Genomic DNA, 72,089 nt, shown 5'->3' with positions numbered 1-72,089 from the left:
AGAAATGGCGCGGGAGGGACGTCGCCGTCCCCGGAACGTGCAGACCCGAACCCAGCTCCCAAGTGCAAACGAGCGATACTCCCTAGTGCAGTTTGGGGAAGCTCAGTCTGATCAGATGGCACATGGGTTCAGATGATGACAGGAAGGCCACAGCGGCGAATGGGGACCAGCAGGAGGCCCGCAGGAGCAAGCGTGTCCTCTCTTGCACCCCCACCTGAGGCTGGTGACGGGGGACCCCACCAGCTGCCCGGGCTGACCTCAGGACCCCCCTAAGCAGAGGGCGGCTCCTTCGCTGAGTGTGGAGGGTCGGCTCCGAGGATGAGCGGGCATCGCTCCGTGGCTCACGGCACAGCTGCAGTGCCTGGAGTTCTGGGGTTCCCTTCTCCCCATCTTCTTGTCCATCCTGAGGGACCCATACCCAGCTTCAGTCAGAGCAGCCAAGGAAGTCAGGAGTCCAGTTCTGCTTCTCCCGGTCTCCGCACCCGTGGGGAGCCTCATTTCTGCCTGCGTGGGACGTGAAACGATAGCCGCTCTTCTGAATGCATCCGCCTGCAAGTGATCAGACCGGAGTGCTAACTTGGCTCTCCTTTGCCAAGATGCTTTAAAGACAGACTCGAAAATATGAAATCATTTGTGGCCTTTGAGTGAGGAATACCCAAAACAGGCCTTTCAAAACCTACCACTCGCTGGGAGAATGTGGAAAAATCCATGAGTGTCTTCTATCCTAACAAGAGGGTTAGCCGAACCTCAAAGGGTGGGGAGAGGAAGCTATGGGTGGCAGGTGAGCCTGCGACTGATGGTCACTCTAATACGCCTTCACCGAGAATGGTTAACAGGAAGAAGCAATAAATCAGGCCTAAGGAGAACGGGTCACTTCATATAGGACATTGCTACAGAAACTCACTAGTACATTGATTTTTTTGTTTTATTTCATTTGTGCATCAAGCACCAAAGTGGAAGCAAATCAAACTGATCAAGTTCTGGCCCCTCATTCCCACCCCGAGTCCCCTCATTTGGAGCTGCCCCCCACCCACATACAGTTTGGTTCTCGGCCGAGTAAGGAGTGGGGGGGCCTCCAGGGTATCCTGGGTACGCCTGTTTCCACCTCCCCTCCTCCCTCGCCTCGCCTGCTTTGTGGACTGCCCTTTCGTGCCCCGAAAACTGCATGTGGTCTGGGCTTTTGAGAAATGGCACAGCTTTGACCTTCCACTGCTTTTGACCTCTGACATCTTGCTCCACCCTCCTTTCAACTCGGCCCCCAAGTTTAACTCTGAACTTGGAGCTCGCTCTCTGAGTCCAGGGGGGCTGTGCCCACGGATCAGCGTGACAGCTCAGCAGATGCTCAGGGTTCGTTGAGGATTTCACACTCAGGAAGGGCGTATCTGTGTCATGATTCCTAAAAGACTTAAATATACGTTTCACAGGGTACACGACCAGGTTTTACAATGATGGGGGTTTGTTCAATCAGGACCACATCACGCGGTACACGCCTCCTACTTGACAAGTCGCAATCAGTCCTGTTCCCTTTTGGCTAGTTGTTACATCCACCTCTTCTTAGGAGTTTCTAAAAAACAAAATGTATTCACTACTTACTTTTCCTCGACTGCAACAAATGTGGCAAATCATCCCTCTTATTCTTGCTATTCTTCTGTAAATAAAAAACGCAGTATTACTTGTTACCGTTTGTCTAATCTTCCTATTAGGTCATCTAGTTTGTGATAAAAATCAAGGGTGTTTCCGTGTTTCTAATCCCTGCACTCTTCTGAAATTGCATTGCTCATGTTCACCAATGACATTTTATTTGTCCTTTTTATTCCCCTCTCTGGAGCCCATGCCAGCCCATAACTGTTGAACATATTTAAGGGAGGAAACAAGTAATCAGGACAAGAGCAAACAGCACACTTGTAAGGAGCACCAGGTGTTCTAGCGATCCATCCGCGGACTGACAAACCTGTCCATCAGAAATTTAGCTGAGTAGCATATTCAATCTCAGAGGGGCAACGAAGCCAAAAAACACATCAGGTTCAGAAAGCCAAGAAGACTGAGTCCAACAAACACTAGATTATAGAGTTAAATGAGATGTTCCACAGCGGGCTAAAAGCCGCACCTGAGTATCAGCAACTACCAGCACAGGCAGAGGGTGCTGTCCAATGTCTTTGGCCAAGAGCAGAAGACAGCTGGGAGCCTGTCGGTGTGGCAGGGGTGGAGAGCTGTCTGGAGCAGGGGGTAAGGGGGTGACCCATCCTGACACCCCCTCGGAAGATGCTAAAGAATTCTGACCACAAATTCTATCTTCAGATGTTTCTTTCATTTTTTCCTATGACATGGTAATTTTCTTCCAACCTCTTTTATTCTTTGATCTCTATATTCTTTGAAAAAATTCTTCCTCTTCTGAATACTTAATTTATATCAGAGCTTGGTTCAATTGATAGATAGATAGATGATAGATAGATAGATAGATAGATGATAATGATACAGATACATATAAATAGATATAGATGACAAGTATATAGAGAGATATACATGTTGTTCCACAGGGGTTAATAGTTTACATATATACAAATATATGTGTGTGTGTATATGAATGGAAATATGAATGTGTCTATACACATTTTATATATGCATACACTATAATATATGTACAGGGTCTCGGTGTGTAAGGGTGTGTTCTTGCCCTGGAATATATTCTCTACTCATTATAAAACTATGACACAGTCAGCAGATAAACTGATAGGCAGGATAACTCCATCCCAGTCTTACCGTCAACACACAGTCCTACATCGTAGCAACTGAATGGCTAGACCCAACATCGATCACCTGCATTACTGCAAATGTAACACATCTGATACTAAACTCACCATCTCCAAGATCAACTTAATTAACTTTGGAAAGAAGGCGGGAGGGGCCCTTATGAAGCCCCTGGTGGAATCCCACCAGGCACACTGAAGACGGGGCACAAAGGTTGGCGCCGAGCAGTGCTTCACCCCTTCACCCGCTCCTTCCTCTCTGGTGACCCCTTCTCCCTCAGGCTCTCCCTCAGGGTGGTCCTGGGGTGCACCAGTGATGTTCTTCCTGGTTACCCCAGCAGGAAGACACATTTCTTGCCCAACTGATGCATTTAAAGGCCAGGAATTCAATCCCATTTTCCTACTTGGGGTTGAAGGCCCGTCCGCAAAGTAATTACAGTAGCCAGAGGTCTGGAATCGTGACTGCCAGACCTGAGCCCCAGGAGCCCGAAAAATGAACACAGACTATGCATGGGAGGGGTTGTTTCCCCAAAGAGCGAAATGCCATTCCTAGAAGTGGGCAATGAATGCTGGGCAAAGAAAAGAGATTTACTGCTAAAGTTGTTTATTTTTTTTATTGTCTATGAAACCATATAGCCATTTTTATTGACTACATTTTCTAAAATAGGCACCCTTTCAATTGCTTCTCTTAACACATGTCCTTGATACAGCATAACATTTTTAATTTTCAAAGTTAATTTTCATTTGTTTATTATCTGCTAAACGCAACTCCAAGAGGGCAGGAATCTTGCTTTATTTTTTATAGTCTCAAGTGGCTAGCACAATCCTTGGTCCATTTTGTAAGTTCAATAAATATATTTTTTAAATAAAAGAATAAATATAAATAAAAATGAAAAAAAAATCAGAAATATTTAGAAATACTTTTCTAGCTTATTTACGCAATATCAGGGTGGTACAATTCTGGGTAATGCTTTTTATTTCTTTTTTCTTTGTTTCAAAAATGTCAAGGCAAACGGGAATATCTACAGTTTTCTTCTTTTATTTGTTTCCATAAACAACACCCACTCAAAGTGCGCGTTAAGAAGGTGAAAGCAGGGAACCGAGAAATGGCGGCGGAGTGAACGGAGCTGCACAGACCGTCTCCCAGAACCAAACTGGAATTACAACTATAACACAGACAAATCGACGGGAAAAACCAACAGAAAAGCAGCTTGGAGGACCATACAACGCGGGACACTGACTCCATCCCGGTAGGCTTGCGAAGGCGCGAGACAGGGCTGGGAGCCCACGGTGGGCAGCTCGGCAGCGGCCTCAGCTGGGAGCAGTGCCCTCGGGTCACACTCCCAGGTGGCTCCACAGCGCAGCCGGGACAGAGGCTGAAACAGCCACAGCCACTCACCTTGGGCTCCGGCGGAGGGAGGGCGGACTGGACTGGAACTGTGTCGGGACACTTGGGGTTTGGAGGGCGCTCAGAGCTGTGGCTGAGTGCAGCCACTCAGGACAGTGGCCACATTGCTCCTTCCCAGGGCTCTGAGGAGAGGCAGCAGCCCCTCCCTTGGAGATCCAACCCCACCCTGTGGGCCATTGAAGTGCTAATTGAGGCTCACTAACAACCAGCATCTGCCCCACCCTCCTGAAAGCCCCTTGGCTGAGCACCAGAGGGAGGTTTTCAATCAACTGACAACCCAAAACTCATCAATTAACCTACACTGCTAGCCTCCAGGCAAAAAGCTAGAGGATAACAGTGCCTTTCCTGGGCTGGCAACTTTAACCACGAAAGTAAGACTTGACAGTGGTGTTCAACGTGGGTCCTCCCTCGCTCATTTAAACACAGGAGAGGGAGCCACAAACAGCAGAACACCAACACCCACAGGGAGAACTTGACAGACTCCAAAGTCCACAGTGATAGCCAAAATAGTGAAACACAGAAACAGAAGCCAAATGAAAGAGCAAGACACCTCCACCGAAGATGAGATCAATGTGGAGCAATTAGGCATGTTAACAGAGCTAGAATTCAGAGCCATGATCTTGAGGAAGCTGAACAGCATGAGTCAGGACATAGAGACACTGAAAATAAGCCAATTGGAAATTAAAAACCAACAAGAAGAGATAAAAAAATGACATATCCGAAATGAAAAACACATTGGAAGGTTTAAAAAGCAGAGTAGGGGAAGCTGAGGACCGGATCAGTGAATTAGAAGACAGGGTGGAAAAAATCAACCAATCAGAAAAACAAAAGGAAAAAACTACTAAAAAACAGGAAGACAGCTTAAGAGAACTATGGGACAACTGGAAACGTAATAATATTCACATCATAGGAGTCCCCGAAGAAGAAGAAAATGAGCAAGGGCTAGAGAATATATTCAAAAAAATAGTGAGAGAAAACTTCCCTAATTTGGTGAAGGAAGAAGGCATTCAAGTTCAAGAAGCACAGAGAGTCCCAAGTAAGAAGAACCCAAACAGGCCCACACCAAGACACATAGTAATTAAAATGCCACAAATTAAAGACAAAGAGAGAATCCTAAAAGCAGCAAGAGATAAGCAACAGGTTACCTACAAGGGAACCCATAAGGCTCTCAGCTGACTTCTCACAAGAAACACTACAGGCCAGAAGAGAATGGCATGAAGTAATCAAAGTCATGAAAAACAAGAATCTGAATCCAAGACTACTCTACCCAGCAAGGCTATCATTCAAAATAGAAGATCAAATAAAGAGCTTCCCAAACGAAAAAAAAAGGCTAAGGGAATACATTAGCACCAAACCAGCACTGCAAGAAATGTTAAAAGGACTGCTGTAATTAGCAGTAGAAATGGGAAGAAAAATAGAACCACACTAAACAAAAATGGCAATAAATAAGTACATATCAATAATCATCTTAAACGTAAATGGATTGAATGCTCCCATAAAGAGACACAGAGTAGCTGATTGGATAAGAAAGCATGACTCATCTATATGTTGTTTACAAGAGACCCACCTCTCAACAAAAGACTCACATAGGTTGAAAGTGAAGGGATGGAAAAAAATTTTCCAAGCGAAGGGATGGAAAAAAATTTTCCAAGCAAATGGAAAGCAAAAAAAAGCTGGGGTAGCAATTCTCATATCTGATAAAATAGATTTCAAAATGAAGACCATAACTAGAGACAAAGACGGCCACTGCATAATATTGAAAGGATCTATCCAACAGGAAGATATAACTTTGATAAACATATATGCACCCAACATAGGAGCACCAAAATATATTAAAAATCTTCTGGAGGACTTCCAAGGAGAAATCGACAACAATACAATCATAGCAGGGGACTTCAACACCCCGTTGACAGCACCGGATAGATCCTCTAGGCAAAAAATTAGCAAGGAAACAGAGACTCTAAATGAAGCACTAGACCAAATGGATTTAATAGATATCTACAATTACACCCCAAAACTACAGAATACACATTCTTCTCAAGTGCACATGGGACATTCTCAAAGATAGACCACATGATAGGACACAAACAATCTCTACAAGTTCAAGAAGATTGAAATCATATCAAGCATCTTCTCAGATCACAATGGCATGAAACTAGAAATTAATTGCAACAAGAACATGCAAAGACATTTCAACACATGGAGGCTAAATAGCATGTTATTAAACAATGAATGGATCACCGAGGAGATCAAGGAAGAAATTAAAAACTTCCTGGAAACCAATGAAAATGAACACACAACAACACAAAATCTATGGGATGCAGCGAAAGCAGTTCTGAGAGGGAAGTTCATAGCACTACAGGCCTACCTCAAAAAACAAGAAAAATCTAATTGACTGCCTAACCTCACAACTTAAAGAATTAGAAAGCAAACGAAAAGAAAACCCCAGAGCAAGTAGAAGGAAGGAAATAGTAAAGATCAGAGCAGAAATAAATGACATAGAGACCAAAAAAACAATTCAAAGGATCAATGAAACAAAGAGCTGGTTTTTCGAAAAGATAAACAAGATTGATGGACCCTTAGCTAGACTCACCAAGAAACAAAGAGAGAGAACCCAAATACACAAAATCAGAAATGAAAGAGGAGAAGTAACAACCAACACCACGGAAATAAAAAAGATCGCTAACAACTACTATGAACAACTATATGGCAACAAATTCGACAATCTAAGCGAAATGGACAAATTTCTAGAAACACACAGTCTCCCAAAACTATTCCCGGAAGAGATAGAAAACTTGAACAGACCAATAACAACTAAGGAAATTGAAGAGGTAATCAAGACTCTCCCAGCAAACAAAAGCCCAGGCCCAGATGGTTTCACGGGGGAGTTTTACCGAACATTCAAAAAAGAACTAACACCCATTCTCCTCAAACTATTTCAAAAAATTCAAGAAGAAGGAAGACTTCCAAACATGTTCTATGAGGCCAGCATAATTCTAATTCCAAAACCAGAAAAAGACACTACGAAGAAAGAAAACTACAGGCCAATATCCCTGATGAACATAGACGCCAAAATACTGAACAAAATATTAGCAAATTGGATCCAGAAATACATCAAAAAAATTATTCACCATGACCAAGTGGGATTCATTCCAGGGATGCAAGGCTGGTACAATATTCGCAAATCAATAAACGTGATACACCACATAAACAAAATGAAGAATAAAAACCACATGATCATATCAATAGATGCTGAAAAAGCATTCGACAAAATCCAGCATCCATTTCTGATAAAAACGCTCAGCAATGTAGGAATAGAGGGATCATATCTCGACATAATAAAGGCCATATATAAGAGACTTACAGCCAACATCATACTCAATGGACAGAAACTAAAAACATTTCCATTAAGAACAGGAACAAGACAGGGATGTCCACTTTCGCCACTCTTATTTAACATTGTAGTGGAAGTCTTAGCCACAGCAATCAGACATGAAGAAAAAATAAAAGGGATCCAAATTGGAAAGGAGGAAGTGAAACTGTCATTATTTGCAGATGACATGATATTGTACATAGAAAACCCTAAAGACTCCATCAAAAATCTATTAGACTTAATAAATGAATTTGGCAAAGTAGCAGGATACAAAATTAACATCAAGAAATCGATGGCATTCTTGTACATCAATGATGAACTCACAGAGAGAAACTGAAAAAACAATCCCATTTACCATCGCTCCAAAAAAATTACGATACATAGGAATAAACAACCAAAGAAGTAAAGGACCTATTTGCAGAAAACTACAGGTCATTGAAAAAAGAAATATAGGAAGATATAAAAAAGTGGAAGCACATACCCTGTTCATGGATTGGAAGAATTAACATCATTAAAATGTCCATACTACCCAAAGCAATCTATACATTCAATGCAATCCCCATCAAAATACCAACGACATATTTCACAGAACTAGAACAAATACTTCAAAAGTTCATATGGAACCAAAAAAGACCCCGAATAGCCACAGCAATCTTGAAAAAAAGAACAAAGTAGGTGGGATCACAATACCAGATATCAGGTTATACTACAAAGCGACTGTAACCAAAACAGCCTGGTACTGGCACAAGAACAGGCATATAGACCAGTGGAATAGAGCAGAGAACCGAGAAATAGACCCAAGGCAATATGCTCAATTAATATTTGACAAAGGTGGCAAGAGCATACAGTGGAGTAAGGAAAGCCTCTTTAATAAATGGTGTTGGGAACATTGGACAGCTACATGCAAAAAAATGAAACTAGACCATCAACTTACACCATACACAAAAATAAACTCAAAATGGATAAAAGACTTAAATGTGACCCGTGAATCCATAAAAATTCTAGAAGAAAATGTAGGCAACAAAATTTCGGACATCATGTGGAGCAGAATTTTCACTGATACATCACCTAAGGCAACAGAAATAAAGGAGAAAATGAACACATGGGACTACATCAAACTAAAAAGCTTCTGCACAGCAAAAGAAACAATCATCAAAATGGAAAGGCAACCCACTGTATGGGAGAACATCATTGCCAATGATGTATCAGATAAGGGGTTAATTTCCAATATATATAGAGTGCTCATACAACTCCACAAAAGGAAGACAAAGAACCCAATTAAAAAATGGGCAGAGGAGCTGAATAGACACCTCTCCAAACAGGACATACAAATGGCCAAAAGACATATGAAGAAATGCTCAACATCACTAATCATCAGAGAGATGCAAATTAAAACAACAATGAAGTATCACCTCACACCTGTCAGAATGGCCGCCATCAACAAATCATCAAACAACAAGTGTTGGCGAGGGTGTGGAGAAAAGGGGACTCTAATACACCGCTGGTGGGAATGCAGGTTGGTGCAGCCGCTATGGAAAACAGTATGGTGCTACCTCAAAAAATTAAAAATTGAACTTCCATTTGACCCAGTGATCCCACTGCTGGGAATATACCCTAAGAAGCCTGAAACACCAATCAGGAAGAATATATGTACCCCCATGTTCATAGCAGCACTATTTACAATAGCTAAGATCTGGAAACAGCCCAAGTGTCCACCAGTAGACGAATGGATAAAAAAGCTGTGGTACATATACACAATGGAGTACTATGCAGCGGTAAGGAAGAAAGATCTCTTATCCTTTGAGACAACATGGAGGGACCTGGAAAGTATTATCCTAAGTGAAAGAAGCCAAGCAGAAAAAGACAAATACCACATGATCTCACTTATATACGGAATATAATGAACATAACAGTCTGAGGAATACAGTAGACCCAGACACATGGAAGTAGGGCACAGACTGACATCCCTCAGAAGAGGGGATGGGGGGTGGGGGGTGGGAAGAGATAAACCACAGAACTTATATGCATGTATGCATGACCAATGGACATGGACAACTAAGCCAGGGACAGGGTGGAGGTGGGGTGGGGTGGGGGGTGCCAATGGGGTAAAAAGGTAAAATATCTGTAACAAAAAAATAAATAAAAATTCATTAAAAAAAAAAAAAAAAAAAGGGTGAGAGCAGGCCTCGGCTGGAATCCCAGGCTGTGGTTTTGGGGCCGAGGAAGTAGGGCTCAGGTGGGCAGACAGGATCCCATTGCCGTCCCATCCGTGCCAGCAAGTGCCTTTGCTGTTCCACCTAAATCCAAAGTATCTATCAAAAACCACAGCTGACTCATACAATGTAGTTCATTCTTTTTTTTTTTTTTTTTTCAACATTTTTCTTTTTCTAAAATTTTATTTTTCTTTATTGATTTTAGAGAGAAAGGAACGGGGGGAGAGAGAGATGGAAACAGCGATGAGAGAGAACATCGATCGGCTGCCTCCTGCACGCCCCCCCCCCCCCCCCGGGATCGGGCCCACAACCTGGGCATGTGCCCTGACCGGGAATCGAACCGGTGACCTCATCGTACATGGGTCGACGCTCAACCACTGAGCCACAGTGGCCAGGCCAATCTGGTTCATTGTTTATGCACATCCTGCCTTGAAGTTCCAGTCCACGCTCATTTTTATCAACCTGATGCAGGAGCCTGCAGAGCCTTCGGGGGACGTGGCCAAGGAGGAACAGCGCACCTGCACGAGGGAAGTCTGAAAGGGCACAGGCTTCGGCGTCAGGGGAAGGTGGTGTGCCCCCCGTGTCCCTGTGCCAGCCACTGCTGCCGCACTTGTAAGCAGGGAGCACTGAGCGCCCACTGCGTGTGGAGAGTCGTACGATGGCTGTGACCGTCACCGTCTTCTTCGAACCTCCCCTTCCCCTTTCCCGCATGTGCACAGGCACACCTGTCCGAGAACATGTCGTCTTCAGTCACTCTTCCCTGTGACACATATAATCTTGGCATCGTCCTGTCTGTCTTCATTGCCGCAGTAAGTCCGTCCATTAGGCTGCCAGGCGTGCCCACACAGGACAGGGGCTGTCTTGCCTTTAAGTTCTTACCAAGACTTTCATACTGTAAAACCCTCTAGTACTTCACATGGAATGTTCCAGAAACACAACCACCTGACATGACCCCTGTGAACACTGATGTCAGGTGCTTACAGAGTGAACACTGATGTCAGGTGCTTACAGACACCACCAAATGGAGTTGATTTTTTTTTTAAAGACAAATAAATTTAACACAAATTTCATCATTGTTTCTGGAAGTTGGATCTCACAATGACAAGTGGTTGCATTGTAGAGATAACAAAAATACAACCACAGAACAAATTTAAAAAATGGAAAGTAAATGAGCTCTTTTGTACAGGGATATATTTTCCAGTGACAACATCATGCACAATTGTAAAATGCACTTGGTCTCAGATAAATTAGATGGAATTAAAGACAATCTGCTCTAAAAATTGTGTTTTAATGGTAAAGATGTGGTTAATAAAAAAAATGAAAAGAGTTTAAATAAATTGTTAATTGTTCTATGGAAATTGGGGGGGGTCATGTTTCTAAATTAAATTAACATTTTATGTGTGTTTATAAAAACTTATGTTATAACAAACTTCAACAAATTAAACAATTTAAGTAGACTTTGAGCCCTGACCAGTTCGGGGTTGGCGGGTTAAGGGTTCGATTCCCAGTCAAGGGCATGAGCCTGGGTTGCAAGAGTTTGACCCCCGACCCTGTTGGGTGGTGCAGGAGGTGGCCAGTTGATGTGTCTCCCTCACACTGTCGTCTCTCTCTCTGTCTCCCTCCCTCCCTTCCACTCTGTCTAAAGGATCAGTGGAAAGATGTCCTCGGGTGAGGACTAACAACAACAACAATAGACTTAGAGCACTTCTGCTACATCTCATAGGCGGCAGAGAAGAGGAGCAAAGCGCATGGACTCCTAAGCCAGCCCCTGCCTGAGCATCCACATGCCCTCACCGGTCACCTCTGTGACCCTGGGCACATTTCTACCTTTTCTATACCTTGAATCCCTCCTTGGTAATTAAGGATGTTGGACTTACCTCGTAGGCTTACTCTGAGAATGAAATGAACCAAGCCCCCCATGTGCAGCTATTATCACTCTGGACCAGCGGTTCTCAACCTGCCTGATGCCGTGGCCCTTTAATACAGTTCATGTTGTGGTGACCCCCAGCCATAAACCTATTTTTGTTGCTAGCTCATAACTGTAACTTTGCTACTGCTATGAATCGCCATCGGAAATATGTGTTTTCCAATGGTCTTAGGTGACCCCTGTGAAAGGGTCGTTGGACCCCCAAAGGGGTCGCGACCCACATGTTGAGAACCGCTGGTCTAGACGGACTTCGCAGAGCATTTCCTGTCTACCTTACTCTTTTGGCTCTTACATGACAACTTGGCATTTAGTTGCCTGTTCACGTATTTGTCACTGTTCAAGTGAACGAGAAACAGGAGAGAGAACAGAGGCCTGGCGTACATGTCAGCTCACATTTCAGCGGCCGCCACACCGCAAAGGCCCCACGCACAAGGAAGGCACTCACCAGCACGGACTAATGACGGCGGATTCCTCACCGAGCACCTCGGCTTTTAGGAGCTGTGCATCCCTCCGACTTTGTGAACCATCAATTGCTACAGAGTTGCACATCACTCAGTGAGAATCTCAGCTATGATTTTTCCTGCAGCTACCTTTATCGGACTTAAGTCAAATCTCTCTTTCTGGTTGAATCAAAGTGTTGATACATTTTAAGTATGGACATCCCTAGTCTAACTCTTTGGACACTATTTTCTGGGACACGTTTCTTCCCAGAAACGCCAGGTGAGGTTGACGGAGGGGCTGCGCTTGGGTCCTCTGTGCACACTATCGTTAATCAGAAACTGTCTCCTCTGACGTCCAGCCAGTGAGCAGGCCAAGGAGCAGAAGAAGTCATGGGAACTCGAAGAATCAGTGACACATGAGCTGCCTGATCCCCAGGCACCGCCCCCAGTCTCGCTGACAATCTGCCATTGGCGCCATTCCATTGCCGGAAATCCAGCTAATAGAACTTGATCCGGGTTAACCGTCACACGGAAGTACAAATAGCCGGTTATACTCAAATACACCAGCAAGATCCGCTGATAGGAGAAGAGAGGGAAGAGAGCAATAAATTACTCACAAACAAGTAATTCTAACCAAAAACTCTGCCCTGCAGAGAATAAGCGAAGGGGGCTGCCCGGCATCGCCTGGGAGGAGGTGACCCGGTCAGGAGGCCTCAGGAACATCCATGAGGCCTGAGCAAGGCACAGCCGTAGACTTCACCGGTCACTAGCAAGAGAGATTGTATCGTAAAAAAGACATTGATAATTGCATTAGAGAGCGGACTTGATCTTAATAGATTTTAGTTTCACTAGTTACTAGATACTCATCTGATAGTAAACTCCTCTGAGTTTTCTCTACACATGGCAATCCTAATGACAGTGTAATGAGGTTATGAATATAAAATGAGATTACCTAGCCTAAGAGGTACTGGGCCCAGGAGAAGCTCAATAGAAGTTAACTCATTTTCCTTTCTGTTTAATGGACTCATTGAGCTCTTTGCCAGGGTGTTATTGGGAGGACCGAATGAGCTCATACATACTACAAGAGCTTTGGAAAGTGTAAACCACTGTGCTGATACTCATTATTAGTACCACTAGCAAGAAGTGTCGGGTCAGTGGCCAAGGACCCGTGTCCCCACACTGAGCACTGGCGGCTACATCCGGCGTCAGCATCGTAGGAATCAAGAGCCCCGAGTTTGACCTCAGCTGTGACCCTCACTACGTCTGAGAGGGAGTCACACCACACCCAGCCTCGGTTTAACCTTTTACAAGGTGGAAATGGTTATGCCGCCTACTCAGCGGTGGTTATGGTATTTAAGCAAAGCGACAGAGGTGTCCGTCCTTTGAAGCTGTAGGGCAAGTGGCAGGTCAGAGGAGCCTGGGCCGGGCCGGATTCTCAGCTCTGAAGCCCGAACATGGTTTAACTTCTGAGTCTGTTTTCAAGTCTGCACGAGCAGCACCTCAGGGCCCCTGTGACGATGACGTGAGGCGGTCCATCCACGCTTCTGGAACATTCCAGCCACTCCCTCCAAGCCCAGAGGAGGCTGAGCTACACACCACAGGGATCGGGGACCGTGTGGGAAGGGCCACTGCAAGCCCTTTGAAGTTTTTAAATTACATGTTCTATTTTATGCAAACAGTACATTCTCCTGCAGAGTAGGAGGGTTTACTTTTATTTTAAAAACCTTTGCCCCACAAACCTTGCAATAATACAAGTTTTCCAGGAAGAAACCAATTTCCAGTGAATCACGACCTAGTGTATGTTGGAGAAACAGAAGAGTGTGCAGAGGTTTAACAGGGCTTGGACCTTAGTAATGCTGTCATTGTCTTCCCTCCAAGTGGCCGCTGCATGGTCCCCATCTGAGTATTCCCGTATCGCTTGTCACTTTAGCATCTCCCCTCCGCACCCCCGGGGAGCACGCGCCCCTCAAGAGCCCTCTGCAAACCTCGGTTCATCCCGCTATGAGCTGACAGCAGAGTCTCGGGTAACCTCACCTCTTTCCAGGAAAGTGTGTTCATGTTTCAACCTAACATTTTGACGTAATTTAGAAGACATCAAAATTGATTGAAACTCGAAGTGTGTGGCGGTCACCTCACAGACGATGTCCAAGATGGGGCGTTTGGATGGCTACATCCCAGACTACGTATTCCAAGAATGTAGAAACGGATCTGTTGTCTCCAGACAGTGCCTGAACGATTGTCATCTTGTGTGTTTATGGATGTTTTTGTCCGGATCTAGGCTCCAGATGTGGTGCATATGTTTAGGCGATTTTCAACTTGCAAATTAAATCTGTGAGAATACTTGGTTAATGCTGTCATGCTGCGTTTTAGAGATCCCATTTTTTATGTCTTAGCCGTAGCGTTAAAACTGTATATTTCTTGAAGGCAGCCTCCACGTCTAATTCAACTCTGCCCCCTGCGCATCACTTGGCAAGCAGCCTTGCCCAGAACGGGAGCTTGAAGGTTTGTTTAGTACGTGAGTTACGGATCTCTCCACAAACGTCCTTCCAGAATCAATGACTACTTTTCTCTCACAAAACATTCGATGGACCCTGCCATTTTGCCTGTGATCGTAACCATCCTCACAAAAATGCTGAAATCAAATCAAATTCGTGTTTCTGAAGTTTTATAACTTATTGCAATTCTTTATGTTTGGGTCATTTGAGTTTAAAAGGCTATATATTCTAATTAGCAGAATCCTGTCTGATGAAAAGAAATTCTCACAAGCACTGTAAGAATTTTCTGATTTGGTATTTAAAAAAGTCAGCAAACGGTTTCAACTAAACACATTTTAAAAAACCAGTTATCTTATGTCACTAAATCGGGCATGTTCCCACAGAGTCGAAGTTGATTCATGTTCTGCGGCCTGGCTGTTCCCGCCCTTGTTGTGTGACAGGCTGACACTGTGACCCCTCGGCAGTAAGCTACAGAAACTTCTGGATCTTGTTTCTTACTGGCCTTGACTGATGAAATGTGGGTTTGTCATTTAAACATCAGGTATCTATGTTGTGATGTATTCGTGACACAATTTTTTCTTTCCGTATTATTCTTTAAAACTCAAATATCTTCCACTTTGTTCCCTTCTTTGCTGACTGAATCTAATTTTCCAGTTATTTTGACAGAAACAAGTTTGATTTAAATTGTTGGTAATAACTTTTGGAAGGATGCTATCTAAATGAATAAAGGAATAATACCTGGTATCTCTCTCTTGAGAGTATTATACCTTCTAGACAAAAAAATGTATTTTATGTTTTAAATATTCTATTAAAATATTTCACACTATTTAATAACTTCTATTTCAGAAAAAGGAAGGTATCAATGAGTAGGCACATTACATTATATATACATTACTTCAAGTTAATATTTTCCCCACCTTCCAAAGACCAAGAATCAAATTTTTAGATCTATGAAAAGCTAAAGGAAAAAAATACTGACTGCCAATTTTTTAGAGGTGCCCACCAAAACAAACAAAAAGTCTCAACCAGTGTCAACCCCCCGTCTGGACATCAAACACCTACTATTACTGCTTACTTCTCACTCTTGTGGTTTGTACTTAGCCTCTCTCCCTTCCTACTAATATTAAAATGCAACTATTACTTTCCCAATTTACAAAAGAGTACTACTTCATTCCTTTTGTCTACATGACCAGTAGGTTTACAAAGTTTTAGTGTCATAGTTGTTATGTCCAGAGTTGTAAATCCTTTCGGTTATTACGACTATTCAGAGGGTGCCTCTCCAAGTCCTCTCTGAAAGGAGATTATTCAACCGCTGACCTCGGAGCCGCTGACATTCGCTTGATGACTCAGAATCGATTCTGTGCGCAGTGGTCCTACGAAGTGCGTTTGGGTTAGAAATACACTCAAATCTGAAAAGGTACAAAGATCTGAAGAGAAAGAAAATAATCCAAGGTCAGCAAATTAGACAACACAACGATTAAAGTGTAAGTAGTGATGAAGCCACACTCCGCACGTGTGTCACGTGTTACTGTCTTACAGAACCAGTCACCCTATGAGTTAATGCAATATGCACAGTAAAGGTGTTTGCTTTGTTTTGAATTTTAAAATAGTAGGCGAAGGTGAGACTTCAGGGTGTGAGCTGCACTCCAGTGTGACGGTACGGAGACTTTCCGGAGCAGGAGGGTGATAACCCGGGGCTGAGGACGGACTCCCGGGTGCCACCGTGTGACTGAACAGGACAGACAAGAATGAGCAAAGGCATGCTCGCCACCGGCCTCCAGCAGGTTGGAAGTCCAGCCACGGGAACGCTTCGAGCAGAGAAGAGGGTCCACCGGGAGGAGGGAGGAATAGAAAAGGTTCGAGGAGTCCACACACCACCAGGAGGGCAAAGCAAAAACGTCTGCGCACAGCCTAGGACAAAAAGGGGGCCCCAGAGGCCGTTCATAGATGGTAGAAGAGGGACGATTTAGAAGTCAGAGGTCCGGGGAGACGGGAATGGGAGTGAGGCGTTCGGGCAGCGGTGTGAAGTGTGGAAGGTTTGATAGACACGGAGCCGAGCGTCAGAACAGCAGAGCCCGGTGAGAGACGTCAGAGCCCGAGCGGTGCCTTCAAAGATTTGGGTCCAAAGGGTAGTCCTTTCGGCCTGGCCATGGGAACAGAAACGGAGTCTGGGAAACAGCAACTGGGAGAAGCCTAAGAACCATCAGAACTGAGGAGGAAATTGTTGTAGCTCACTGTCCTTAGAATCCAACTTGTCTTTGAGCTGCCCTAATTAACAACCTCAGGGACAGCAAGACGAACAATGGGGAATGTTATAGACGGCTTTAGCCCCATAAAAATTAACCAGAGTTTGACCTTCACTGGGAATTTGAAAAGCAACATCCTTCAGGCAAAGGGAGGACAGAAACGGCCCCAAGGCCAGAGTGTCCTGCATGCTCTGTAAAGAAACTGATAGGGAGAAACTGAAGCTCCCTTTACCCCATACAACTGTAACTGTTCAACATGTGCGTATTGCACCTGACTGACTGCTGATATTCGTCTTGAATTTGTTAGTTTTTAAAACTCAGATAATAAAATGAATAGCAGGACAGATGTGTGCTGACCCAGTTACCCAGTTCCCTTTCGCCTCAGCTCCCTCCCACCTCCGTTCCCTCCTGCTTATCGCTAACTGCCTCCGCTTCTGTGCACGCAGCTTGCTTGCTCTGCTAAACTCTTGAATGGCCCCTGCCCTCTATAAGCAACCCTCCCCCTGAGCTCGGGGCTGCAGTTCTCCTCTGTGTAGGTTGGCTGCAGTCCCTGCGCAGGTAATAAAGCATCCCCCAAAACTAAAAAATTGAGTCTGAGTGTGGTCGATCTCCTGGGTTACAACAGAAATGACCAAAGACACAGACTACTGTAACCCAAGAGCTGCATGCAACGAGGGCATCTCTTACATGCTCCCAATGCCACACTGCTGTGGCATCCAAGGATGACACAGTAAGGAGAAGACAACCTGCATGTACGGAGACACTGCAGCTGCCGTCTGATGGCCACCCTGTGACAATGCACCATCCTTCATTCTCAACACCACTTGGCTGGGGGCTGAGTGCAGCAGGACCAGCTGACATCTCCCACCACGCTGTAAAGGGACCGGGGAGGCCTAGGGGGAGGTCCTGGGTCCTAAGAGCTTTGATGGAGTTTGATTCTAGCCATAAAGATTTCTTGATGAGCTTCTGCTCAGGGAATGGAAGAGAGCCATTAAGTCTTGAGCTCTGCCAGATGACCAATCTTACTGTATTACTGTCACTAAGTAGACAACCCTCCTCCCGTAGGACAGACAGCTTTGTAAAAGCATCTACAGCTTTGTAAAAGCATCTCAAGTGTCAATTTAATTCTCTATTCAGAACTAACATTATTTTTGCAGCCCTGGTCTACCTTCAATTCCATCCGTGTCATCACATGTACCAGTGTCTTTAAATGGAGGCTGAAGACGAACAAGAATTCTAAGATCATCTGAAATAGGACCAGTTTTTAAATGCACTGAGCACGAGTCAAAATGCAAACAAAACAAAACAAAAACTGAAAGGCTCAAATAATGAACTTAATAACACAGACTTAATTGGGAATAAGAATAGCGTATCAGTACCAAATGCATCATTTATGGCTCCTACCAGGCCACAGCCACCACCTAAGGGTCCCTCCTACCATCCTGCATGCAGCTGTGTTTTGTACAGACCAACGCATCAGTGTGGACACAAGACTCAAAGGTGGGCACCTGATTCAAGGACCCTATCCACAGACTGTTCAATGAGTTACGGGGGCAAAAAGGAAAATATGAGAATCAGAGTATAACTCTTTTTGGAACATGCCAAAAACACGTGATTTTCAAGAATAGCTAAAGTTGAGGAAATGCTTGATCAATGATGCAGAAGAAGAAATTACACTCATTCAGAAGAAGCTGTGAAGGAGGAAAAGAGGAAGCGTATGAAAGGAACGCAGACAGAACAAAGGGCAGCCTCGCGGGTAACTGGTCGACAGGCGGGCAGAGAGGAGGGCTCTGTGCTGCAGCCTCGACAGTCGGCCCATTTCCATGGTGTGAACACTCCCAGCCTGGCCAAGTTAAGACCACCACCAGGAAGTCCCCGAGTGTGCAGTGTGGACAAAACGCGGCCATGTGGCCCTGGCACGTTTGGCTCAGCAGTTAGAGAGTCAGCCCGTGGACCAAAGAGTCACAGGTTCGATTCCGACCAGGGGCACATACGTCAGTTGTGGTTCGGTCCAGGCCCTGGTTGGGGTTACGAGGGAGGCAACCAGTAGATGTGTCTCACATTGATGTTCGTTCTCTCTCTCTCTCTCTCCCTCCCACTCTATCTGAAGATAAAAGGAAAAATATCTTTGGGTGAGGATTAAAAAAGAAAAAAGATGTGGCCACATACGAACCCTGACAAGCTCAGGGGAGGCCTGCGTGGTGGCCTCACACACTCAGAGACCTAAAGCCACCACACAGGATGGTCTGAAATGAAAACTTTCCAGCTAAAAGCCAGTCATGTAGGTAGTCATCTCCCAGGTCAGTATCCTCCTTGACAAAGGTCAACCTTCCCTGAACTGAGCCTGTCTGTGGTCTCGTGCATCTAAAACAACCTTCCTCTGCAATGTCAGGGCACCCCTTTGCAGAGCCCTCGGGCACAGTGTCCCAGGAGAGGAGACGCAGAACCCCACCTGGTTATCTTGTCCCCCACACCGTCTCCACGTGCTGTGTATGTTACCTGTCCTGTCCCACCAGTGTAAACACCTATGTCCCCATCTCATGTTCCATCCAGTCTCGGAGACCCCCCCCCCACGCTTTGCTTTCTCCGCCTCCCTGATCTGCCACCAGTGGATCTCACCGGGCCCCCCGTGTGTCCTGCTCGACTCCGACGCATAGAGCAAGTGCTAGGCCGCCATTTCCCGGAGTGTTTTCTCAATCCGATGATATTTTGCTTCCCGACATTTGCCATTAGTTTGGCTCGAATAAACTCACACAGATGCTCTGCGGGCTTGGATGTTTCTACGTCGACAGCACTCAGGAGAAGGCTGAGCTGCACCCACGCCCTCAGAAAAGGGGCCCACGAAGCCCTGCCCCGGCCCTGGGCTTGCAGGAGTGGCTCCCGGTCTCCGCAGGGCTGGGGTTTGCACAGGTATTGTTAGGGGGCCACTGCATTGCAGTCTCACTAGTCAAAACTTATCGACGTGAACCAATAATCACCATAATGAATAGAGTCCCCGCAATGGTATTTTAACACAGAGTTTAAAACTGTGGTGTGGCATTGGAAGCTGACGTTTTCCTTCAGCAGCACAGACTAAACAGACTTAGATGCTTTCGGCTGGAGGAGGCTGTGGCGACTTCTCCTTTGTCCACGGAACGGGCGAGGCCTGCACCTCCAACCCCTTCATTCACTTAACTTTTCAGCATGTACGGAAGTGACAGCACGAACACAGGCTCTGTTCTTGCTCCAAAATAACTGCAGACACGAAACTCTCCCTGCCCCCCGTCCCGGAGGAAGGGGGCCCGGACTGCCTCCTCCTGGTCCCCGAGGAAGGGGACCCAGGTTCTTCAGTGGCCTGTTAAGTCCTCTCCGTAGGACTCATCGGCTGTCACACAGCGGTGTTCAGGTTGTCATCTCAGACCAGCTGCACAGCCGACCTCCTGCACACCTACTATATGAGACGCTCTGGGGTGTAGCCCAACGGCTGTTGTGTTGACGAGCCCTCCAGGAGATCTGATGCACGCTGACATTACAGATCCTTCCTTCTACAGTGTGTGGCCTCATGTGTGAACATGCAGTATTATCCTTCCCTCGAGTGTGCATATTCGATCAGAGGCTTCTTCTCGTTTCTGGTGCCTTGGCAGTTAACCCGGAGTATCACGGGCAGGGGTCACTAAAGTTTCTACTAATGGTTAGCGTTATTCACAGTAAGAATTGAAATTTCACTGGCTTCTGCTCTGCCCCATCTGCCTAACACAACCCTACATTCCCTCAGGACTCTCTTGGAGGACACCCCATGCTAGTTTCTGAGAAGCACCGCACGCTTTCTGGCTCCGACTCCCCTTGGTTATGTCCACTGTCCCTGCAGCCCCCGAGCTGCCCCAGAGCTCCTAGGTGGCGGGGCCTGGGGGCTGCTGGGAAAGGAGCTAATTGTCGTGATGTTACATCTGAGAAGCAGGTACATTGACCCTACATTATTTGTATGTTACAGACCCAAAGAAATGGGCAGTGTCCAAAGATGCCTCCGGGTCCGCTTTACATGAGACCCTAAGATGGCACGTCCTTCGTCATTTCGTAGGTGACTGGAGAGCTGATAGGGATGTTGGGGAGGGGGCACTGGAGTCCCCTGCCCTGCTCCCAGGCAGCTCTCGGTGGACAGGAATCTGAGTGACCATCGAGAACTCGCGTGAGTTTGGGTGCATTGGTTAAGGAGGGTTATAAAACCTAATCGGTGCCCTGGCTGGTTTGGCTCAGCAGTTAGAGTGTCGGCCCGCAGCCCAAAGGGTCGGGGGTTCAATTCCAGTCAAGGGCATGTACCTCGGTTGTGGTTCGGTCCTGGCCCTGGTCAGCGTCCTTCAGGAGGCAGCCAATCAATGTGTCTCTCTCACATCGATGTTTCTCTCTCTCTCCCTCTCCCTCCCACTCTATCTCAAAGTCAATGGAAAAATATCTTCAGATGAGGATTAAAGAAAATAAACTAACCAGTGAAGAAAGGCCCCGAGCAACCACGGTAGACAAGCCTAGTGACGTGGACAGAGGGAGGAGCCGAGGGACACGATGAAGGTGGCTGAGACTGAAGCTGATTTCCTTGGCCACCCCAGTCACTGTGACAGTCCAAGCGCTGTTCTCATGTCCACAGACAACCACAAACGGACCGTATGGGCCCACCCAGCTCCTGGCTGAACCCTGCCCCTGCTGCAGACTGCTCGGTCCACTTCCTGCGCGTGCGCTCTGCCCAGGAGAGCAGAGGCCGGGGTCCCAGGTGGCAGCTGGGTCCCTGCCCTCTGCCCGGTGCTGAGTGTCGGTCACTCAGCCTCAGCATTAACTACGTGGCTGTAGAATACAGTGGCCCTGGATGTATCTATCCACGCTGCAGGGGCCACGATTAAATAACACAGCGACTTACTTTAAGTGTGATTCTAATCAAAACCATTTACATAGAAACCGACGTGGTGACAATTCCTAACACTCCGAAACTTGAAAGGAATGAAAAAGAACAGATGTTGAATATCATTCAGCAGATTATGATGCTTATATGAATACAGAGAAATAGAAAAATATGTGAACAAAACGTAATTAACCCACTTGAAATTTCGCCAGATTAGTATAGTTTGTCCCAGGGAACCTTACAGCAGGGTCTTTTCAGGGCCAACATCAGAAATTTTTTAAAATTAAAGCTCAAAAAGGTAATTCAACAGCAAAACTCCTCAATGAATATCTAAGAGAACTAATATCAACTTTCACTAGCTTGCAAAGTAACATAAGGCAAGTGTTGGACACTGTTCATTGCTATCTTTTTGGTGAAGCAGCTACAATACAGGTTTTAAGAAAGCTTCTCAACTCAAAACCTTCCTTTGCATTTTGAGGATCGGTCCTATTGCGCTCCCTACACCCCTCTGGGAAAGGAGGGACACCTTCTTTTACACACCTAGGGTGCCCGGAGCAACTCAGCCTGAGCTCATGAATTAACTGGACTTCCCAGAGATAAGAAAACACTGCCCCCTTAATTTTTGCAAGTGCTTGTTTTTAAATATGCTATTGCCATTGCCATAATATATACACCTTTTTAAAATAAAATTCTCTGTCGATCACAAGTTAATTATTTTTTAATTGCAATGAAATCCTTTTCTGTGTTTTGAAAGATTTTTGTCCTTGAGTAAATACATGGTGTCTTCATACCAGAATCCACAAAAAACAAACGAACAAACAAACAAACAAAAAAACAACAACACACACTCTTAGGATAAAGTTATCTTTTTCTAGTAGATAACAAAAACTAAGTATCTGTTGCTTAAATTGTGGTGATGCCTGCACCTGGGTAGGAGGTTTTCCCCCAGCACCAGAAGGGGAAGAAAGTAAGCTGATACACTGTTAGGCTGCTGTCTTGCCTGTCTGAAAGCTCAGAGAAACAAAGGTAACACTGTCATTGTTTTATGATTTTTTTAACTCTGCTGGGAAGCTTCTCTAGTAAGTTTCAACTGCAGGGGATGCATTTGATGAAAATCTTAAAAGCAACTGAGTGATATGAAGTGTTGACTTTTATCCTTCCCGATGTGAGTTGCTTATTCTTTGAAGGATCTTTACCTAGGAAGCTGCCGCCTCCCATTGTCACGGGAAGCCTCCCTCATCCAGAGATAAAACAACATTCACTTTTCAAGGACATGGTGGTGTGGAAAGAGGAAAGTTATTTAGGAACTAAACACAAATTCAAAAAGCTAATCAGTTTCCCCACTCAACTGAAGTTTTGCGAACAACCTATTTCCTCACCTTTATAAAGATTGTAAATGAAACTCGACAAAAAAAAAAAAACAACCACCCTGCAAAACAGATGATCTGCAAGTCTGCAACACGGCTTTTTAAAAAAAAAATGTTTCTTTATTGTTGCAAGTATTACAGATGACCCCTTTTCCCGCATTGTCCCCCCCTACCCAGCCCCCCCCCCCAACTGCACTATGGTCTGTGTCCACGGGTTATACATACATGCATGTGAGCTTCTTCCTTGGATTAGTCATCAGTTACACATCAGTTAATGCGCACTTTAATGAATTCTGAAAGGCAGGTATAGGTGCCACAAATTTTCCAAAAATTTATTAATTCTAAGTGTGCTATGCTCTGTATATCATAGTATAACTACTGTCTTACCTTAATAAATATAAACAATATAAATTTCCTCTAAATAACAGGATTTCTCATTTCAAAGCTTTTATTTTAAAGCGGACACTAGTCACATGTAGTGTAAAATCAACTGAAAATTAATCTCTTCAGTCAACAGTTTGACTTTGGTAGTAAGCAGCAGCTAACATTGAACAACAGTGGCCTCTTTACACAGGTACATGTGTAATTATTCACATCTTAATTGCAGATGAGGACGGAGGAAATGTGGGCTGTTCGAGGGCTAAAGGCAGATACAACTATTAACCTCGGAAGGACGACAATAATAATACAAAATTGCAATGTAAGTGCAGAGCTAACAATAAGCCCAGACTTTGGGCTCTGTGTACATTTGTGTAACCTACGCTGCAAAATGCTTTCTGATTATCTTCACGTAGTGACCCATTTCCTCTTCGTTTCAATCTGTGCCTTGAAGTTAACTAGTGCATTATTTTTTATCAAGTCTTAACCCTTTAATTCACTAATGAGATGCCTTAATGAACTGTTAATTGACTTACAGCCATTCTTTACCCCTATAGTCCCTATAGCAGAGGCGGAAATTAAAATTATATACTCCAGAGTGTTAACTTAGACTATTTTATCATTTTAGATTATTGGTCAATTTGAGGGCTAGGTGAGCAGCCAAGCCTGAACCCAGTTCCCGAGTGCTGCTTCTGTTTGCACAAGCATTTTTGAACAAGAAGGCAAATATTTCTTAGCTACAGTGAAAAATATTATAAATGTCAACAGAGGTCAATAAGCACGTAACTGGAAAGAAAAAATACCAAGAGCGTCTAGGCCTCACTATAGCACCGAAGTGTTACACAGATACAGATGTTAGAGAATGTAAACAATAAACAAAACAATCACTTTATAAACAGATTGGATTAAAGAGTCCGCTTACTTGCCCAGCCAAATGCATGACCAGATGGAGGGAGCAGCAGCTGTCTGCAGTCTCCACCCACATGTCCTTCATCGCTCCACTCTGCCACCCATGTTTCCGTACAGAAAAACATATCTGTAGGGTGCAGTAATTTACATACATTCTTTAAAAAAATAAAGAAGAATGAGGTAGAGATTATCGACCTTGCATGAAAAGCAAGTTTTCGTTAATTAGGTATCTGCTCTTCATGTTCTCATATAGGGTGGGGCCAACGTAGGTTTACAGTTGTGAGTGTGCAAAACACAGAGTTTATTCTTGTATTTCTATGTATTAATCATTGCATCATTTTCCATACAAACAACTGTAAACCTACTTTGGCCCACCCTGTATTTTCCAGTTTTTACTGTCAAATAAACTCAATTTCCACGTGAATGTTTATTTTCCTTTGTCTTTCCCTCCTTTTTTCTTTTCTTCTTTTCTTTCTGTGTTTCTAAGGTTACAGGTGTGTGCTACCTTGGCGAATGGACAACTGGCGGGCAGAGAGAGACGCAGGACACAGACGCTGTGGGACGTGGCTATGTAAACACAGCTCCTCCGCTGTCCTTCTCCTTCACTCCAAGGCTGAGATCTGTGTGAGCAGGACCGAAAGGGCAGTGCCCGGCCAGCCCGGCGAAGCCCGGCCTCTGCGTCTTCCCACGTGCATGTCAGAGTTAGTGATCCCGGCATCGCCAACCACCCTGCTGCTCCTACTGAAACCTAAGAGGTGTATTTACCTCCTTCCTCTTCCTCATGTCCCCAGATTACTGAGCCTATATTCTTTCTCATTTTTCTCATGAATAATTTTCAAAGTCATTCCTTCTTTTCCTTCTGCCCCTACTTATTCCTACCCTGTCGCTCACCCGGATGAGGACAATATACTTTTAATTGGTCTCTTTTGCTTCCAAAGTCCCACGTCCATACTACTGCTGAGATGAACAATCTAAATTAAAAGTCTGCTGCGAAGCCTTCAAGGGTCCTCAAGAATATGTACCAGCCCCTGACTCTCGCACAGAGTCCTCTGGGCTCTCCCTTCCCGGGGTCTGCCTCTTGCCCTCCTGCCCCCCAGCCCTGTGGACTGAGTCCACTTCGGAAGTTCCACACTACACGTCACTCTGTACCTGACCATTGTCACGGTATTCCTTCCTGCTGCCTTCGCCAGCATAACGTCACAACAATCTCAACCACTCAGTTCTGCACCACTTCCTCCAGGAAGCCTCCCCTGACTTCTCCACTTGGAGCTGAGTGACGTGGCTTCTGAACTCTTAGATGACTCTGTTACTCGGTAACACAACAGCCGTGTACTGGAACATCTGTGTATACGTCTGTTTCTCTTGGAAACACGCAAGCTCCATTCATAGCGTGAACAGGTCTCCTTAAAAGCGGTAGGTATTCATGTAAGATGTGTCTGCGTCTGTAAGTAGTTCAGCAATGAATGAGTCATCCTGGGAAAACATGACCCACTATGAAGATTCCTGCGAGGAGAGGTCACGTTCAGACAGAGAAGGGCAGGAGACGTCACAGTGGCAGCGGCATCGAAGGGGAACGGGGGTTCGGGGAAACCCCAGAGGCCTGTGCCGAGAGGCAGGTCAGGGCCCCGCAGGGGTGGGGATGCGTCAGGACTGGAACGGAGCCCCGCCCAGCAGGAATGAAACACGTGGTTGGTGTAAAACAACCGCAGCAGTGAAGACCGGAGCAAAAGGATGGAGGGTTTTTTATTGGCAAACCAGAAATATTGACCTACAGTTGAAAAAAAGAATAAGAGTTATCATTGATTTGACATGTATTTTGTGTTATACACTCGTCTAGCCACTTGAAATGTGCTCACCACTAGTCCATTGTTAGGAGCTATAGTGATTCGAGTTTCAGGGCAGGAGGGCACACAGAGGTGGAGCAGTCATGCAAGCTCACACAGCCAGTGTGGAACCGGGATTTAGTACTGGGCAGCGTGGCAGGGAAACTCACACTCAAAAATTCGGAGGGTTGTAAGTCAGAGAAAGAGAAATAAATTCTTAAGATTAGATTCTTTTTAGCCAACTCGAGAACCAGCTGTAAGTTCTGATCTTCTACCTGACTGGTTGGTTAAAACTATGGATGAAGCCATGGCCCAGGACGAATGCGGTTGCGAGGCCAGTGTCCGATAGCCTGGGGACCGGCAGGCACACTGCTCGACCATTGTCTGGCTTGCTCAGCCTCGCCTCGCACCCTGTTCCGGGACGGCCTGCCCCGGGCTTGCAGACTGACTCCCATCCTGCTCTTACCGACTCACATTCCAGAGGCTCCATGCACGGCCCCCGCAGGGCCAAACCTAACAGACGAATCTCAGCTGCAACGGGCGGATATAAAAAGCACAAACCCCAGCATCGGGCGCGGCTGCTAGGACTCGACCCCCGGAGTCTGTGAACCCGCCCGGAGTGCACCCAATAAAGCCTGATCCCAGTTCATTCGGCTGATTGGCTCTCCAGTCTCTTCTCTGTTTTTCAGCAGCACCCCTGATTCCTCACAGCCAGGACTTTTTTATTTTTTTAGTAGTCTAAAAGGAATACAAAGAATAGGGAAAATAAATGTGTCTGCTAAAATTTTTTTTCTTTATTGATTTTAGAGAGAGAGGAAGGGGGAGGGAGAGAGAGAAACATCAGTGAGAGAGAACATGGATTGGCTGCCTCCTGCATGCCCCCACTGGGGATCGGGCCCCAACCTGGGCATGTGCCCTGACCGGGAATCGGGATGTCTTGGTGCAGGGGTCACTCAACCACTGAGCCATACCAGCCGGGCAGTCTGCCAAATTTTTAATGAGTGACCCACAAAAAAACCACCTTTAACTCTGTCCTCTAAGAGCTCAGAAGCTGGTCCCCTTATCAAGACACTGAGAAATACGCTGGTGAGGTGAACATCAGCGTTCTTGAAAAGTGTGATTTCCGTCCACGGAGCAAGGCAAGGGCAGGTGACATGAGCAGACAATCAACTCCTCCCCGTCTCCATCCACACTGCACGGGTCTCCTCTCCCAGCCTCCCGGGGCCCAGTGAGGGGCGTCTACCAGATGGGAGAACATCTGACCTCGATTTAATGTGTGTTAGAGCCATGCAGAAGGGGACTGAGACAGCATGTCAGGGCCACCAGGGAAGCCTGGGGCTCCAGTTCCAGTGTGGCTGAGAAGCTGTCCTTCAGGCTGAGGTACACACGTCAAACCATCACCCAGGACGTGATGCTAAGTCTCCTGAAGCCCAGGAGTGGAAGCGGCATCTCCCACTCTGACACCTACTTGCCCTCTCAGAATACTCTTGCTTCCCATCCCTGGAACTTGGCACCTTGCTTTCCAGAGGTCTCAGTGCTGTAGCACAGACTACTTCCCCACGACCACCGGTCCCCTCGTGCATGACACTCGGAACACCCTGAGGATTTGTTTAACGTGGCTGCCCCGCTGGAGACCCAAGTCCCGGTTTCCCACTGAGACGGATACGGTCACGCGATTAAGTTCCAGCAAGTGAGGTGTGAACAGAATGGCAATGACACTTCCAGACCAGATCCCTTACGAAGAAACAGCTTGCACGTCACTTCCTTTCCCCCACACTCACGGGACCAGAACCCCAGGGGAAATACCCCTGAGCCCCTGACCACGCAAACAGGACCCGAGGGCACTGCCGAGCATCTCCACGGAAGGAAATCATGGGAGCCCTGCAAACCTTCGTAGGCAGAGGTTTATGCCCGAGGCACCTGCAGACTCTGCACTCACGTGCGCGGGCACGAGCTGCCCTGTTTGAGCCGCTGTTTTCGGATTTGCCCTCTCTAGCAGGTCGGCCTGTCTTGTGGCTGAAACAGCACGAGGGAGAAATGCCCGAAGCTGAGAAGCAAATGGTCCCTCAGCGCCAGCAGGCGAGAGCTGGTCATTTGGTTGTCCGCATGCCACAGGACCAACACAGGGAAGGGGCGTTATGTGTTTACTGGGGTGATCAGTACAGTTTAAGGGGAAATAAAGTGACTGTTGTATCGGAGAGATGGAAAAGAATATGAGTAAAAAAACTGAGGATACTCTGGTTACCTCCCAATTCAATGGCCGGGAAGATCAGAGTCACCCACAGAGAGCAAACTTGCTCATTGTCATCTGAGGGAAAAGGCAGTTTAAAACCAGTGGTGTGATGGTTAATTTTACGTGTCAACTTGAATGGGCCGCAGGGTGCCCAGATACCAGGGCAAACGCTATTCTCCTGTGTCTGTGAAGGTGTTTTGGATGAGATTAATATTTAAATTAGAACTCAGTCAAGCAAACTGTACTTCCTAATTCGGGTGGCTCTCACCCAATCACCCTGAAAGAAACAGACAAGCTGACACTTTGATTTTATAGACGGGAACTCCTCCCACCTGCTGAGCTGGACACTGGTCTCTTCCGGCCCTCAGGCTCAGACCGGACCTCGGGTCCAGAGCGTGTGGGCTCTCCTGGGTCTGCCGCTCACTAACTGCACAGCTGGGATTTCTCAGCTGCATAATCAAGTAAGTCAATTCCTTATAACAACCTACATAAATGATGACAGATAGATGACAGATGATTGATTGATGGTACATAGACAGACAGATAGATAGATAAATAGATAGACAGTTAGACAGAGACACAGAGAGGAAGGGAGGGAGGGAAGGAGGGAGGGAGGGAGGGAGGGAGGAAGAAAGAGAGAAAGGAAAGAAGGAAGGAAAGAAGGAAGGAAGGAAGGAAGGAAGGAAGGAAGGAAGGAGAAGGAAGGAAAGAAAAGAAAGAAAGAAGAATGAAAAAAGAAGAAAGAAAGAAAGGAAAAGAAAGAAAAAGAAAAGAAAGAAAGAAAGAAAGAAGAAGAAGAAGAAGGAAGGAAGGAAGGAAGGAAGGAAGGAAGGAAGGAAGGAAGGAAGGAAGGAAGGAAAAGAAGAAAGAAGAATGAAAGAAAAAAGAAAGAAAGAAAGAGAGAGAGAGAGAAAGAAAGGAGGGAGGGAGGGAGGGAGGGAGGGAGGGAGGGAGGGAGGGAGGGAGGGAGGGAGGGAGGAAGGAAGAAAGGAAGGAAGGAAGGAAGGAAGGAAGGAAGGACCAGATCCTATTGGTTCCTTTGCACTGGGCAACCTGGCTAATGCAGGGAGTATAGAGAAGAAGTTATAAATGTCTGCTATGTCTTCATGAAAGTTGTAGAAAAATAGGGCTGTCGAAACTACAGATATTTCAATTGCTCAAGTATGTAATTTTTCTTCTTTATCCTCCCTCCCTTTTCCCTACTTCAATTCTGCGAGAAGTGGCTGACTTTCTGACGGGGTACAGCTTACAGGACGCAGGAAGGAGTGGGTGTCCCTTAGTGACAGATGGAGGAACCGCAGAGGTCTTGCATCTCCTCGGGATAGACTCCATTCTGTTGTTTGCACGAGAAGGAGGTGCATTAGGTTAGGGGAGAGCGTTCTCCTTCGGTGCCTGTCACTGCCGGCAGAAGCTGAACAGCGGGAAGCGGGGAGCGTGTGCACAGGGCTGGGGGACCCGAGCGCCACAGGAACCGGCTCTCAGCACCGACCTCGAGGCTGGCCAGCGCCCCCTGCAGGGCCGGAGCTGACCATCGCCAGCCTCCTCTCTCAGACTGCCCTCCACCCAGGGCTCTGCATGTCCTTCAACACGGGGAATCAAGCACCCCTTTCAGACTGCGATCAGAAGCTGGTGTCCGCCGGGCGCCACAGACCCCGCTCCCAGCCGATGCAGGTCAGGGGAGCCCGTGTTCTCGAGGGGCGTCTGCAGCGGTGCGTTGTGAGTCCACGGGTGGACCAAATCCTCTCGGCAGCGCCCACGGCCACGGCCAGCCACGTGGCCGGGTGCCACTCACAGAAGGTCAGCGCTGAACTCCAGTTTTCGGGGTGCCCCGTATCTCCTAGATTTATTTCTGCTTCAAACCACCCCGATGGTCGTGCTCGGGTGCGACACCAAGCAAGCAGCTGTATAATCGCACCACGATATTCTGGTGGCCGTCCCTCCTTTCTGATCATGTACTTGACTCACTTCCGTAACTGAGACATCTCTAAGGCCCAGACCTCTCTAAGTCACAGTGTGAGGGGCAGAATTCAGAGGACAGATTCGGACTTGCAGTAGAAGAAGAAATGGTCGAAGTTAGAGACACGGCGGGCAAGTCCGAGAGAAGAGCCGAGAGAAAAGATGGCCTGGGTGGGCCTGGGGTCCAAGGGGGAAGGAACGGTAGCAGACGAAGCAGGGAGCAGTGTGCGGGCTGTCGAAGGTGGTGACTCTGCAAAAGCGATGGGGCGGGGGGATCAGTGTCACTGTCAACCGATCACCCAGCAGGACGAAACGGAAAGAGGACCGCTGTCTGTGTCTACCATCACACGTGACCTTCAAGGCGGGGCAGCGGTCGTTACGGAGTCGAGGTGGATGACAGGTGACTGCAGGTTAAACAGTGGGAGGATCAAGGAGCAGTCCACGCATTGAGGGTGGAAATTTTTTCTCTTTCATAAAACTTTTTTAATTAAAAAGGAGCACCACGGACCACCCCCCTGGGAGAGCGCAGGGCCAAGGGAACCTCTAGGTGTTTCCGTCTCTGACTAGGAAGAGGTGGGTGTGCACACAGACACAGAGGACGGGGCCCGCAGCAGGGTGGAGTTGAAGGCACAACAGAAGACTGGATAACTGCTTTTTGAAAAGGGTTCAGAAATAATAAGTTAGAATTGGGATGAGCAGCTGAGGTTTTGCAGATCATCTCAACGGAGACAAGAGAAACAATTACTTCCTCCAACAAAAATTCAGTTATTGTATCAGTTTAAAAAATGAACTAGTCAGTCGCTCAGACTAAAATTCTCTACTTCTTCTCAAAAGGACACAGGAACATCCTTTTGTCTGCTGTTGTCACGACACATTAGGAGACTGTGCCTTGTCGTTCACACTCCTGGAGAACAGGGGTTCACTGCTGCTCTGAGAACAATTCAGAGCCCCCTGCACCCCGGTGAACACGGGACCGAAGAACACTCGCCGCGAGAACGGATTTGGCGAGAGAACGTTAACTTCTTTGCTCTTCATTTAAATTGAGGTTTAAAAAGAGGTCAAGCACAATACAAGCACAGGAATGCTAATTGAAAAACAACCATAAAGCAACAACAAAAAAAAATCATTTTCTCTTCCCAATATACTTCAGAAGTAGTTCGCATAGAGCAAGCGGTTCAAGGAGAATTTTCTGAGTTCACACGAGTTAATTGGCAGTAAAATTGTAATTGTGTGTGATTGATGGATCTGATCTGGGCAAAACACAACACAGTTGACCCTTGAACAACACGGGCGTGAACTGCCCAAGTCCACTCATTCAGGGATGTTTTTCAATAAACCCCTGTACTGCTTTCAATCAACACGGGGGAGTCCGCAGACGCAGAGGCCCCCCGTGCGCACTGCTCTGTCACTGTGTGCGGGGGACTTGAGCGGCCTGAATCTTGGTACCTGCGAGGTATCCTGACACCAATCCCCCAAGGACGCCAACGACACAAGTGAAATCCTGGGCAGTCAGAAGCTGTGTGTGATTTGTGACCGCAGGAAGTGGGCCAGCACCCGAACACCATGCCAAGGGTCTACTTCAGGACCAGACAAAATGACAGCATCCCTTGTTCTAGAACGTTGTTCGCCTCTTTGCTACTGGAAACATCTGCGTCGATGACCCTCAGTTCTAAGTGCACGCCTCTGCATCGTTTCGTGACCCACCCTCCCGGCTTAGTTGCGAGTGAGTGATCTAAAACGTAGCACGGTTTCTCACAAGGGCAAAACGCGTCTGGGGGCGTGAGGACGAAGACGCCGTTAGGTTTGAGCTTCTCTGAGAACTCTTCCAAAAGCCATGGTCCTAACTAAATTCCCTATGGAAAGGAAGAAAAAAAAAAAAAGCAACCAGCCCCTCAGGAGTAGAAATGGGCATCTCTGCGCATCGCTGAGTCACCTAAGAACGGGCCCCAGCCTGTGCTGGCCCCGGGACGTGGGCATCGTTCCTTGTTGCGGGCACAGTAACTGCTCTTCTGTTCTGCTTAAGCCGTTGTGCCACTTGGTACCTGGCCAACCCCTGGCCATCTGTCCTCGGTGGGGCGTGACGGGCTCCTTCCCTTGTGGCATGAGAGGGGCGCATGCTGGAGAGACCCGCCGGCCAGGGGACGGACACCCAGATCAAGCTGGTCTTGGCTCTGTCTCCTCTCCGTGTGCATAAAGGTTGTTCCATTGGAGCCTGCCTGTGTTGTGTTTTCCTTGCTGACTCTGACACCGCGACACTGTGGTCAGAGGTGTTCGGACTTCCCTTTCCGGCGGTTGGAGTGACGTCTCCGCTGTCTTTCACGCCATCGGAGCCCCCCCTGGGCACGGGTGAGTGGTACAAGGTTCCCCGCTCCCCTGGGATTGATGACCAGTGCCCTGTCCTCTGCTCCTCAAGGAAGAGAGTCAGAGGAAAGAAACAGTGTCAGCCCCCCGTGCCAGAAGGCACCCGTGTGGCAACATTACATTAAGCAGAGGTCTTCACGTCTTACACAGACAGATGATGGACCAGTAGGAAACTTGATCACCAATCTGGCACCTGAAACAAAATACTATTTGGCCGAATGAAGGGCATCAGAGATCGCCAAGCGTCTGGGTCTTGGAAGAGGCTGCAGGCTCTACCAGTGGAAGCATATTATTCTCAGCTTCCACGGGACTAAAACCATCCATCCTCTCGGTGACTGGCTACCTCCAAGATGGCTGCAGTGAGATCCACCTCCTGGGATTCACATCCCCCCACCTTGAGTGTGGCCCGGACTAACAGCGGGCTTTTAATGAACAGAACACAGTAACAGGGATGGAATGGAATTTCCTCGAAACATTGTGGCTTCCACTTTGGCATCCTTTCCACTCCCTGTCCTTCACGTTACAGGGAGCCAGGTACCAGGCTGAAAACCGATAAATGGGGAGGCCCTCGCTGCACCCATCGCATGTCTGCATCCAAAGCCTGCGCGGGCCTGAGACCACTCAGCAGCCATGCGGGTGAGCTTGGAGGCCAGTCCTGGAGTCAACCCTGACACCTCGGCCTCCACTGACAGCACGTTTGCCGCCTACGAGACCCCAGCCCAAGACGCGCAGCTGAGTCGTGTCCCGGTGCCCGAACCACCGGACACTACGAAGGAATAAACGTGTGTTTTAAGCAGCTAAGTTTGGGGGTGATTTGTTACACAGCAACAGATGACTAGTACGCTTTTGAAATTCCTAATGCTAGATTTGCCCTTGGGCTAAGCAAGGTATTTTATTCGTTTTTAAACAACTATTTGAAAGTACTGCAGTATGCACAGTACTTTACCAATATTCATTCATTCATTCAAGCTGCACAACAACCTTATGAGGTTGGGTCTGTTATTTGTTTCTGTAGATAAAGAAACAGACATCAGAACAATGAGATCACTTTCCCATGGTTTGGCCATGTAAGTGGTAAAACTTTTGAGTTCAAGCTTTTCTTTTTTCACTTTTTATTTTTTAATCCTCACCCAAGGATATTTTTTCTTTTATCTTCAGTCAGATTAGGAGGGGGGGAGGGAGGGAAGGAGAAACATCAACGTGAGAGAGACACATCATTTGGTTGCCGCCCACAGGACCGTGACCAGGACTGGGGACAAACTACAGCTGAGGTACATGCCCTTGACCGGAATCAAGCCCATGACTCTCTGGTCTGCAGGCCGATGCTCTAACAGCCGAGCAAACCAGCCAGGGCTAGAGTCCAAGCTTGTAACTATTCTGCTATGCTGCCCCTACAAGTCCATATATAGGTTTGCTATTTTCATTGTTATTGAGACAGAAACTTCCCCAAGACAAAATCCCTACAACTGAAATACCCGAGTCAAATATGAGGTTGGTTAGGGGTTCCTCATGCCGACGACTCTGCCTGTGTGTCCAGTTCTACCTTAGCCCCTACCACGCAGCACATGCTGATACAGCTGGTTGAAAAGTGTTGACTTAGGGATGTAACAGCAGTAAGGTCGTGTAGAGAAGTCATTCCATGTGAAATGCAACATTTTACTGCAGGCCAACCCTACAATTATTTCAGCCTAGTGGGTGGAAGGAAGTCCAACCATGAACTGACATGCATTCGTTTTCTGGCTTTCTCTCTTCGCTTCCATTTTGCACCAGTTGGAAGAAACGCTTTTTCAGCTGGGCAGTGACAACGGAATCATGAGCTCTGGGTGTGACTTGGGAACACTGGAAGCTCCCTGGGCGTTATAAGACTGTGTTCGGTTCTTGGCGTTCATGCTAGATCATGTCTTCTGTGAACTCTTTGTATTTATTTTTTAATATTTTTAATAGATTTTTTTTAGAGAGAGAGGGAGGGAGAGAGAGATAGAATCATCAATGAGAGAGAAACATTGACTGGCTGCCTCCTGCACACGCCCACTGGGGATTGAGCCTGCAATGGGGCACGTGCCCTGACCGGGAATCCAACCAGGACCTCTCAGTCCATGGGATGATGCTCAATCTACTGAGCCACACCGGCTGGGCTGTGAACTCTGTTTTAAAGCTAAGAAAGCTGGTTCTGGCTGAAGCCTCATGGGTGTGTCACAGTTAATAATTCACAGAACCACGCTGGACAATGAGCATTGCACAGACGTGCATATGTCGGTGGTTCATCTCTGAGACAAGTCTCCCCAGTCATAAATGCTCCTTGTCTAAAAATTAGTGCACGTAAGTTGGCTCTTATGTAATACGAAGGAAAAGAACAAATTCAATCGTGAAAAGTTCAGGTTGAAAACACAATGAAGCAAGAAGCCAAGAAGCGTGTGAGCTTAAAACCCTTCAGGGGAAAGATGTCCTGTTGTTTGGATTTGGGTCACTGGGTTAACTGCTTTATTTGGACTGCAAAAGGACTTGGTCCACAGAGTTAAACAGCTCATTTATGATTCCCTGGGAAGAGCTGCAGATCTGCCTCCTTTCTTTCCCAGAGAAAGCCCTTCCACGAAGCAGAGGAGAGATCGGGGGGCCCAGGGAGCGAAGGGACCGCATGTCGCCATCCCGTTCCACGTGGACTTCTGTGCACCCAGAAACCAGAACTCAAGCTTCCTTCACCTGACACTGGTCTCAAATCATCTGGAAAAGAATGATCTGATGCTTAGTCTTTCTAACATTAAAGAAACACTGCAGAAAAACAAAGAAATAGGTCTTATATTAATGCCAACATAATTACCAGAAGCTCCTGTGACTGTTTAGAAACACGCAGATTACTTTTACTACCCTGAAAGTACAGAGTGAAATATTTCAAAGGCATCTTAATGAAGTATATTTTCACTTTCTATATGTACTGCTATATTTTTGCACATACTCAAGAACTTAGTTTATTATCTGATTTTTGCTGAGATACAAGACAGAGGTCACACATGTACATTGTTTTAAACTAGTAATAAACCCCAAAGGGGAAGAATATATAGCAACAAAGAAGAGGGTGGAAGGGCTGCTGTTAGTTGAAATTCTGTGATTCAAATGCAAATACTGAAGTTAGCTGCTAAATACTTAGCTTTCCTTCACCTAATATTTACAGTCTTATCATTTCTGCAGTGCTTTCATATTTCTTTGAAGCCTTACAAATGCCCTGTGAGGTTTGAGCTACACCTACCTACTTGACAGATGAAGAAAGAAGCCCATCAAGCGAAGTATTTGTGCAGGACCACCGCATGTTTCCGTTCCAAACCTCACTTTCCTCTCTCGCTCCACACTGCCTGCGATCACCGCCTGCGCCCATGTCGGGGGAATACAGCTCACAGAGGTCGTCACCAAGAGTCCATCCTTCCCCTAAGCCAGGTAACCCCAATATTTAATTTTCAGAAAGTGGCTATCACCTGCCAACTGTGACTGATACGTAAAAAGGGAGCGTAATTACAGCAACGACATGGCGAATGTAGGTCTCGACAGCAGAGGAAACGCATTTGAAGGAGAATACCAGTAGGTGCAGAAGCCAAGTTATGCACTGTGTTCAGAAATAAACGCCCCCATGGCGGTCCCAATTTCCAGATACCGGGGGAAAGAATGTGGAAATGCATATTAGCGATTTATTTTCAAACAAGATTGACACAAATATGATGATTTGAGAATTTATGGTGAAAAGGATACCTGTGGAAAGTGATAAAATATTTGATCAGACACCCTCCCCAAGAGAACTAAATGTACAAGGAACCAAAGGGGCGCCTGTGTTTCTCAGGGGCGCCTGTGTTTCTCAGGGGCGCCTGTGTTTCTCAGGGGCGCCTGTGTTTCTCAGGGGTGCCTGTGTTTCTCCTTCCCCGACAATAAACCTGTGGGACTCACAGCTGTGTGTCCCCAGCACACAGAGCATGCCTAGGGATCCGTGTGCTTTCCAACAAAATTGGATCAACGCTGTCCATTTCACACAGGAGCCCTGATTATCCAAATGCGAAGGCCTAAGTCCTGGCATCAGAATGCTAAAAGACTTCTTAAAAACCCTGGCCAAGCCGCACAGAATACACAGGAAGACGACCGCAGTGCCGACGGACGGCAAATTAAAACGGCCTCTCTAGTCTTGACCTAAATTCAGTGACGGGACTGATATTCCGAATCTGTGCAGGAAACACATTTCTACCGCTGCTGGAGAAACCGTGGGCACGGTGATTTATAAGAATAGTACTGAACAAATGAAAACCCAACATTGTGCAGTTGAACAAAATTGGGCTTGGACAACAGGGGGCCTGAAACTCATTCGGATTCACGCAGTGTTTCCAAAACATATTGCTAGGACCTCTTACCATCAATCCGGGACCTCACTGGCAGCCAGGACCGGAATCTCCGAGCGGAGCTGAGCGTGCACCAGACTCCGAGCGTTCACATCTCCGGCTGCACACTGGTGCGCGCTCTCCTTCCCCAGTGGGGTACCGGAAGGCAGAGAATTACTGTGACCCAAGTAGGACATCATACAAGCATGAATTAAAATTTCACCGCACGCCTGTGACATTACATTCTGACTCCGTCTCTAAACTGATCAGCCACAGGTTTTCCCCAGGAGACTGGACATCATTCAGGAAAGCAGCCGTCCAGTAACGGGTCCGCCTTGTGCACAGACGAGACAGGGGCAACCACTGCAGCTTTGTAACAGGAAGAGATGAAAATCCGCGGGCACGGAGCTCTCGGACCCTCACAAGGAATCGTTCTCGTGTATCTGAATTGTCGTTCGAGATGTCTGAGGCCTGGGAACCAGACCCCGGTGGCACAGGACAGTGAAGCAGGTGTTCTTCTGAGCGAATGATGAAGAACAGTCGTTGAGGGCAAGGTCAGCTTCACAGTTCTATCCCTTTTCTTTTCTTGGTCCACAGTACCTATTTATTCCTACAATATTCAGGCACGGATGGAGCCACATAACCGTAAAAATGATAGAAGGAAAAGAATACCTCATTTCTGTCCCTTTACAAGCAGAGGTCGCAACGGAACTTAACAGGAATAAAGTTGGATAAGGGGCCACCAGACTGGCGTAAGTGGCCTGACCCTCCGTGGGCAGAGGCTTCTAGAGGCACGGGGCACAGAAGGACATCCAGGCCCTGGGCTAGATTCTGGAAATCCAGGCAACATTACGTCTCAGCCTGAGCACACGGTTTGAATACAATGCACGGTTTTCATTTCTGTGTTATAAAGTCATATGGTATTTTGGGATCTAACCCAACTATTCTGAAAATTTATCCTTTTCCCATAAAAGCAAATGGATGGCATTTTTTTAATTATTATTATTGTCAGTGCAGGTTTACCTTCCTAAAATTTAAAAACATTTCATTCCCTAAATCACGCTACATTAAGTAATGCCTCTGTTCACCTTTTTTCTTTCTTATCAGGACACCTTTATAATTTTATTATGATATCAGAACAGACGAGTTTGTGAAGTTACAAGCAATCACCGTGATTGGAGCCTGGGCCTTGGAGAGTCCTATCTACAAAAGGTTATTTTATAATAACGATGAACTTGAAAATGATGGGTATATTGATACTGACATCCACAAGGGTTTGCTGCAAAGTTTTTGCTCTACTGGCCCCCTTCACAGAGACCTTCAAGTTAAAGTTGTACGCATGCCTTCTTTTCACGTTTCTACAGCCCAATATGTACGGCCTGACCTACAGGGCAGAGCGAATGGGCGTTGTACGCAGTTGGCCCAGTGGGCAATGGTAACAAGCCTATACAGACTGTCGGAGGGGCTGTGCTCTCTGTGTAAGGACTTCTTCCACGAGGGCCGGCTCCTCACGGGCCCCTCCTTTGGCAGAGAGCCGGGGGCCCTGAAGCGCTGTGCTGCACCCTGGCTGGCGTGCCTCTGCCCAGCCGCCCACATGTCCCTGGCACCGCTGACGACAGCAGGTGAGTCCGCACCTTCCCGAGGGCTGATGCTCAGTGTAGTTTGTTGTTCTTTTTCCTACCAGAACTACCATGACATTTTATTTCGGTGTTTTATGTTCCCTGGTTTAATCTGTATAGATTTTAAATGAGGAAATACACCGTGTGAACTTTACTTCGTGCTCTCTGCCCTGATGGTTCTATTTTCACATGCGGACTTATTCCCTGGATTTCCCTTTATATTTCCTAACAAATAAAAAGTGTTCTGTATCATTGTCTGAAAACATCTCATGTTTTGATGCTTCCGTGGTATTTGTCCTGTCGTTATTTCTACTTGGATTGCTCATCCCCAATTTGTACACATTATCAGTCTTTTAAGAACCAGTTCATTGCCCTGCTGAGCACCGACCAATGCACAGGAGGTTGCTGGTCCGATTCCTGGTCAGGACACACGCCCGGGTTGTGGGCCTGATCCCTAGTGAGGGGCATGCAGGAGGCGGCCAATCGGTGTTCTCTCTCATTGATGTTTTTTTCTCTCTCTCTCCCTTTCTCTTCCTCTCTCTCTAAAATCAATAAAGAGAAAAAAAATTTTTAAAACCACAAAAAACAATTTTTTTTTTTTTTTTTACGTGCCCCTAGCAGGAACCAATCCCAGGACTCTGGTCCACAATCTGATGCTCCAACAACTGAGCCAAACCGGCCAGGGGAACAAAATGTTTGAAAAAAAAGAACCGGTTTATCTGCTAACTCTTCAATGACCACCCCAGGCCGACAGACTTCCCCTCCTCGGGACTCGTGTAGCACTGGGGGCCACACATGCAGCATGTATTACTGGTATATCTATCTGGATAGCTATTTCCAAGCTACTTCCATTAAGCAGGGTAAGGAAAAGAGGGTGATAATATATTCTCTCGTCAGCAGGAGGCACTAAATGCACACCTGGTAAGCACACTGGTGTCCTGCAATTAAGAGCACATTTACATTTTCGTATCTATTTCTAATTAGATGCCATTCGTTAAAAATTGTGACTTTTTTTCGGGATAAATGACATCTCTTTTGTGAATGTATTACAAGCAAAGACAGTGGTATTTTGTATTTAAAATCAGTATTAAACATCTCAGGTTCTGAATACCAGAAACAACTGCCCAACCTATGAAAATAAAAGGAAAGCAAATTCCTTTCCCTGATAACCGGCTGTCTATCGTCCCCGGCGTCCTTGGTGGTGTTCACCATAACCAACTGAGGGTCAGGAGGCAAGCCTAAGAAATCGCTTCCATTTTTCCCTCAGTGTTTGCCATCCGTCCTTGGGAGTCAAAAGTTGTCAGAGTAAGAGAACGTTCATCCCATTGGCCTCTTAATTAGGGTTGTTTTGAAGTTTTCTTGTCCAAGTCACTTTTTTCACAGGTATCAAGTGTTATTCTCTGCACGCTTTTTCCCTAATCCACAAGTAAGGAAATGACTTTTAGATTAAGATGTCTGCTTTCTTAAAAATCAAAACCATTTATTTTCCAAACCCCGGCAGATCACCTTATCTAAAGGAGACCCTTGGTTCTTTTCATTGGTTTATTCTTGAAATCAGTGTTTCTATTTTCCCAATTAATTTTAAAACATTTTAACTGCATTTCCAAATAAGAAATTCTTATTGTTCTTCAAATGTATCTGTCTTCTTAATCTTTTCCAGAATCTAAAAGGCTGGGTCATTTCAACAATAAAAATAATTAAAAAAAAAAAAAAAAAACTAGAGAAAGGAAAACCATAACAATAAAAAGGCTGCATCACCCTCCCGTGGGCCCTGCCCACAACTGCCAACCCTGATCCAGGAAAAATGAAGCAACAGAATATCGGATCTGAGCTCTCAGCTTCATGCCAATGAAAACTGCTGATTTCATACTGTCTATGTTGCTTCACTGTATTAATCATAACTCTCTATTTAATATACATTTATTTACTCTTTCTTGAGGCCTTTATGGAGGCCTCCAATGACTATGAAAAGCACGAATATTTCAGGTTAGGGGCGTAAACTTTTCCTGTACAGGGCTGGGTAGTGACTATCAGGCGTTGGGGTGCAGACAGTCTGGGCTGTGAGCACTGGGCTCCTCCGTGGTACCCACAGACAGTACATAAACGGATGAGTGCGGCTGTGTTCCAATAAAACTTGGTTTACAGACACTGAAAGTTTAATTTCACGTGTTTCAAACATCTCTTCTGATTTTTTTCAAGTATTTAGAAATGTAAAAACTACCCTTAGCTCAAGGGCCATTCAAAAATTGGTGACTGACTAGTTTTGGCTCATAGGTGTAGTTTGTCAATCCCAGCTTTGGGAAAATAAGAGACTTCAGATTTAGTATCTGTAACTACTAGGAAAGGAAAAATACATAAATAAAACAGTAGGCTAAAAGGTAATGTAAGAAATGTCCAAGTTTTGCCCTGGCCGGTTTGGCTCAGCGGTTAGAGCGTTGGCCTACGGTCTGGAGAAATGTCCAAGCTATTAGAAAAGGTCTAAAGAAGCATGAATAAAATTGTATAAAGTATCAATTTTGTACAATATGATGGTTAACGTCAATGGAGTATTTCTAATCAAGTAAAAATATGTACATAATATTGACTTAAACTAACTGTAAAGGTAGTACCATAAGTCAGTGCCACCAAAGGATTTCCAGATCTGTCTGTAATAGAGCAGATGGGAGGAGCAGAGATAACTCAGGAGCACCATGTCCAGGAAGAGGAGGAAGCAGACAGAACAGGGCAACAATGTAGCAGGAAACGACCCTGAGGGTACTACTCCAAGCGATTATAAACATCAGAAGAGTGTCAAAGGAACTAACGCCCACAAAATGGGATTCAAACCAGAGGAAAGCATTTACACAAAAGGAATGACAGTCGTGTTCATAGATGGACTGACTTTAAAAACAATGATGGTGCACCCATACCCTCCTCCAACTTGTTAAATACGTCAAGTTTAAATAAAAAGACTGTATAGTTAGATGAAGACGCATGACAGAGAAGCCAGGTCAAACAGCACAAAACGAGCTAGGCGCATGCCATTGTCAAAAGAATTCATACTGAGGAGCAACAGATTTGAATTATTCGGGTAATGATCAAGTTAGAAGTCAGTTCAACCACAATTTTCTTTCTGAGATAATCTATGACTGACGAAGCTCAGTTGTGCTGGGCAGACATTATTAAGGAATAACATATTCAGATAAATTTATTTGTTGTATTGGAATATCCTCAGTTGGGACGAATCCAGGACGGTTTTCATTTACTATAAATTTTACCGTTTTGTGACTTCAAACTGATTTCAGGCATATGGCTGGACAGAATAATTATAAAGGGCTATACCTCAGCAAAAGTCAAAATCAGACTATTTATGGGCCTGTGTTTTGACTTTCTCGCCATTTATAGTGAATATTTTTCTTTTAATGTTCTTGTCCCCAAGCCCACACCAACAGTGCCAAGGTTGGAAAGGTTTCTCCGTGCCAGCTCAAAATTTGTATGCAGCCATCTGTGAATTCTACACCTTTAAGAATAGCCTACATGGATACACAGAACAGACGGACAGCTGTCAGAGGGGCGGGGGTTAGGGGTCTAGATGAAAGAAGGTGACAGGATTCACCAAAAAAGCATATATACAATATATACCTAACACACAGACACAGACAACAGTGTGGTGATAGCAGAGGGAAAGGGGTCGGGGTCGGTGGAGGTGGGCAAGGTGGGGAAAATGGGGACGGAAAGAGATTTTCTTGGGGCGACGGGCGCGTGATACAGTGTGCAGGTGATGTTTTATCGAGTTGTACACGTGAAACCCATATGGTTTGGCAAACCAATGTCATCCCAATAAATCCAACAAAAAGAAAAAGAATATCCTATGTAGCTGAGAAAAGCTAGCTCCATGTCCTTCCCCGTGCCCCAAACTCGTACTGCCCTTCAGTTATACTCCAGGGGGGGCTGTCTCATTCTTCTCGAGTTGGGGTAAACTTTTGCATAATAAGAACAGAAAGATCTAACAAAGGAAGTTAATTGTCCAATTAGATGTTATCAAAGCATAATTAGGGGTAACAGAGTATACACAGTGACCTAATTCCTAAGAGGTCAATTGGGAGAAAAACATCATGTATTCCCCTAAATGCAACCACTTGCAAAATCTTCGGTGTTAGCTCTGCGGAAGTGCTTCCTTTTAAAACAGCTCTCTGTGGAATTCAAGGTTTAAAAAAAAAAAAAAACTGTATATCAAATCAATTTCTCTTTTAGGCTCTGTATCTCACCAGTTACTTTGCTACATTTTATGACTGTACAAATTTGGGTTGGGTATCAACACCGATAAAATTCTGCATTTCCTCGTCCTTCCAGGAGAAAGTGGACTATTACTGTAAATGTGTAGAATCTGGCTCCTGAAGGAAATTTCATCCACATCCCCAGTACATGCTCAGTAAGCCTTGAAGCCCTGAGCTCAGAGGGAAGGAACAGAAAGGCACTGATGAGCTGTCACCACGTGGGAGCCCCAGGACCCGGGTGCCCCAGGTGTTTCGGCTTCCGAGTCTGTCACGCCAGCCAGGTGGGCGCATGATCATTTACAGAGGCCCAGAGACAGATCTGCCAAGGTCATCCAGCTACTCACTGACAGTGGAGAGTGGGTGGGTCCAAAGTCTACATCCTTTCCGCGGCAAAAACACTGTTTCACTTATTAAAATGAAGGATGTCGGAAAGATAAGCTTTGGATGAAAGAAAAGGAGAAAAGTCGCTTTACTTTGCTTTAAACCCCACCCATCTTCCGAGGCCGAAATCAAAGACTTCCCCCTCCCTTCCTTCCTTCCTTTCCTCCGTCCTAGCTGGAAGTCCTCTCCCCCGCGAACCCTCTCTGAGTACTTTTTCAATGGGACAAAGTCATCAAAGTACCGTACTCAGGGGTCGGTGCTAAACACCGCGGGGTCCTTCCCAGCGGCACGGGTCTCACACTGTCTCTGCAGCTCAGGGTCAGTGTGTTCACTAGTCCTGTAGCCAGGAGACAAGCTCAGGGTGGAGAGAGCCCAGCACTACTGGTAATGTCTCTGCACGTCCTGGTTTACTGTCTTTCATCTAATTCTTTAGGCCTCCAAAAAAAAAGGGAATTTGGAAGAATTTGTTCAAAATAATAACACGGATAGATCCCATGGACCCTTCTGTTTCTAACCGTCGGAAGGTGTCCCGTACTCCATCCTATTTACAAACCTCCAGAGAGGTCGGTGGGGCCAGAGAACAGGGGAGCCGGGGCCAGAGAAGAGGGGAACCTGGGGCCAGAGAAGAGGGGAGCCGGGGCCAGAGAAGAGGGGAACCCGGGGCCAGAGAAGAGGGGAGCCGGGGCCAGAGAAGAGGGGAACCCGGGGCCAGAGAAGAGGGGAACCTGGGGCCAGAGAAGAGGGGAACCCGGGGCCAGAGAAGAGGGGAGCCCGGGGCCAGAGAAGAGGGGAGCCCGGGGCCAGAGAAGAGGGGAACCCGGGGCCAGAGAAGAGGGGAACCCGGGGCCAGAGAAGAGGGGAGCCGGGGCCAGAGAAGAGGGGAACCCGGGGCCAGAGAAGAGGGGAACCCGGGGCCAGAGAAGAGGGGAACCTGGGGCCAGAGAAGAGGGGAGCCGGGGCCAGAGAAGAGGGGAGCCAGGGCCAGAGAAGAGGGGAACCCGGGGCCAGAAAAGAGGGGAGCCTGGGCCGGCAGCAGGGCGGAAGCAGAAATGCAGGCACCGGCCGAGCGAGCCCGTGGGCCTCACGCAGCCCAGCAGGTTCTCCGCGTGGCCAGAGACACAAAACCATCAGTGACACGGAATCTAAAGCATGTTTCATTGTCACCACATCGAGTTGGTATTGCAGACAAGTCTAAAATTTCAATTAACTTTATATCTTTTAGAACTCTCATTTCCAATTTTCTTCCCTTAACCTTTCCACCGTTAATGATACACAAGAATTGTATTCCTGACAAACTGTTATATAAATATGCAAGAATCTCATTAAAAACCAATTGGTTGAACCGTGAACTTGGTCATTAAGTTGAACCATGTGCCTCCTATTGAGCAGGACAGACACCACAGCTCACTAAGTACACCAGCCCCATTCGGGCGGACAGGGGCTCGGTTTCTCAATGAGGAGCAGGGAGTGAGTCCTCATAAAGGGGGAAGAGAAGGGCCGGGACGAGCTCAGATGGAGAGCAGATGTGCTCGGTCCACCTTGGCTGGATTTGGAAAAGGCCAGTTAATGTGGCAGAACTCTCCCTGGGGCTGAGCGGGGGAAAAGGCAACCATGTTTGTGGGACTGCTCAGATAACTTTCAGGGGTACTTTTAGGCCGAAGTTTCCTTTTCTCTCTGTGCTATTAATGTATATTTCCTTTATATCTGGTACTATGAATTAGAACCAAACATGGAACATTGCAGACCTAGTCCCTAAGTTGTGAAGAGGTTCAGAATTCCCAGCGTCGGGTGATGGGACTTTGCTTTGTTCCCTTACCAGAACACCTGATGGAAGTGGTCTCCAAGCGAATCAGTGAACTAGGGTATTCTGCAAATGGCTAGCGAAGATCTGCAAAATAATTTTTAAAAATTCAGTGATCACAAACTAAAACAAATAGAAAATACATTAAACTCTTAAATACACAGAACTTCCATGAAATGCTGCAACAATAATTACATAAAAATACATAAAACAAATTAATAAATTTAATCAATATATTTCATGTCATTCGTTTATTTTTATCTTTATTGTTGAGCATTACAGATGTTCCCCCTTTGTCCCCCATTGACCCCGTCCTCCCCCCTCCCACCCCTCTCCTGCCTTCCCCGCATTGTTTTCTGGCCATTGGTTATGCACAGTTCTCGGGCTCACTCCTTTCTGCCCCAACCCCCCATTCCCCTCCCTCGGTCCTCCCCCTACTTCCATGTCTCTGGATCTATTTTGATCGTCAGCTTGTTTTGTTCATGATATTCCGTAAAGAAGTGAGATCATGTGGTACTTGTCTTTCTCTGACTGGCTTATTTCACTGAGCATAATGCTCTCCAGGTCCCTCCAGGTCTCATGTTATTTAATTATTATAGTGGAGAAAAATAAGTTTACAGTTGTATCCTCATTCAAATACAATAACTAACACATGCACTAAGTGCACCAGAGAACATGTGTGGGCATGTCACTAGCAGTTAGCCCCAGTAGAAGCAATGCAATCACTTATCATTACAATGGAGAAACAGACGGAAGGACAGTGTGTTCCACACCAGTGGAAATGGAAACCATTGGCTCCGTGCAGTGATGTAAATGAATCTTACAGACACAGTGTTGGAAAAAAGCCAGCCACGAAAGCATACAAACTATATGGTTTCACTTCCTTACTGTGCGCGAACAGGCCAACTAGTCAACGGGGACAGCCATCACAATAAGGCTTGGTGTTGGGAGGAGGAAACTGATGAGGGACAGCAGTTAGAAACGTTCTATCCCTTGACCGAGGTGGCGGTGACTTGGATGCATTTTTATTTGTAAAAATTCATCAAGTTATGTACATAATATTTGTGCACTGATACACACACATATGTGGCATACTTAAATACCTTCTATAAAATACAAAGATAGCTACAGGTATATAGTATAACTTACATACCTCTATAACAGTAAATTAATTGAGCCCTGGCCGGTTTGGCTCAGCCATTTACAGCATCAGCCTGTGGACCAAAGAGTCGCAGGTTCGATTCAGGCCAAGGGCACGTACCTCGGTTATGGTTTGGTCCCCGGCCCTGGTCGGGGTCATTCAGGGGGCAACCAGTCAATGTGTCTCTCTCACATCAATGTTTCTCTCTCTCTCTCCCCCTCCCTCCCTCTCTATCTGAAAAATCAATGGAAAAATATTCTCGGGTGAGGATTAAAAAATAATTATTTAAAATAATAATGGTTAAAATCTAGAAATAACCAAGTTCTCATTAGAAGAAAAAATACTTATATAGCAAGGGCCAGATTGTTCTGGCACCACGTGGAGATTCTTCTAAAGATAGTTCTTCGTAGGCATATACGAGCACCCAAGTCCAGGTATAGCTACAATAATAATAAGGTCCAGGAATGATACTCAGATTATCCAGTCTTGATTTGCCAGCACCGGTTCCTCAGAAGGGACACCCGGACCACTCAGAAGAGACTTAGCTGTCAGGACAGACGCCTGCCCTGCCCACGTATCGGCTCTGCCTTGTATGAAGATCCAAGAATCCACTGAAGGAGATGGAATTCACACCCAGAAATAAAACCTTCTACACTTCGCATACGTAGTTCTCTGTGACAAATGATGATGTTTATATTGTGGGTTCAAATGCCTGTAGGCTGACTCCGGGGTATGTCATCTTAACCACTCTGCTGTGCTTCTTGGGCACTAGGACACCAAGAATAAGTATCTGAGTTTCCTTATTAATAAACCTCAGCCTTTGCTTGCCCTTGTTCAATATATATACTTGCAAACATTGTAAAATATGTTTAGTTTTTTTTAAAGAATTTTTTATTGATGTAATACAGAGAAGAAGGGAGAGAGAGAGATAGAGAAAGAAACATCAATGACAGAACATCGATTGGCCGCCTCCTGCACGCCCCCCATTGGGGATCGGGCCCACAACCTGGGCATGTGCCCTGACCGGGAATCGAACCAGCGACCTCTTGGTGCAGGGTCGATGCTCAATCACCGAGCCACACTGGCCAGGCAAACTATGTTTATTTTCATAAGAAACTGCCCAACTGTCTTTCAAAGTGGCTGCACCATTTCGTATTCCCCAGCAGTGGATAGAGAGCAGGGATCCAGAGAGCTTCAATGATAGATTTCCTCTTTGGGGCGTTTTCAAATTATGAGTAGGGTTTTAAACTATATTTTTGGAGAAATTGAATACATAATACAAAATACAGGGTTATGAAGACATAACCCTGATATCAATTCTAAAAATCTCTCCTGTTAAATTCTTTCTCCAACGAACATGTGCAAAAGGATTACAAGGGAGCTGTAGCAACACTCACTCTTTTACCTTACACCTCTCAGGTATTTAGAAACAAGTCCTGAACTTAAGCCCATATCGTTCAAATTAAAAATACTTTTTCAATATTTCTACACTTAGAATCCAAAGGAAAATAAACTACTGAAGGCCAGTGTAGTCTGCAGTGATTAATTTCGTGTGTGCCTGCCTGGCCTAAGAGATGCAGGAAGACAAGGCATCTGGGTGTGTCTGGGAGAACTGTTCTGGGAGAGACAGTACATGCCCGTCAGCAGACGTAGAGATCCGCCCGTCCCACCTGCGGGGAACCCACCAGCCCCCATGGCCCAAAGAGAACACAAGGCAGAGGAAGGGCAAGGTCTCGCTTCTTCCTGAGACAGGCATCTCCCTTCCGCTGCCCTCCAACACTGGAGCCCTGGTTCTCAGCCTCTGACCTCAGACTGGAGCCCGTCAGCCCCTGGTTCTCAGCCTCTGACCTCAGACTGGAGCCCGTCAGCCCCTGGTTCTCAGCCTCTGACCTCAGACTGGAGCCCGTCAGCCCCTGGTTCTCAGCCTCTGACCTCAGACTGGAGCCCGTCAGCTCCTGGTTCTCAGCCTCTGACCTCAGACTGGAGCCCATCAGCCCCTGGTTCTCAGCCTCTGGACTGGGGCTGAATCACACCGCCGGCTGTGGGACCTCTCAGCCTCCACCACAGCATGAGCCAGTTCCTATAATAAATCTGTTCTTAAATCAATCCATCTCCTTGAGGTTCTGCTTCTCTGGAGAACCGTGACTAATACACACTCAGTTGAGTTTGCATTACTATGCTGATCTCTGCCCCGTACTGACATCCCTCACACAAGACTTTCTCCAAACCCACTCAGAAAGGAAAGGAAAGTGTCTTAACTGAATAATCTTTACACACACCGCGTTCACTCTGTTGTGCATTTAAATTAGCAACTGCAGCTCCCAGAAGTGCCGTCTGGAGATAAAAGTTCGTTTATCCCATCAGAGGACACAAGATAGAGTAAAGTAAATTTGTTTTAAAGAAAGATAAAACCGCCCTGGCCGGTTTGGCTCAGCGGTTAGAGCGTCGGCTTGCGGTCCGGAGAGACCCGGGTTCGGTTCCCGCTAAGGGCATGTACCTCGGTTGCAGTTTGTCCCCGGCCCTGGTTGGTCGTGTGGGTGGCAGCCACTCGATGTGGCCCTTGCACATCGATGTTTCCCTCTCTCTCTCTTCCTCTCTCTCCCTCCCACTCCATCTGTACAAAAAATGGAAAAATGTCCTCGGATGAGGATTAAAAAAAATAAAAAATAAAAAAAATAAATAAATAAAAAATAAAAAAAAGAAAGATAAAACCACTTTATCTTGATATTGGCTAAATTATTTGACAGGTAACACACGTTCATACAAACCATACCTCTATTCTGCTCAGTAATTAACACATTGCTGACCAGCAAGTTTTTGCAGGGTTATCTCATGTCAGCGGCTATTTTTCCATAATTGCATATGAAAGTGAAACAATGTAAATAAACTTCAGTATACTGTATTTATACATAATGAATTTAAATGAAACTTTGTACATATCTGCTACATGTTATATTTTATACATATTATATATTTTAGTAATTTTTCTGGTGTGGTATACTGTATAGCAATCACCTTTTGAAACACATTACACGGTCTAGTTGGATTTTGTTTTATACCAGTGACTGTTTTTTCTGAAACGTGGTCTTTTAGTTGCCCTGAAACCCTAAAAGGTGAGTGAACTAAGGAGCTCCTAGAAGGACCAGGAGTGTCAGGTCCTGAGCTGCACTCGCCTGAACCAGCGGACATCCACTCCCCAGCGACTTCACACATACACCTGGTGTGCTGTTTTTCCAACTTCGACCCTCAGGGCGAAGAGTCACGAAAACAATAATCCTGTATTACCCTGAGTTTCAAAAATTGAAATAGCTAATGCAAGTGCAAACCCGAGTTACCTCGTGGGCGGTCAGCAACGTTTGGGCTGAAATCCCGAGTTAACTCCTGCGCGGTCAGCAACGTGTTTAATACACCCTAGAGATGTTTGCCTCACAGCGAGTTATCCACAGAGCATTCACTGAGGAAAATACGACAGGAAGTTCTAGTAAAGGTCTGCTCCTTTAAAAAGTAGTAAAGAGTAGTTCTGTAATTCCATACAGTTACTGACACAGAACCGCCGGAAGACGCTGGAATAGTCTAATTTCCCAAGGTCTTGTTCCTCCGCAGGACTCGGTGATTAACCATATGTGCAGAAGGTCAAGGCAGTATTTTAAGGTCCTTCCTTGGAAGACATTTGGAATGGAGAAAGGGGCGTGTGGGAGCAAGGCAGTGGTTATTGTGAACCCTATTTCACACACCTACAGACAGAATGATCTGGAAAGCGGGCTAATTACCACTTTGCTGTCTCAGCCTTGCCGATTACCTGATTTTCTTCTCTTTGTTTGGAGAGATGAGGGAAGGCAGGCTGTCCTACTGCAGATTGTCCCTGTAAACAAATGATTTGAAGAAGATTAAAAAGCTTCATTCTATTTTATTTCATACAAAGAAAATGAAATGACCATTTTTTTTTTTCTCCTGGCAAACGCTGTCACTGAAAGTGGAGAACCAGTCATTGGCGCCTCCGGTTAAAATTTACTCCCAGGGAAGCTCTCCGAGGAGTAATTCCCGAGGAATAATATGCAGCCTTCAATTTACTTTATCACAGCTGGATATGAAGTGAAATCCCCGGCTGGAATTTAACTACCCAGAACCAAGCACCAGATGGCTTCTCTGCACCTCAGCCCAACAGCTGTGTCCTAATAGGCACAGCTGGTCTTCACATTTGAGTGGCGACATTTAAATGATAACATGATGTAATGTAGAAAAATGTGCTTGGGTAGCCCAGGTCTGGAAAACGAGATTGCACGGGTGCTCTGAATGGTACACGCACAGCCTCAACCACTAATTCACACTCCTTCTCCCGGTGCAGGTGGGCTCGGCTGCTGCGGGAGGGGACCGCCACGTGGAAATGTCCCAGGGCCACCCGACGGCACCGCCCTCTGTCCGTACAACTCCCCTGGGTACGCACCATGTTAGCTTTTGTCCTTCACATAAAAATAAGCACAACACAGTTTGCACTGTGAAGCTGGAGACGTAACATTTTGTGATAATTAACAGATATTGCATTCTGCCAAGTTGGTGGAATTAAAAGGTACTTGGTAGAAAGCAGCTGCTATAAAAATTCTTCAACAGTTTAGGGATGCGATTATTCATTTCCTTGTTGAGCCACAAATATCACTAGATTAACAAACATAAATTTAATACTGATATTTAGTACTTAGGGAAAAAAAAAAAACCCTCCATGAAGGGCAACTATCAGGGAAAATGCATTTGAATACATTTCAGACAAATAAAACATTTAACGTGTTTCAAATGAGAGATGGATGAACAAACACGCACGGCTTCAACCAGTAAAATACACAGCAGCACGTTTTCTAGTTTCCCAAGTGGGCACAGGCTCCCCAAGCGGCGGCTCACACTTTGATGGATGGATACACTCCCCAGTGACTCAAAGAACAGTTACCCTTCATGCAAATCCCAAGTCGCCGTAGGCGGAGGAAAGGCTCGTTTAGTGGTAAGGAAACCTGGGTTTATATCTTACTGCTACTTTTATTTATGTGTGTGTGTGTGTGTGTGTGTGTGTGTGAGAGAGTTTTGTAAAATTTTTGTTTCCTTTATTGATTTTAGAGAGAGAGAAAGAATGAGGGAGAGATGGAAACATCGATGAGAGAGAACATCGATTGGCTGCCTCCTGCATGCCCCCCACTGGGGATCGGGCCCACAACCTGGGCATGTGCCCTGACTGGGAATCAAACCAGCGACCTCTTGGTACATGGGTCGATGCTCAACCACTGAGTCCCACTGGCCAGGCTCATTGCTACTTTTGAGTTTGGTCATGTCGTTTAGCTTCTTTAAACTGCAATTCCTTTGCCTGCGGACTGGGAGCCACAGGTGAGGTCACATGTGATTACGTTCTATAAACTGCGATGAAACAGAGAAGGCGGGACCATCCTCTGTCTGTGTCTCTAGGGGACTCAGTCATTAGCACTCCTCTCTCCACCAGGGCTCTGAGCAAGCTAAAGCACACACCCAGGAGCGACGGAGACCTGAACATCCCTTCCATAGGTACTGAAGGCTAAAGCAGGGGACACGCCTCACCGCGAGTCAAGGCTTCCGGGCAGTAACCCAGACGGCCAGCTTACTCCGCCAGGCACGGATGGCACAGCAGGGGCAGAGCTCAGTCCCTGTGAGCAACTCCGCCTCCAGAGGAACAGGGCAACGCGTAGCATGCCTGCTTCCGTCTTCCCAAATTTATTGGTCAAGCACGTCACTGGAGCAGAGGAGTAGAGTCCAAAGGGTCACCGAATACTCTCAACAGGAGAGAAACAGAGAGAGTTAGAAAGAAGGGTCTCTCCCTAATGATTCTCAGCTCATGCTCTCTTGATCCAGGGACTTCAACCTCAGTGGCTGGTCGGCCAGAGCTCCGACTCTCCTGCTTGGAGGAAGACACATGCAGTCCAGCGGGAGAGAGTCCTACTGCCCCTGACGTCACCTCCCAACACCAGTAAACACGCCTGAGAAGACCCTCCTGAGACCACTCAGAGCAATACAGATTCTACATCATTTTCTGATTCAACGTCCGCTTAGATGTAACCTTTTTTGAATTCCATGTGTTATCCTGAGAAATAGTATTTCCATCATATACACTTAAACATAAATATAAAATCTGAAATTTCATCTATCTATCTCTATCTATATATTTACCCTCAGAAGACTCGGAACCTTATCACAGTAATACATTATTAAATAAACTCCAAGGTCACCGTGTACCCAAAGCCAAATGCTCCTCACCCCGTTTCTCATCCTCAATTATGTCTAGTCACACCATCCAATACAGCCAGCTAAACCTTGGTGCTAAACCTGCGTTCTTTCTCTTGCATGTCATACCCACACCGTGGGCAAGTCTGTAGGCTCTCCTTCAAAAGCAATCAGGAATCTCCCCAGTTCTCGTCTCCTCCACCACGAGCACTCCGGCTGAGCCATCCCACGCACCGTCTCATGTTCTTTCATGGCTCCTATATATGTTAACACGCTATATATTCGTTTAGTGGTTTACACATGTTCCATCAGAGTAGGAATTGTCTGTTTTGTTCACACTGTGTCTATACCACACGAAAATGTGGCACGAGCAACAGATGCATGTTTTTCAAAGGGAAAAAATGGGAGCGAAGAGAAGGGAGGGAGCAAAGGAGGGAGGAAGAGCAAAAGGAAGAAAGAAGGGAAGGGAGGAAGAGGAAGAGAGAAAGAAAAAAAGAGGCAAGGAAGTGAAGAAAGGAAAAGGGAGGCAACACTTGTTCGAGTTTCTGAGGCTAAGAACACCCCAGGTTGTCGATTTGCCCCTCTTCCATTTGAGGACCGAAGGTGCCTTTGAGACCTAAAATGTAAGTCAGCAGTATGTCAAAAGCGATGTTATTGTGTATTACAACCTTATTTTCCAACTCTAGCCTTTGCCCCTGACATGCCCTAAAATGGGCACTCTGCCTTCACTAGAATGTCCAGCCACTGAAAGCCTTCCACTCAGTATAACTCACACGCACACGCACACGCACACGCACACGCACACGCACACGCACACTGCCCAGTCTGGACTTTGCCGCTATTAGCAACACCGATAAATTTCCCATCAACCGGGAGACTCCTTCCCAAGTGGCAGATAATTCTCACTTTTCACATTATAATTTAGGTGCCTTAAAATGATATTTGAAAAAAGGCAAAAGACTGTGATTAATTAGGATTCAGCAATGCCAGGCTATTTGATTTCAAATGGATCATCAGTTCCGCAATCTTCATTGCCCACCTTTCTGGGACTTCCCAAAATGAATCTTCTAAAACCCCTCACCAATTTCTAGTCACCAATTCCATTTGAATTGTGCTGTAATCTGCTCCTAGAAGACCAGGATTATCAGGCATTAAATCCTCCATTTTCCTTTCATCTCTTCTCCTCAAACATAACCACCCCTCTGTCCCGGAGGGAAACTGCTCCTTTCCTTTCGACCTCTCACTGGGCACAATAGTCATAATTCTGGTGTTGGGAATGGCTTAATCCTTGAGATATAAATAACATTGGCTCACACTCCAAATTTCCACTCTAATGAAGTTCAAAGCCCTTCAAAAAGTTTCCAGAAATTTATAAGGTTACCTCAGTCTGACCTCTCTCTGTATATGTTGTTCCTATTATGTACTACACTCCCCCAGAAGTGACATCCAGATCCTTCCTTCAAAAAAAAAACAAACTACCTGGCCAGTGTAGCACAGTGGTTGAGCATCGACCCATGCACGGAGATCATGGGTTTGATTCTCGGTCAAGGGCACTTGTCCAGGTTGTGGGCCTGATCCCCAGTGGGGAGCATGCAGGAGGGGGCCAATAGGACATCATTCTGACCAATGAGAAGGTAGCAGTATTCTTCTGCAAGTGCTTGGAAATGCTTTTGCTCTCCTGTTACAAAGGGAGAGGTGTGACGGATCCCGGACCTGCCCCCATTCCATGGCGTCAATGTGGATATATTCCGGAACAACAGTCCTGTGGCCATAAGACAGCAGCAAAGCTCTGAATGCCAGCAGCTTTCAACTTTCTGTTCTGAGCAAAAAATGTAAATCCCTTTTGCTCTCAACCGCCTCTAAGTTTTCTTTCATTTGACACAGAAAGCACTTAAGGCTGGTGCAAAGTTTCAGAATGACAGTCATCATAACCCGGCACCTATGAGGTACAAAGAGTTGAAAGATGCACGGTCTAAGCCTTGTCTGTAAGAGCCCTCTGGTCATCAGGGCACCAAAACGGCCGAGAGCCAGCTGGCGCTGGGATGCAATGACGAGCCGTCAGCTCTCAGCCACTGAGCTCTGTACCCAGCAGAAAATGATGGAGATGGCAGGAGGGTGGAAACAGCCCTTCCTCAGACTGAGAGCTCACGGGACACCATGCCCCAGAACCACCTGACTCGGAATTCACCCCACATCTGGAGACCTGCCTGAGCTCGAAGTCTGCCCTGAATCTCCAAAAACCTAAATGCTAGAAACAGATGGGGCTGACTATGCTCATCGACCTGAGCAGCTTAAGAGAACTGAATTCCTAATGCTGACCTTCACCATGACCTAGCACGACACCGTAAATGCCCTGGAACAGCTGACAGGTTAATTCTGAAAATAAAATTTATAAACCAAGACCTACAATTCATAAATGAACATTATACCCCCATTAAAATTATGCTATATGAGCAGTTAGTGCGCAAAATATTCAATTTGTTGACATGAGTGGTGAGGATTACCTGGGTGTTCATTTTATGCAAAATTCTTTAAGGTGTACATTTGTGCTTTATGTCCTTTTCCATATTTACATTATATTTCACAAAAAAAAGGGGGGTTAAAGTAATATAAAGAATATTAGTGACATGCAAAGAGGTTAAAGATATCTTTAAAAAGAAGTTTGCACGACAGTTGCATCCTGTCAAGATTTTTCACCAAATAGATATATACCAAAACATTAAGAGGTAGTTGATGTTCAGAAGGGCTAGAGTATTCAGAAACTGTTGAAGAACACATACATGTTTCTCAGAAATAAGAAAAATGAATGCTAAGTCATATATAAAATAATCTTTCCTTTTAAATCTTTATATGAACCATTGGGAAATAATAGACTAGTTGAAAAGTTATACACAGGTTACATTTGTTTATTAGAATATTTTTTCCTTTAAGTCCAGATCAACAATTATTATTTTAAATGGTGAGAGTACTTGCTGTAAGTCACTGTGATTTTAGAATTTTGCTTTTATTGTGAAAACTTTTCATTAAAATCACCTGTGACACTAGTTAACAAGGTCAAAGTGATTCTTAAAGTGGTAGGAAGACATCATGACGTTTGTTCTGTTGCCCTAAGCTTTTTTTTTAATCCTCACCCAATTATATTTTTCCATTCATCTTCAGATAGAGTGGGAGGGAGGGAGGGGGAGAAAGAGAGAGTGAGAGAGAAATATCAATGTGAAAAACATCGACTGGCTGCCTCCCCCATCACCCCTACCAGGGCCAGGAACCAAACCGCAACCGAGGTAGGTGCCCTTGATCAGAATCAAACCCAAGACTCTTCAGTCCGCAGGCCAATGCTCCAACAGCTGAGCCAAACCAGCCAGGGCTGTTGCCCTAAGGGTTTATTCTTGTAATGGGTCGCATTCATGAAGACATAATAATGTTTTAAACAATTGTCATAAAAAAGCAGTTCTCCCGTGTAAAATGATCTACTATACCCTCGTTATGATAACTTTACTGTAGCAGTGGCCTGCTACTAAAACTACAAATTGAAAGTATGTTGTATATAACTTATTTGAAAAGAAACCACCTAATAGGCCAATATTCTACTATGTAATCTTGGTCCTATAAGTCCCCAAGATGAGTTTTAAAGGTCACAAAGTCAAAACAAGTTTATGATTTGAATCTGCTATTGATTTGACAAATGGTTTCAGGGACATGAACAAGAAAAAAAAAAATCCAGAAAGAAAGAATACTTTCTTTTCTCATTTAGAGAATAATAACTTAATGCTTATAATGACTCTAATTACAGCCAGAATGTACAATCAGGTAGTAACATCAAGTGTTCCCGAATTAATGAAAAATTGAGTTAAGTTAAAAACACAGTACCACAAGGTTTCATATTAGTAACAATCTGTCCTTCCAGTTTGCAAAACTGACACGAGCAAATGCCAATCAAATAAATACCTTGTATTTAGATAACCCAGGTAGCAGTTCAGTGGGGAATTGGGGGGAAAAAGTATTACTTTCAATGTCAAGTCACGCTTCCAGTTTTGAACAAGTAGCAAAACATAGGCATGTTTCTCAAATGGATTTCACAGCATCAGTGCAAAAGCCGGAGGGGATGGCTTAGTTTTTTAAGCCTCAGATTTGAAATACCTAGACTCCCTGCAACTACAGCGTTAAATCCTCTGTGGAACCACAGCTTCAAATGCTATCAGGACAGACTCAACTCTTCATCCTTCTGAAAATGATAAATTGAAAGCCGTGAGGTTTAGGGAAAATGGAGGGGAGCCTGCCCCCTGCCTCACCTCACCCAGGAAGGCTCTATTTGTAACATCACTTAAGCTTCCATTTGAGACTGTCTCCTTGGTAAGGCTTGAGGAAGCTGTTTTTAAGACATTCAGAAATTTCACAACCCTGCCATGGGCCATCTTACAAACATTTAAACCCAATTTTAGACAGCTTAAAGTAGACAGAAAACATTATTTTTAATTCCCATTTAAGATAGTCAAGAAAATCCTAACTGCTTGGTTTAAAATGCATTATAGGAATCTGGCCAAGTCTTTATTATGCCCGTGGGAATTTCTGAATCTCAAATAGATTCTTTTTGCTGCTTTGTATGTTTCTGGACGCCTCCTCCCTGACATCGGTTGACGGATGCTTGGTAAATTCCAATTAAACAATAGATTTTATTTAATCTGCATAGTCCTGAACCATTCTCCTACATCTCCTAAATCATTCACAAAACTTTTTAAGGAAGAACACTGGTTTTCTCCACCTTCCAGATGAGGAAAGTGTGGCTCAAGAAGGTTACCTGAGTTAACCACAGCTGGTATGTTCTTGCCCTTCATTATAAAGTCCAGGCCTTGAGAATCCATCCCCCTGAAGTATTGCTAGATAGGAGTGAGTTCTATTTAGGAACATAAACGTTCTACTAAAGAAAATTGTGTAATGCCTTCTAGAGTTAAATAAAAATAATTTATAACTAATTATTTCGATTTATCATTAATGCTGTATATCTCTATTATGTATAATTAATTACTTAAAATAATGAAAATTTGGAGAGAATGCTGGGAAAACTGTGGACCTTTTTTTTTTTTTTTTTAAGGTCTACTACCTAATTGATTAACAGATGTCCCTTTTCAGTTAGATTCCCTCAAAATTAAGCATATGGATCCAATTATATGTAGGCCAAAATGAAATGAGAATAACATGAGGTGACTTCCTGGGATACAACTCAAACGATTCTCCAAGTTTTAGTCAAAGAAAAAATCAATCCATAAGCAACTCAAATATCCAGATTAATTTAACATCTTTAAGATAGCTGCAGAGGTTACATTAAGACAAACTGGATAGTGGGCCCGGTATTTTAATAGATGCAAAAAGCCACCAAGTAAGTGTGAGCCCTTCGAGATGGTATGTTCACTATTTAAAAACAAATAACCTTAAGGAGGAAGCTGACATGTTGAGAGCTTTTCTTAAACATTCCTACTCTAGTATAATTTACCCGTTTTCCTTTAACCAATAGATGAGTTGAAATTCTCTGATAGGACTTTTGATTTCAAGTAAGGAGAGAGGAATTTTGGAAAAAAGAGTTGAGTTAGTTGTGTAAAAATGAATAAACCAAAACCTCATTTAAAATGAAGAGGAGAAGGTAAAGGAAAGAACTCTCAATGGAAGAGAGACACCTGACACGTGGGCACGAGGTGATACATCACTGCCTCGGCAGGAAGCACATACCCTTCCTTGCCCAGTAACAGCTCAGCCAATGGGAGACTGCCAACACCCAGCCAATGAGACACCACTACACTTGGAACTTTTAGTTCCTCCAATGGCCTGTTGGCTCACAAGAGCCCTGCCCCAATCCATAGAAGAGGGTCCTACCCTTTGTTTTTCTGGATTGATAGCAGCAATTCTTGGTTGTTCCTGAATAAACCCATCATGCTAGAGAAATATCTGGCCATTTGTTAAGGTCAGTAGTAGGACAATAAAGTTCAGGCTCTTTTAGCGGAAGAAACACAAATGCCTTAAAAATCAGGAAGATGCTATAAAGAGCAGTGGGTGCTGAGACCAATTTTTTATGTAGTGTTTTGCGCAATTTTTTTGCTGAGGGGTATCCTGTCTCCTGAGGTTGGATCAAGAGTATTAGGGCTGGGCTGGTGTGGCTCAGTGGTTGAGCATCCACCCATGCACCAGGAGGTCACTGTTTGAATCCCGGTCAGGGCACATGCCCAGGTTGTGGGCCGGATCCCCATTGGGGGGCATGCAGGAGACAACCAATCCATGTTCTCTTGGAAGTTTCATCTCTCTCTCTCTCCTTCTCCTTTCCTCTCCCTCTAAAATCAGAGGGAGATGTTTAAACATTTATTTTAAAAAAAAGAAAAAGGAATGTCAGGGCTCAGTTCAGGAGCTAATGAAAATGAATTCAAACTACAATGTACGTTTTCCTTGCTTTCTTACTGTGTTTTCCCCCTCTTTTAAATTTTACCTGGCATTCGTTTATCCTGTTACCAGAAAACAAACGATCTGTTCCTCCTCCAAAATCCCATGGTGGAAATTTATAACACTTCTCCTAACTTTAATAGCACTTTCCTGCCTTGGACAGGCTACATTATGCTATTTAAATTGTGTGTGTAACCTAAAAATGCAGAGGGTGTGTAAACCTCCGAACTCCTACCGAGTTCGTGTTTTATTAGTCTGTACTGAATTATAAATCAACATCCTCTGATGCTGTGTCTTCTCTTGGCCACACAGGCACGCATTCCAGAGGCCCAAACGGATGACCGCCTCTTGCTTGCCAGCTGCCCAGACAATCGAACTGTCACGAAGCTGACCTCCATCTGGCATGTAAAGTCTTCATGCCACCTTTTATCTGTGAAAATGAATAAAGGCAACCTCACTCAAAATTGGAGTGGGAAGCCAGGAAGGGAAGGCGGGGCAGGCACGCCTGGCTGCACGGGGCAGGGTTCGGAAGGCAGGTTTTATCTGCTGCCAGCAACAGTACGCAAGCTTCGGGCGGCAGCCAAGGGGCAGCTGCCCTGGCGTGGAACTCAATTTCCTCACCTGAACTTGCTTTCAGAACCACCTCTCTCGGCCCCCTTGCCCTCCAAGGGCGCTCCTCTGTTTTCTGGACTTGCCTACGGTGCACCAGTTCCTGGTCCTCAATGCAATTCCTCTGCTATCCCCCAAACAGCTCGATTCGGCTGGCTGAGTCCCTCATGTTCTTCTTTGAAAAGGCTGACCTAGTCGAAGGTCCATTGAGCGCTCAGTGGCGCCAGACGCCGGGTGAGGCACAGGCGACAGGGGTGCAGGTAGCTTCCTGGCCGAGGAGCAGGCAGGTGCGCTGCAGGGAGCTGTGCAGAGGGTCATTTCTGCTCCCCCTGACTTGCTCCTTTATTTCTATTTTTGTGAGCAGAGGCCCTCCCGCAGAAAGCCTGGGGGCGTGGGGGAAACGAGGCTGAGTGGGTTGTAGGCGGGCAGCTCGTGCACTCTGACCATCCCAGCTCAGAGGCCAGCAATCCCGCTTCAGCTGCAACTTCTAATTAAACGGATGCGTTACAACCCAACTTTAGGTTCCTAGGGTCATGCAACCCAGGGCTTCATCATTTCATATTCATTTTCCCATCTGAAGCTCGAGCTGCTTTTAACCACGGGCAAGGCAGGACCAAGTTGTCTAAACGCCTAAGCACGGAGCCTCGATGCCTGCCTGAGGGAAACCTCCCGCGGGCTGTCCCAGGGGAAACAGAGTCTCGCGAGAGTTTAGGAATCACGGACCACGCCCAGAAGCCGGCGGCCCGGGACCGGGTGGGCGGGGCGCTGGGTCACGTGGTCGCGCTGGGCCGGTCCCGCAGCCATGGCGCGGAAGTCGAGGCTTCTGCTCTTCGTGCAGCTCCTGCTCGGCCCGGCGCTCGTGCGCTGCTCCTGCCCGCTCCCCCTGGTTCTCAACACCTGGCCTTTTAAGAATGCAACCGAAGCAGGTGCGCCCGGCGGCCGGGGCGGGGCGGGGCCGGAGAGCTTCCGCTGGGGCCGGGCGGGAGCGGGGCGGCGCCGGCCGCCAGGCCTTCCGCGCTCGCCTTGCAGCCCCGCCCGCTCCGCGGGGCCGCGGCGGCCTTGCCGGTGCCCGCGCCCTTTGCCCTGCCGCGTTTGCTCTGCGCGGTCCCGCGGGCCCGGGGCCGCCAGGGACTCTGCTCCGCCGCGCCCACGGGCGCCTGTGCTGACCGCCAGACGTCAGTGTATTCACGGGCTGTCTCCGTCTACCGCTCCGCCTCTCCATCCGACCCCGCCGTTCTCCCCAGCAGTGCTCTGCACTCCAGCTTTGCAAACGGCCGACAGTTTCCCAGAGAAAGCATGTTCTTGTTGCACCTACAGCATATCAGCATGTAGGAGGAAAAGAGTATTTGCTACCTACAGTCCGGGGTTCCAATCTCGACTGCATGTTTCCATCGTCTGAAGGGCTTATAGAAATATCATTGCCTGAGCCCCACCTCTGAGATTTAGCTTTCACTGTGAGAACTAGGGCGTCTGTTTTTCTTTTTTTAAAGCTCCCTAAGGATTTTGATTTGCAGCCTAAAACTAAAGATTGCCTCTTCCAGGAAGCCTCCCCTGCTGTACTGCCCTCCTGTCCGATCTGAGATATAGGTGCCTGTCTTCTGAGCTTTGCTCTTATCCTGTACATACCGTTATCTTGTTATTCTTCCTGCATTGTGTGTTTGTTTCATTCTTTTCAAGACAGCATACCTCAGGAGTAATTTCAGACCCTTTCTGAGGCTGCTAATTTAACTTTCTGGGGCAGGATTGGCCCCAGAATTTGGTGGAGCTCCGTTTGTATGTTATAAGCAGTGAATACGTGCCCAGAAAATGAGGAACCAGGCCATGAGAAACGTTCCCAGCGATATGAGACCAAAAAGAAAAGTGCAGAAGCCCAGACAGCGGGCAGTCTGTATGGTGCATATATAGCTTCTCAAGGTAGACTTAAAAGCCAGTGTGGCCAGTAGTAATACTTAAATTATTTACCAAAAATAGCACCTACCCTTTAAGGAATTTTCTTTTTATTAGTGAAGAAATGGGCCACTGAAGATTTTTTTGTTGTTTTTATTTTCTTTTCAATGTATGGGGCTCCACAGAACATAGTGCTGAGTGCTCCATGGGCTCTGTGGCCAACATGGCCACTTTTGACTCCTGGCTCTGCTATCTGCTGTCTGTGACCTTGAATAAGTTACTCACCCTCTCCGGGTCTGTTTTCTCCTATTTACTATAAGTATAATAATTGCACCAGAACTTACGGAAAGCTGTTGTGAAGATTAAATGAATTGATCCATGTGAAGCCCACACTGTAATTACTTGCTCCTGTGGTATTATTATTGAGATTTGCTGTGATAGATGCTACCCCAATAAAAGTATTAGTAATGTGTAGTTTTAGTGATCGAATGATGCAGACATTTATAAGGCTATGATTTAATGGATTTTTCCATGTAACTGTCTTTTAGCAGCTTCAGTTGTAACTTTAAATTGAAGGAGAGAATATTTCTTTTCTCACACAAAGTAAAAATACGTATTAATAAGTGGGGGGAAAAGCCCCCACTTTTCATCTATAGCCAGTCTTTGAATTCTTCACAGTAAGGTAGTTGCATTGTATAATTTTGCCTATACCACTGTTTATATCACCGATTCCTTTGTAGCATTTGATACACTGATTTAAAAATTCCGTTTCACTTAAAAACGTGTGACATTACGAGTTCTCAAAACATGTTGCATTTGGCATTGAATAATACCTCTGTAAGCCAGCACTGTTGGTCTCCGATGCAGCCTGGAGGACCTTAGCGTCCGGAGGGTCCGCCCTGGATGCCGTGGAGACCGGCTGTGCGCAGTGTGAGAGCGAGCAGTGTGACGGCACGGTGGGCTTCGGAGGAAGTCCTGATGAACTCGGGGAGACCACGCTGGACGCCATGATCATGGATGGGTAAGAGCGTCCTCCGGGACCCAGGATCGCACCTTGGCTTCCCGTGGAGTGAACGTTGGAGTTGAACAGTCGTCTACCGAGAGCTAGATGGATGGAGGGTTTCGTAGGCTTCGTCAGGGTTGAAACCCCTAGCTTTTTATGTGGCCTTTCCAAACACAAGGGGTTTTCCTCTCAATTAAGAGAAAATCACCCTCATCATCCAAGGATCCCGTGGAGGAAGGTGGTCTCTGTAGTACGGGAGACCCCCAGCCATCATCCTGCCATCCACACATGCTGTGGTTTGCCTGACCGCAGCCTCCAGTCCCCTCCGGAAGCCCTACTAGGACAACCAGGAGAAACAGTGTTAGTGCTGCTGGAGTCCATGGTAAACGGACTTCACTTGGCTCGTGGTGGGAATTTGTGTGCCCTTCACGGCTGTGCTGTGGCTTCTACGTTAGTTGGTGTTTCTCCTGCAGATCGCTGTGGCTTGCAGTAAAGCAGTATCGTTTTTTACTCTGTGAGTGTCTGGAAGGACCGGATTAAACCGCACGGCATTTGTTCTCTTGCAGCACTACCATGAACGTAGGGGCAGTGGGAGATCTGCGACGAATCAAAAACGCCATTGGTGTGGCTCGGAGGGTCCTGGAACATACCACACACACGCTGTTAGCAGGAGAGTCAGGTGTGTCTCAACTGTACTGAAGCATCGCGTCTTTTGTCTGTGTTCACTGTGGGGAAAGGACTTGGATAAAACAGTGGATAAAAGCGACCCAAGTTCAAATTCCAGCTGCTTTTCTTACTATCTATTTAACTTTGGATACATTACTTCTAAGTTCTCACTTTCCTTCGTCTTTAAATAGGATTTTTACACATCGGTGTATTGTCTGTAGACGGGGAATGGCTGGGCTGGAGGGTTCAGCATTTCCCTCCCTTTTAATAGCTGTAAGACCCAGGGAGCATTCTGAACATGAGACAGGAGCAGGAGTTTTGCTACGGCATTCCACGTCAACCTCGAAAATCATACAGTGGCCTATACTCAGAAATAACTTTTAAGTTTGTATTAGCTAATGACTCCAACAGCTGGTCTTCAGTTTTGTTGGAATGCAGAATTGAAACTCCCTGACTCCCTGGATCTTTATTCGTGGACTCCAGGTATCCCTTGGGCGTCTCACATCTTCCTCCGTGCCGAGCATTGCGCCCTCGTTAGAGCAGGGAGAACCCTCACTGGTGAGGGGCTTGCCTTTCCTCCTGCAAAGTGGAAGAACGGAGATGGGGCACAACTGTCATAACGTGCTTCCCACGGCCTCAGGCAAATCACTGCTGGGAAGGATGCGGAAGCTGAGACCTAGAAGCTGACGCCCTTAAAATACTCAGGTCTGAATACTCCTGGGTGTGCTCTCGGCGGTGTGCCCCACTTAAGAGACAGCTGAACTGTAACACTTCCTGTACATATATTTGTTTAGAAGACAGTAGTTAACTAATTTACATTTTTCTTTTCTTCCCAACCTCCAGCCACCAAGTTTGCGGAAAGTATGGGGTTTGTCAACGAGGATTTGTCGACCGAGGCTTCGCGAGCGCTGCATTCGGACTGGCGCGCTGGAAACTGCCAGCCAAATTACTGGAGGGTCTGTGTGCACCCCTTTACGTTGTTCCCAAACGAGAGGTGACCTTTACATTGTTCCCAACGAGAAGTGAACGCCCTTCTGCTCTCTGGTGTCTGCCTGCTGCCTAAGGGGCTGGTTAGCACCCTGGTCACACTTGAGAACCACCGACCCGAGTTGACTCTGGGCGAGGTGTTCTTGAAAGCCTTCGAAGGTCTGGTGTAAGGGGCGGGGGCTGCCTCAGGCAGGGTGCCTCTGCTTGTGTTTCCTTAGAACAAAAGTTTCCAAATCTGGGACAGAGTTTGGAAACCATCTGTCTAAAAGATATCTTTTTTTTTTTTTTTGTATCCTTACCCGAGGACATTTTTGCATTTATCCTCAGATAGAGCGGGAGAGAGAGAGGGAGAAACATCGATGTGAGAGAGACACATCGACTGGCTGCCACCCACACAACCCCGGCCAGGGCTGGGGATGAGCCTCAACTGAGGCACGTGCCCTTAGCGGGAACCAAACCCGGGACTCTCTGGTCCGCCGGCTGATGCTCTAACCACTGAGCCAAACCGGCTGGGGCTAAAAGATTCCTTGGATGTTCTGTCTGTGAAGTGTGCCCAGGACCTTGCTCCTGTGTGACTGGAGGCGTCCTGCTATTAGTAAGTGGTGTGTTACTCGGGGTCCTTGCTTTAAATCAGTGGGACACTGCAGAGTAGTCTGTCTTTGCCACTCAGGCTGTCTCAGTCGCTCACCTGTTTCTTCCCCAAATCCTAACTGCACTGGAGCAATGAGACGTCTCGGGGGTCGGTACTGGGAGGAGGCTGCTGTGTAAAACCAGCCAGGGGGCCTCGAGTACGCTATTAGAAGACGTGAGCAGTAGTGTCTCGCTTTAGCTAATCCATATGTTCCACCTCATTTATGAATTTGGATTATTTTCTTGAGCCTTTAAGATTCATAAAGGCATCTGACAGTAAAATGTAGAATATGTCCACTTGAACCTAGCTCTGAGAAAAAGAGGGTTTTGAAATAGAATTTGCTTTCAATTTCTTAATTCTTCTTTGGCCGGGAAACAAAATCATGAAATTTAAAGGTCAGGTTGCATACCTAAATCTGCTGAGGACTAGCGCCTAACAAAAAAACCCTCATTTATATCTGCTGTTAATGCTGAGAATTGTAGGCATGTGAAGAGAAAAACTGGGGATCTTGTCCAGACAATGTAGATTTCTAGCCCACTAGGTGCTCAGTAGAATTACACCCATCTGTTCACAGAAGACTTAGTTAACCTTTGGCTTTTAATTCTTATCTTGCACGTACCAGATGTCCTTTTGGGTTTTTGCTAATGTTCAGTGATTGTGCATAACTACTTGCTGATTTCTAAAATCACCCGTTCTAAAAAATAAAACCTAAATCTGCTTGCAGAATGTTGTACCAGATGCTTCAAAGTACTGTGGCCCCTACAAACCACCCGGTATCTCAAAGCAGGATCGTTCTGCCTACGGAGAAACGGGAGCTAATTATGGTCATGATACTATTGGTAATTTACCTTTCATACCTCTTCATGGTTAAGTTAAGCTGTTTTTAATTCCTTTCTGTAGTTCTCTTTCATCCCTATTCATGTGGCCGAAGGTGATTTTGATTGTTTTAACTGGCAGGTGAAACTATAAATTTGTACCTGACATATAACACACACACACACACACACACACACATTCTTTCCTTAGCCTCAGGATACATTTTGGTAAATTAACCTTACACAAGACCCTGAATACCTAATGGCTATTCACTTGTGGGTTTTCACATGTTTATATGTATTTGGTTCTGTAATCAGTTGGTGTTTGCCACATTCACATGGTCTTTCCAGGCTGAAATGTTGGAAATTTCCATCAGTCTGTGTCAGTGGTTTTCTGTGGAACAGTCTGACAAGCACTGACACACGGAAGGAGGGAGCTCGGGGTGTCTGCCAAAAGGCGCTGTGGAATCAGCTCGCTCAGGCGCACATTAGACCTGGTGTAACCTCAGCGGCCCCCGATTTCCTGTTATTCTACCTGAAATTAATTGAGAGGATATTTATGAACCAACTGTTCAGTTATTTGGCTGTATTTGAGGGACACTTTGGAGTCGATCCTGACAAAGATTTTTTTTTTTAATTCCAGGCATGGTTGTAATCCACAAGATGGGGCGCACTGCTGCTGGTACATCTACAAATGGTATAAAATTCAAAATACATGGGTTAGTGTTTCTAAAACAACAGCTCTGAGAAGAATGCATTGAGTGTAAACCCTGTGCTTGGTGCTTTGGGAAGTGCAGAGGCAGAGCGTAGCCCGCCTTCAGGCCTGTGATAAATAAATGAGAGAAAATAAATCAGTATCCGCTAAGTGCCAGAGGAGAGGGAGACCCGGCTGGCGCCTGAGAGTTCCGGGATGGCCCTCGCGATCTGATTAAGCGGGGGTAGGTAAGGAGGCCAGGAGGAAGATGCTGGGAGCCGCCCGAGCCTGAGGCAGGGAAGAGAACCCCCAGGCCCAGGCCCGAGGCGTCCGAGGTCATGCACACTCAGTTCCAGGCTCCGGCTGGCTGAAAAGAAATTGCACGTGTGCTGGGTGTAGGGGAGGAAGATGAGTCGGATTCCAGGGGTCTCCAGCCAGTTAAGGATCGCTAGGTTTTCTTTCAAAGTACTGGAAAAGCACTGAGGGTTATTACAAGGAAGGATCTTGGTGCAATTTGGGCACATTAAAGTTTTTTTTTTTTCTTTATTGATTTTAGAGAAGAAGGGAGAGGGAGAGAGAGAGAGAAACATCGATGAGAGGGAACATTGATTGGCCGCATCCTGCACGCCCCCCATGGGGATCGGGCCCACAAGCTGGGCATGTGCCCTGACCGGGAATCGAACCAGCGACCTCCTGGTGCATGGGTCGACGCTCAGCAACTGAGCCACGCCGGCCGGACCAATTTGGGCACATTAGATAGAAAGCAGACATAGATTGTAGGTGAGAAAAAGTAATTTGAACCTGTTGAGATAATGCAAAAATGAGATGACCAAAGATAGTAATAATAGAATAGTCACTCTAAATCTTTGCCATCTTGATATGTAAGCTGTTATTTTTGAAATCCTCACCCGAGGATATTTTCTCATTTATCTTTAGATAGAGTGGGAGGGAGGGAGAGAGAGAAAGAAACATCGATGTGAGAAGGACACATCAACTGGTTGCCTCACGCACGACCCTGAGTTAGGTGCCCTTGACCAGAATCGAACCTGCGGCTCTGGTCTGCAGGCCAACACTAACCACTGAGCAAAACCAGCCAGGGCTCATTCTTATATAATTAATGCAGGTTTGTGGAAACCTAAGTTGAAACTTGTGAAAATCTTTTTTCCTGTGTTCTCATGAAGAAATTACTTAAAACAGGAATCAGTGGCTAAGGAGAAATATCCACTATTATTGAAACAGCTCATAAAATAATTTAGTTCCTGCACTTGATTTCCTGTCCTAAATGATCATGCTGTGTCCTCACAGTCGAATAGGAGATTCGCCAATTCCCGGAGCCGGAGCCTACGCTGACGACACTGCAGGGGCCGCCGCGGCCACCGGGGATGGGGACATACTGATGCGCTTTCTCCCAAGGTGTGCCTTCCTACCTGTGTGACTTTCTGAGACCTTTAGAGGAGGACTGTCTGTCACTGTAGACAGTAAGTGTTGGTGCCAGGTAATCCGAACCTGCAGAGAGGAGCGTCTGAGAAACTGCTCACAGCTCTGTCCTAGCCTGCTGATGGTGCGATCATTCAGGCTGAGTAATCCTCGTGCCCCGAAGTAGAGCAGTAGTGCTGACTCTGCTTCTCAGGAGGACACTTTCGGTCCGTGTGAGTAATTTGTGTAAGGCCACCGACGAAGGGAACTCTGGTCACCGATGATAAGTCAGAAATGCAGTCACTGCCCAATTCCTGAAAGACAATCATGACAACTGGGTGTCTGCGCAGGCCCAGTGTGTTCCCTGTGGATTGCAGCCCCACTTCTTATTTAAAGAGAACGTCTTTCTTTGACGACCTCCGGCTGCTACTGCTCAGTGCAGTTACTGCAGAAATCGGAGCATCTCTGAAGCTGATGAGCCGACGAGTTGAAAGGATAGACCTGCTTTCACAGGGCGCTGACGCCTCTCCATACCTGTCCGTGGTGGCAGTCCTGATAGTTTTAGATTTCTACCTGAACCAAATGGAGAGTTAGTTTACTTTGTGACTCAAATTTTGCCTCTGTTTCCGTCAGCTACCAAGCCGTGGAATATATGAGAAGCGGAGAGAGCCCAACCACAGCTTGCCGGAAAGTGATTTCAAGAATTCACAAGTATTTCCCAGAGTTCTTTGGGGCTGTCATATGTGCCAATGTGACTGGAAGTTACGGTGAGTTCTATCTGGAGTTTGTATGTGTATGAACTTGCAAATGTTGATGAAAACATACACTTTTAAATATCGCGGTGTATTTTATTTCTGGACAGTGGAGACAGGGACGATAGTGAGTAGGCCCTGGAAAAATGTGTATTGATAACCTGTCAAGACCCCCCAAAGTGTTAAAAATACACCCAGAACCCTCCTTTGGTGACTGCTGGTAGCTGTGATGTAGTCTTTGCTGTTGGTCCATGTCTGACCTCTGACCTCAGTGCAGTTTAGCTTCAGCTCCAGTCTGTGCTGAGATAGGCCAGTCTACTCTGATGCTTTTATTAATTAGAAGTAGAAGGGTAAATTACCTCCCCTATTTCTTTTCCATTCTTATGTAAATGTCTTAGTCATTTAGATCTTCTTGGAGCTCCAAGGTACAAAATGCATCACTAATTAGTAAACCAAAGAAGTTCGCAGAATTATGTTTGTACTGAGGCATGTCCTTTGCTTCATTTCATTCGCGGTTTCAAAGCCTTTCAGGATCAACCGCTGCTGCTGCTCATTAGCGAGTTTTCCGATGGGGAAGATACACGCTTACTGATCAATGCGACTTACTGGGTTAGACTGCATCTTACTGTTCTGTGATCTTTTATTCCCACAGTTCTGTATTTGGAAAACTTGTTTGAAGAATTTCTTACTCCTTTTTTAAGTAGGAAGATACAAAAGTCAATATAAGTTATGGGAGGGAAAGGCTTTATTTATAAAATAAGTCAGTTTCATTGATTTCCTCTTAAAAAATAAACCTTAAAAGGCTCAAAGTTGGATTTAACAGGATGTAAAATGATAATTATATAATTATAGCTGAATTTACTATGGTAGATGATAACGATATCATTGTAAATGAATCTGGTCCCTTGTATTGAAAGTAACGGCCTGCTCCCTTTCTGTTCTCGCCCTGCGGCGGGGACAGTGTCCCTCCGCGGCCAGCCGGACCGGACCGCTGCGCAGCAGGTTGTGAGTGTGCGTCCTGTAACCAAACGACTCTCTCTTCTTGGCCACAGGTGCTGCCTGTAATAAACTACCGACATTTTCCCAGTTTAGTTTCATGGTTTATAATTCGCTGAGAAATGAGCCAGTGGAGGAGAAAGTAGACTGCATCTAATCCAGTGTTCCCATCGGCATCTGTTTTCAGAGAAGAAAGCAGCAGAGGCTGGGGTCACGCACCCACCGCGGTGCGGTCTCCATCCGCCCGCGGTGCAGGCCTCGCCCAGAATAAACGCCGGGCGGCCTTCCCTGCGCACGGCTGGGTCGTCGTCCTTTCCTTTCGGCTTTTATGTCACCTGAACGGGAATGTGTATGTGTATGTGTCTTTTATGTGGTTACATTTTAGGTGACATTGGGATTTCTTCTCAATGCTTTAAGGAATTGCTACTTTGGGAATTTATTTTTATTTTTTCTTTATTGATTTTACAGAGAGAGAAGTGGGGGGGGGACGGACACTGATGAGAGAGAACATCGACTGGCCGCCTCCGGCACGCCCCCCACTGGGGATCGGACCCACAACCTGGGCGTGTGACCGGGAACTGAACTGGCGACCTCTTGGTGCAGGGTCGATGCTCAACCACTGAGCCACACTGACCACATGGGAATTTATTTCCATAGTGATATCTTAAAGCCAAAAGAAATAATCTGTATTTGAATACTTAAAATAATTAGAGTGTCCACGTTTTTTGCACCCAAAGGAAAGAGTAAGGTTGAGGCCACGGGATCCGCCCAGACTGAATTTCAGGACATCACAGCCACGCGGCCTTCTCGCTGTCGGGTCCGGAGAAGGAAGGATGCTGTTGATAATAAAGGCGCTGCTTGTGCAGCAGTTAGAAAGTGCGGGCAGTCTGAGGAGCAGGCTGGTCCGTTCCCCTGCTAGAGCTTCAGCGTGAAGGTTTGGTCACAGCCACCTCTGATCTGTTCGCCACTGAGATTCGGTGTAGTCATTTCTTCCGAGGAGGATTCCGGGAGCTGGACCTGTCCCGAGGCTTTACCAGTCTCCTGCGCCCAGGTTGGTGATCGCAGTTAGAGCTACGTCGGTGAGCCTGCGTCCAGCCTGGTCCTGCCTGGCCAGGCCAAGTTCGGGCCCCGGCTGTCCGCTGTGTGAGGTGTGTGTGCTCTCTCCGCACGTCCTGTCCTTCAGAAGCACTACCTGCAGCGTCCAGAGCCCGCCATAACCCCACACGGACGACACTGTCCTCAGTACATCTGCCTTCCCCGGACTCCTCTTAATACCGCCTGCTGTTTGCCCCCTGGGGCCGGGAAGCTGTAGTTTCTAGACCGCTGTCAGCTGCCTGAGGCCTCGCTGCGCGTCCTCACTGTCTGGGAAGCCTGCTCCATCCCAGGCCCAGTTCCTCACAAACGAGGACTTGAAAGGCACAGTTAGCAGCTCCTCACTGGTGCCTGGAAGTTAATGCGGAGATAATCCTGCAGCTTCGCTCAGAGCGGAAGAGAAAACGGTCCTTCCGAGCGCTCGCAGGTGCGCGGACTGGCCCAGTCTGATCCTGGGCCCGGGAAGCGGGGGGAGTGGCGGACGTAAAGGGCAGTGCCCTCAGGTCGGCACAGTGCCCGTCTGAGTCTGCTGTCTGTCCCACGTGAGGCGGCCACTGCCACCAGGAAAACAAGACAACGTCTTCGGGGCCGGTCCCTCAGCAGATCAGGAGCTTAGCTGACAAAAGCCACCCACATGTTTTTAAAGCTATTTTCTCTTTAATTCACATTCTTCCTGATGGAAATAATTGTCCTATAAGTCAAATCTAGAAAAAGTAATGAAATTAGCTTTGGAAATGTATTTTTAAGCTCTAGATTTGAGTATAATATTTGAATGCTGCAGATGGGTTGTCCTTTCTTTTGAAAAGTTAAAACTACTTCTGACATGTGCACGGGGAACTCGCCTCCGATGATGTGACACCAGGGGCCCCTGAGGTTGCAGGGACACAGGAAGCTAGGGCAATGGCCCAGTCCGTAAAGAGCAGTGTGAGCCAACTGGAAGTTGAATTTGGAAAGAATTCACTACAACTTAGCAAGAGCAAAAAGTTACTTGGACAGTTTAATGGTGACCTACCTTTTTACGAAGTGAAGGTGTTACGTGCTCTGGCTGTGCACACTGGTGGCTGAAGATGGCTTAGGTAAGGTGAGGGGGCGGCAATGCTTGGCACTCTGCAGGGTCATTTCCCTTTGCCAATAGAAACAGGTGTTTTTCTTCCCACTTGCTTACTAAGGTGAAATTAAACTGTCCTAGCAACCCTGGCTGGGTAGCTCAGCTGGTTAGAGCATCGTCCAGATGTGCCAAGGTTTGGGGTTAAGTCCTTGGTTAGGGCACATGGATGCGTGAAGAAGTAGAACAACAAATCAGTGTTTCTCTCTCTGTCTCTCCTCTCTTCCTCTCTCTCAAATAAATTTAAAAAATAAAGCCCGGCTGGTGTGGCTCAGTGGCTGAGCGTTGACCCCTGCACCAAGAGGTCGCCAGTTAGATTCCCAGTCAGGGCACATGCCCAGGTTGTGGGCCTGATCCCCAGTGGGGGGCGTGCAGGAAGCGGCCAATCGATGTCCTCTCATCGATGTTTCTGTCTCCCTCTCCCTCTCTAAAATCAATGAAAGAAAAATAATTAAAAGAAAAAATAAAATTGCCCTAGTGTACTTA

At 46.2% G+C, this 72,089-nt stretch overlaps 1 protein-coding gene across 2 annotated transcripts; it reads left to right on the top strand.

The window, feature by feature from the left end:
- The first annotated feature begins 60,346 nt into the window (after positions 1–60,346).
- AGA (aspartylglucosaminidase) lies at positions 60,347–71,837 on the top strand. 2 transcript variants are annotated; one of them, XM_036250402.1, is made up of 9 exons: positions 60,347–60,485; positions 62,314–62,467; positions 63,016–63,128; positions 63,959–64,071; positions 65,458–65,572; positions 66,192–66,267; positions 67,548–67,655; positions 68,292–68,425; positions 70,144–71,837. In XM_036250402.1, the coding sequence occupies exons 1-9, from the start codon at positions 60,362–60,364 to the stop codon at positions 70,323–70,325; spliced, it is 1,119 nt and encodes a 372-aa protein (XP_036106295.1). In that variant the 5' UTR covers positions 60,347–60,361; the 3' UTR covers positions 70,326–71,837. The 2 variants fall into 2 exon arrangements, with proteins under 2 accessions (XP_036106295.1, XP_036106296.1); XM_036250403.1 differs by lacking the exon at positions 70,144–71,837 and adding an exon at positions 69,463–69,882.
- The last annotated feature ends 252 nt before the right edge of the window (positions 71,838–72,089 follow it).

This window comes from Molossus molossus, unplaced genomic scaffold (genome assembly GCF_014108415.1).
Source record: "Molossus molossus isolate mMolMol1 unplaced genomic scaffold, mMolMol1.p scaffold_m16_p_9, whole genome shotgun sequence".
Classification (NCBI taxonomy): Eukaryota; Metazoa; Chordata; class Mammalia; order Chiroptera; family Molossidae; genus Molossus; species Molossus molossus.
Note: the sequence above shows the minus strand (reverse complement) of the source record. Positions and strands in the feature narration are given on the sequence as shown.

Excerpts from the sequence above, each read along its gene's own strand:
- AGA (XM_036250402.1), top strand. The coding sequence starts at position 60,362 with ATGGCGCGGAAGTCGAGGCTTCTGCTCTTCGTGCAGCTCCTGCTCGGC. Across the intron at positions 65,573-66,191 it reads TTATGGTCATGATACTATTG|GCATGGTTGTAATCCACAAG; the intron begins GTAATTTACCTT and ends TTTTAATTCCAG. Across the intron at positions 68,426-70,143 it reads CAATGTGACTGGAAGTTACG|GAAAGAGTAAGGTTGAGGCC; the intron begins GTGAGTTCTATC and ends TTGCACCCAAAG.